The following is a 72,089-nucleotide window of genomic DNA, read 5'->3' on the forward strand; positions in this document are numbered from 1 at the left end:
AAATGTAAACAAAGACTTACTTCATTATAGTCAAAAACTCCTTACATACGAACAATACATAAAACTGTAAAAGAACTCACTACAAGAGTCAAAAATATTTTTCCATAAACTTTTTTTCAACCTCCAAAACTATGGATCCTATCCCTATAAATAGAGGATCGACACTTATTCTAAAATAGGAAAGAAAAAAAACTGACTACAAATCTGTCAAAGAAGAAGAAGGAAATATAACAACTCGCGGTATAAGTAATAAATTTTGGGTAACCAATTCAGCACAATAGTAAATGTAGAGGGAATATAGCAACACTTCATCCCTACATTCCTAAAATAATAGCTCCTCCTTTGTAGCAGTCATGTCTCACGATGTCATTTTGATTCTTCCACTATAGTTAGGCCTTGACACTCCTTCTTGAATGTCATTGACCATTCTCAAGCTTCTTCCCTAACAAGTTAGTTGTGATAAAAAAATATTTATCCAAATAAGCATAACCAAATTAAATCCAAATATAAGAACATACATTCTAATGGTTATATGAAATATTGCATTATATGTATAATATTGGCAAGATATGACATAACTATCTACCCATGGGTTAACGGTTCTATCTAGACTTTATCATAAGCTCTCAAATGTCTTGGCAACATTAAAAATAGAGTATTAAGATTAACATAAAATAGAGGCAATAATTAGCCTCATCATCTACCCCCTGGTAAATTACATGCTTGTCCTCTTGTTCTTTTCTAGACTTCCCTTCTATGATCCTCCTACAACCTATTAATTCATTTAGAGTTGATGTCATATAGGGGCCAAAGGAGAATAGGTGGCTACATTATTAATGGACACCAAAGTTCTAGTCTAGTTTGCCTTCCTATATGTATGATTTTTGGTGCTCAGTGAAGGGATACCTCTAAGTTGATAGGGTTGTGTCGTTCTGACCTTCTAAATCCCTTAGGTAGTATACCCCATCTACTTTTAACATCAACCATGGCTCTTTGAAAGAACAATTAAGGTACGTTATCATATTTTGCATATACTTTTGTTCTAGCCTCAAACAATTGTTTCCTTATTTCCTTGTGAACATATCCATAGGTTAGCCTAAACCAATCCCTAAGGATTTCTTCTAGTTTATTGCTCTCTACTCTTAATGGTAGGGGTTCTATTCTCTCCTCATCTCTATAATTGTTTAGTTGTCTATCATAATTGGCCTCATTATGCATCCAAGACATTAGGGCCCTAAGGTGTGCATCCCCTATGTAAAGTAAAGGGTTCCATTGAGTTTATGTAGGGATAATAAAATTATGCACATACAATTTTAAAAGTAAATTTTTGCTGCCATGATGGAAGAGTTTGGTACAAACCATAGAATTCATGAGCTGACCTGAATTCTGTATTTATATCTTTGAGGGTCATCATCAGCTAGAATAAAAGGAATTTTTCTTTTAAATAGATGGCATAGATCCTAGGTGGTGGCCTACAAGTAATTATTTGGTTAGCCAATTTAAGGGCATGATCCATCTTTTGCTTCTATTTTGCCAATTGCTCTTTTAATTCTACAATTCTTCACCTTGGTCTATTATTTCCTTAATCTTCTTTTTCTCTTCTTCCCATAGGGTTTTTGTTAACACATGTTTATTATATAACTACAAAAGAAGCATTTGTAAGGTAATTGGGCCACTTTCCTCTTTCCAATTATTTTTCTTCCTCGATTCCCTCCATGACCATTCCAAAAATCTTGTAAACCATGTTTCCTTATAGGGAACTAGGGAAGTTTTTAAATAGGCTAACTGCTGCATTATGGAGTCTTCTTCTTCTTTATGGCCTGGGGTGTCCTGTTGGCTTGCTTGGGAATCATTTTGGCATTCATTCATCTCAACCTTGCATTTCTAATCAAGATTCTAAGGAATGTCTGGAATTTTAGGCTAATTAGAGGAATCATCCAGGACAACTTGTACTAGAGATTCTTCATGAGATTGTTTAGGTGAAGTGGACTAGGTTTCTATGGACACTTTAGGAATTTTCCTTCACATTCTAGGGCTTCTTCACACAGGGATTTTCTTCAAGCACCACAACCTTTTTCCTGCTAAGCCTTTTTGGTGTCTCTATTGTAGGAGTAGTAGCTATAGGACCCAACTTTTTTCTTTTTTTTTAAATTGTAGGGTTTCATTTTTCTACTGCCAAAACTAAAGTTTCTTCTTGTATCTTTTATTTTCTCTTTTCTTGGGTAGAAGTAGGTACATTTCTCACTTGATTAGGTAAAGGCGTATTTGTTTGCACATTTTTTGGTTTATGCACCTTAGGTGCCTTGCTCAATAGTTATGTCAATGGGGCCTACATTATCTTGGGTGGGTTGTACAGTAGGGGCAATTTGAGGTTGCAAGGTTTTACACTGAACAAATTTTTCCCATGATATAAGAGAGACATCCCTAAGAGATCTTTTTATGAGAAATTTGATTAGGGCATGGTGAGTGACAAAATTATCCTTTCCTTTCTAGGTTTCCTCAGCACTAATGCATAACATATTGTACAAGAAATTGGGGATATTTACTGGAAAATTATGCCTTACATAACTGAGTAACTTAAAATGATGTACATGAAAATTAGAAAATCTTCCTTCATAGGTAAAATACCTGATAATATGCATGTCCAACTCATTTTGTGGCAATGGAAGAGACATTCTTTTCCATCCCTACTTAGTAATATCCAATGGAGGGTCACTTGGACTAAAAAATTGGGCCCTAGCTGACCTAGCATCATGCACATTGGGGTAGTGTTCTCTTACTACTAGCAGCCCAGTTACTTCCACTATTCGTTCCTCTATGGTAATAATTGTCAATCCCCATATTGTTGCTTCACCTTCCTCAATAGTATGTATAAACTCAGTAGTCACTTCATCAAACTCTGTTAGTTTCAAGTAATATCCTAGCCAGCCATATGCATTAAATATTCTTGCTACTTCAACATCAGAAAGTAAAACACTATGATCTACTAGTTCACATCACTATAATTGTCCTCCCATTTTTTCTTACTAATTTCAACCTCTACTCTTGTTTGCAACAATTACCTTCTTCCCTTCTGTGAATTTCAAATTCTCTTTTTTTTTTAAAAATCACAAACCCTTTTTCACATTTTTTCTATGAATTCCGCTCATGAACAATAATAATGTGTTTTAAATGAGAATAAATTATAGATATGCAAGAATCACTTCAAAATTTAATTTGGGTCACATCTTAGTCTGATAATGAGGAATTATTTGGGAATAAGGGTATGACACTTGACACTTGTGTACTATGGCAACTAGATTTTAATCAAACAAAGAGAGTACAGATTTGAGGATCTTTAATGAATAAATAGAAATTTCATTCAGAATTAGTAACCTTCTCTGCCACCTACAAGTGTCCTCACTTGTCATACTTGGCATGAGGTACAGAACTAGCATTATGTCGCAATGATATATTTAATGCAGTAATAGATATAACCAACTAAATCTATGTGCTAAACATGAATAAAATATGAAAAGCTTATACCTACCAATTTGATCATTACATGTGCGAGATAAAGGTGGCAAGATTTGAAGAATGGTAGCGACAACATACATCAACGAACTTGTCATATTATTGAAAGCTTAGGAAAATGATGACATGGAAAATGGGTGGGTGGTAGAGAAAAAAAAGAGATGAGTTGAAAAAGAAAAATTGAGAAAGTGAATGGAGAATTGAACTTTATGGAAACATAAAATGTTTATTATGGGCATGCTCAAAGGAATTCTTATTGAGGAGCTACAGGTAGAAGGTTGACACCTTCTTCTATAGGAAGTGTTACCTGTGGTGTGTTTGAAACTAGCTATTGAAATTGCTGGAGGAAGTCATCTTTCATTTGGGGTTGTTTATACAACTTTAGTTGATTTCCATTGACTAATAACTTGAAGTGTACTAGATCAACTATGGTTAACTGGATGACTCCATTTTCAAATACATAACTTATTTCATAGGGACCCAACCATCGTGTTTGTACCTTGCATGGTATGTCTTTAAATTTGGAATCATAAAGCAATACCCAGTCTCCAATTTGGAATTGCTTACCCTTAATGTGGGATTCATGCCATTGTTTCCTTTGCTTCTATATGATTTCTATGCACTCCAGGGAAAACTTACACATTTCATCCAAAGAATTAAGGCATAGTGAGCACTCTCTCTATGTTGCAGGAAGATCAATGTTTCACTTGAGTGTTGTTCTTAAAGTTTTGTGTTCAAATTCAATGGGTAGCATTACTACTTTTCCATACAACAATTCAAATGGTGTGAACCCTGTGGTAGTCTTCCATGTTGTTCAGTATGCCTAGACAACTTCTAATAGTCTATTGCTCCAATCTTTGCGATGCAAATGAACTATCTTTGTAACTTTTGCTTGTCCATTAGTTTGAGGGTGATAGGGGTTTTATTTATGATGTCTAATATTATATTCCTTCATGAGTTCTATGATCAGATTGGAAGTCAATTGGACACCGTGATCAGTAACAAGTTTTCTAGGGATGCCATATCGAGTAAAGATTTCTTCATACAGAAATTTGGCAACTTTATGGTCATGGGCATGCTTCATGGCTTTGACTTTGACCCATTTTGTCAAGTAGCCAATGCATACAAGGATATATGAGTTTCCATTGGATGGAGGATCTATTGGACCAATGAAGTCCATGCTCCATTTGTCAAATGGTGTTAACACCATTTTTGGATTGAGAGGCATTTCATCAATTTTTTTTGTCATCCCATCCTCTGACATTTATCACACTTTCATGTATATGTGGTTGCATCTTTATGAAGTTTAGGCCAATAGTAACCAGTTGTTAGAATCTTCAACGATGTTCTCTTTGCTACAAACTGCTCCCACATGGTTCATTATGACATGCATGTAGAATGTCATATGCTTCATCTTCTCATACACATCTCCTCATAACTTGATCAGGTCAAGTGTAAAATAATGTGTTATCAACCCAAGAGAAATGGAAGCTTTTCTCTACAAGTAGCTTCTTATCCTTGTAAGAGAAATGTGTTGGCATTTTATTAGCTACAATGTAATTAGCTATATCTACATACCATGGGGTTTGGATAGCAATATTAAATAAGTGCTCATATGGAAATGTATCATCTATCAAAATACTATCTTCTTCATCATGGTGGATTCTAGATAGATAATTAGCTACCACATTCACTTTCCCAGGTTTGTCAATGATTGTGATATCAAATTCCAACAAAAGAAGTACCCATCTTGCTAGCCTATCTATAATGGAAAGTTTTTTCATGAGATACTTAATATATAGCTACATGGTTAGTATGAACAAATATGGGATAACTAGTTATATAATGCCAAAAGAATTTCAAAACATAAACTACTGCTAATAGTTCTTTTTTAGTTACTATATAGTTCAACTCTAGTCCATGAAGGCTCTTACTGATATAGTAGATTGTGTTTTCAAGATGTTGAGATTTTTGTCCTAGGACTACACCTATGGCATGGTTAGAAGCATTTGTATGTATTTGAAAGCGAAAAGTCCAATCAAGCCCCCTAAGTATTGACCTGCAATTGTCAACAGTGACTTAAGCTGTTGGAAGGAGTTATCACATTCCTTTGTCTAGGCAAATTTAGCCTCTTTGGTAAGCAAAGTATATAGAGGACTAGCTATCTGACTAAATTTTTTGATAAACCTCCTATAATAGCCAGTATGTCCTAGGAAAGATCTAACTTCTTTTTTCTTTGTGGGAGTAGGGAGTGTGAGAATTACCTCTACTTTCATAGGTTCTACCTAGATTCCAGCTTCAAAAATAAAATGCCCCAATACCACCCCTTTCTACATCATCAAAAATCATTTCTCACTGTTAAGAGATAGGTTGTGTTCTTCACATTGGATTTTTAATTTCTCCAAGTTCTCCAAGGCATTAAATGTGATACCAAATGTAGTGAAGTCATCCATGTATATCTCCATGCAATCATGTGATATGTTAGCAAAGATGTTGAATAAAGCTCTATGGAAAGTAGCAGGTGCATTGCATAAGCCAAATGGTAATATAGAATAGGCATATGTACCCCAAGAACATATAAATGTGGCTTTTTCTTGATCTTTTGGAGTAATACTTATCTAATTGCATCCACTACATCCATCCAGAAATGAGAAGTATTTCTTTCCACCCAAACTATCCAAAACTTGATCAATAAAGGGTAAAGGAAAGTAATCCTTCTTTGTGGCATTATTTAATTCTCTATAATCTACACATATCCACCACTTTCCTCCTTTCTTAGGTACAATAACTAATGGTGATACCCATTTTCTATCAATGATTGGATAGATGAATCTAGCATCCAACAACTTTTGTAACTTAGTCTTAACTATTTTGTGCAATGCTAGATTTATTCTCCTCTAAGGCTAATGGAGTGCCAAGCTTCCATTATTGATGTAGATCCCATGGGTGTAGAGTCTAGGGCTCAGTCCTACCATATCCTTATAATTTGAAGTAAAGGCCTTTTCATGCTGATTGAGAAGCTTGATTAACAATTCCAATTGTGATAAGGATAAGTTATTGTTTACATGGAGATTATGACCAGAAGAAAGTTCCACAGTAGTTGTTAATTCTACCATTGACACTTGTAGTACTGGATTTGTAGCTACTTCACTTGGTAATAATTGTTCAATTTTCGCAGGGCTTGCTGGGTAGACATAGTCTTCATAGGTACATAGCTTTAAGATAGAACTTTCAGTAATATCTCTGGCCATTATACACTAATTGATAAGAATTCTCTATATGACATCATCTTCCTCTTGCATTTTGAGAAAAGACCTCCTATGCAACATCATGAGCTAAGCTACAGAATTCAATTCTTTTTCTTCATCCCCTAAATCTGGGCAAATAGATTCTCCCAAATCTAGTTGGGGTTGGGCAAGTGGATATGGTTCTAGCTTTCTTATGGTTTGACCATTTGAAATTGTCATATTGCCTAATCTGCAACTAATTTTAGCACTGGTGGTGGCTAACCAGGGTATCCCTAATATAAAAGGATAGCTAGCAAGTTTTACTTTGGTGATAGGATAAGAAAACCAATAGAGTATTCCCGTGAATCTAAAGTCACTATCACATCTTCTATGAGACCATATGGAGTGAAAGTTGAATTATCAGCAAGTTGTAACACTGTGGGTGTTGTTCTTAATCCTTCCATATGTAACTTATGCATTGTATCCTTACTCATCACATTTATTACTACTCCTAGGTTGACTAAAGAATTTTTCATAGCCTATCCATTTATGATTAAATTAACTACTAGACTACCAAGATCTAAATACTTTGGTGTTGCTACCTTCCCTAACATGATATCTGCCAATTGCCCAACAACATGGACTATTTGAGGATCTTTCTTCTTTTTCCCTAGCTTCTTAAGCCATACTTCCTTAATAGCCTTTCCATAAAGAGGCACATTCTTGATAGCTTGGAATAGAGGAATTTTGATGTGCATTTTTTTCAACTACTCAACAATACATATGTCTCTTCCTCTTGGGATATAGATTTCTCTTTATTTAGCCTATGTGGAAAGGGAGGATTCATGGAGGTATGGTCAATAGTTCTACTAGGTACATCAGTTGGTGGGTTGGTATTTGGCAATGTAGCTTTTGGAAGTGATGTTACAGGCATGTTTGCAACTTCCATGATAATAGGGTATTCTTGTGTAGGCAAAGTTTTACTCAATCTCAAATGAATATTAGATATCTCTAGTGAATATATAGGGCACTATTGAGTATCAGTAGAGTACATTTTTTGTTGTTGTTTCTTTTTGTTTGGATTTGGCTAAGATTGAGAGGGCAATTGGGTTGGCTTAGGATTAGTATTATTTACTACAAGGAGTGGCATTATTGTAGATTTTTGGACTAGAGGTGTTTGTTGTGAGTTACCTAGATTTTGATTAGGCCATTGTGGAGGCCCCCTCTATTGGTTATTTTGCTACCAATTTCCTTGCAATGGTTGCCATTGATTCTGCTAATTTTGCCACCAATTATTTTGTTGATTAGGCCAGGGATTATTTTGCTGGTTAGGCCAGGGATTATTTTGTTGGTTTTTCCACTGGTTGTTTTGCTAGTTTTACCAAGGAGGTTGGGAGTACTGAAAATTATTTTGATGAATTTGGTTTTTCCACTGGTTATTGTAAGGATTTGAAAATTTTAAGGGATCTTGAGGCATACCTTGTCTTGAAGCCCTTGGTCAATGTTGAGTAATGAAGAACAATTGATCATTGTCCCCATCTATCTTCTTGTATTCGGTTGGCAGATGTTGATTCTCCAAATTGGCTATTAGCTTACATGCATAGTCTTGCTTTTGTTTTTGGTAGGAAGGATATCACTCTACTAGTCATGATTCAACTTCTACATGCTTCTTCTTTGCATTCATGGTGTCAAGATGTGTAGTGACATCATTTATGATGTCCTACTTGAAATCTGAGAGTAAATTAGATATCCCAAGCTTTGAAATGCCCTAACTAATCCCTTTAGTTGTTGTGGATCAGCATCCTCTAACTTTCTTCATAGTTGACCTTAAGTAGTTAAGATAGATTTTTTTGAGGTCATCCCAAGAAGATTGGTATACATCACCACTAGTCATCAAGTCTAAGGCTTCCAAAAAATTATTATTTACCCCTCTCAAGAAGACTAGTTTCTATGAATCATTTGCCAATACATGTTGAGAATTCTTCTGCATTGTGTACAAAAAATGTGAAACATAGTCTTCCAATGTTTCGTCCTCCTTTTGTGATATTGTAAAAATGTCATCTCCTCTTGGATCACTCCCCTTATACTAATCTTTGTATATTTCTAGAAATAGAGTTTGCATTTCATCCCAGGTACTTTTTCCATTAGCTCCTAAGCCCATGAACCATCATAAGGTTGATTCTTCCAATGTTGTTGGAAATAACTTGAGCTTGGGGTCATTTGTGTTATAGTCAAAGCTACGATAGAGTATGTCAAACTCAAACAAGAAAATATTAGGATCCTCAGTTACAAGGCCATAAAACTTTGGAAGAGCAATTGTGGGTATATTTTTTAGATTAGCATTGGTTATGAAGCTCGAGAGAGGAAATGGAAAAGTAGGGTGTGCCATTACTAGAGGTATTTAATTATGGGGCTACTGCTGAAAAGGAGCATTAGCTATGGGATTGTTAACAATAGGTAGATATGGACTAGAGCTATAAAGAAAGCTGGCCAAGATTTCAGCAAAAGGCTAAAGACCACTTGTATCCAAAGATTCAGCTCTAGAGGAAGATGTTGGAGGAAAATCAAGGTTTGTGTCCTCAAAAGGCAACTCAACATCTTCAATTTTTGTCATTCAAATTAACAAATTCTCATGGAATAAATCTTCCATATTCATCTCGTTGTCTTCTTTTTTTATGCATGCAATTAAATTTTTCACACTTACAAAGCAACTTTTAGGACTGCAAATCTCTAAAAACTAACTTAAAAACTATGACCCAAAAAGATGTTCCTATTTTGACACCATCCTCGGCAATGGCGCCAAAAATGGTTCACCTAACAATAGGTATATGATAATCATTTACAAGGCCTTACTGAGGAATAGTTTATTCAATCTAAGGATTACTTCTCCCACCATGAGGTGCGTTTAATTTGTCAACCCAGGGATGTATACTTGAAATGGTCAGCACAGTATGTGCACTAGGTTTTTTAACGAGTCATTATGCTTATGCTGCAAGAAATTAAAATGCATAAAAAGAACCTACACTAGTACTACAAGAAAGTAACACACTGAACTCTTTACTAGAATGAATGTTGGAAATACAACTCTATGCTAACTTATATCTCAACTTAGGTCATCCACTATAACTGTTCTCGTAGGTGTTGCAGGAACATTCACAAAGTATGATGCTACAGGAAGAAACTTATAACTTCTACCTAAAATATTAAAAATGTTAGAAGTAAATCTATACTACTCTAATTTAATCCACCTCCCAAGTGGACCCCCTCAGTTGGCTTCTGCTAATCTACTAACATAAAATGTAAACCAAGACTTACTTCATTATATTCCAAAACTCCTTACATAAGAACAATACATAAAACTGTAAAACAACTCACTACAAGAGTAAACAATGTTTTTCCATAAACTTTTTCTCAACCTCTAAAACTATCAATCCTATCCCTATAAATAGAGGATTGACACTTATTCCAAAACAAGAAAGAAAACAAACTGACTACAAATCTACCAGAGAAGAAGAAGGAAATATAACAGCTCCTGGTATAAGCAATAAAGTTTGGATAACCAATTCAGCACAATAATAAACACAAAGGGAATATAGCAATACTTCATCCCTGCATTCCTAGAATAATAGCTCCTCCTTTTTAGTAGTTGTGTCTCATGATGCCATTATGATTCTTCTATTGCAGCTAGGCCTTGACACTCCTTGAATGTCATTGACCATTCTCCAACTTCTCCCCTAACAAGTTAGTTGTGATACAGAAATATTTATGCCAATAAGCATAATCAAATTAAATCCAAATATTAGAACATACATTCTGATGGTTATATGAAATACTACATCATATGTATAATATTGGAAAAATATGACATTACTATCTACCCATGGGTTAATGGTTCTATGTGGACTTTATCATAAGTTCACAAATGTTTTACCAATATTAAAAATAGAGTATTAAGTTTAACATAAAATAGAGGCAATAATTAGTCTCATCAGTTTACATCTCATGTTTTTGTTGTTAGCATCAACAAATCCTTCTAGTAGTTCTATATAAACCTCCTCTTCCAATATACCATTGAAAAATGTAGATTTTACATCCATTTGATAAACTTTGAAACCTTTGTATACAGAGTAAGCAAGCAAAGTTCATACTCCTTCCAATCTTGCAACAGGAGTGAATGTTTCTCCATAGTCTATCCCTTCTTCTTGTGCATATCCTTTACAAACTAATCTTGCCTTGTTCCTTGTGACTTCACCAGTTTCATCTAAAAATTTTCTATACACCCGCTTGCTACCAATCACATTTTTGTCTTTTGGTCTAGGAACTAGAGTCCATGTCTTATTTTTCTCAATTTGTTCAATCTCTCCTTTAATGGCTTTACTCTAGTCCACATCTTCTAAGGCATCTTTCACTATTTTAGGTTCATGCATGCTAATAAAACATGTATCATTTCTCAACTTGTTCCTTGTCATTGATCTTGCATCTTTATCTCCAATGATATGTGTTGTAGGGTGATATCTCTTGATATACTTTGACAATCTTGGTTCTATTCTATTTTCCTCATTTGGTCTGTCAAATTTTGAATCACTATGTACATCTCTATTAGGTAGTTCAACATCTCTTTCATGTATACTAATCTCAAAATAAGAATGTGCCTTAACTTCATTCTATAACTCAGCACCTAAATATAGCTTGATTCCTGAATGCAACTTGGCATTCATAGTATGTGACTCGACAGTCACTGAAATTTGTTGTTGATTTGCAACTTAATTTATAGCATCTTCATTAGTAGGCATACCTTCATTAAAGTATATAAATGATTTGTATTCCTTAGGTTCCTTCATAGGTTCAACCTAATGTACTTCTATATATTCATCAAATTTCACATTTGCACTTTCAACAACTTTGTTAGTGTTAGTATTTAAACACTTATAAGCTTTGCTTCTTGTGGAATATCCAAGGAATATATCTTCTTCACTTTTTTCATCTAGTTTACCATTTTTGAAATCCTTGAGAATATAACACTTGCTTCCAAATACCTTAAAATATTTTGCATTGGGTGATTATCCATACCATAGTTCAAAAGGTGTTTAATGAGTACCTTACTTGAATTGCACATGGTTCAAGGTATAGACAACTATACTTATAGCTTCTCTCTAGTATGTCAAAGCAACATTTTTCTCCATCATGATTGTCCTAGCACAATCCATTACAAATCTATTCCTCCTTTCAGCAATTCTATTTTGTGGAGGGGTCCTAGGGGTAGATGTTTTTCTTTTGATTCCTTTGTCATTACAAAACATCTCAAACTCATTCAAGTTGTGAACCCAATCTCAAACATCTCAGTTATCCAACATCAGTGAAAACATCTCAAACATCTCAAACTGAATCAGTTATCCAAGGTCCAAATGTACAAATGAAACTTTTTACAACTTAGTGAACCCATATCCATAAAACATATTCATCATGCATGGATCCATTATATCATACAATCACTTAAACTTTGTAGGTTATTGTCAAATCAACTTTGCAGAAATGTAAGCATGAAACATAACATATTCAATAACACATTTGACACAATTTTTTTACATGGAAACCCAATTTGGAAATAACCACCAATGACATCCTACTCATTCTCGCTCTTCTGAAGTGATGCCCTGTGAAAGGCCAACCCTACTAAAGGTCACAATATACACTATTAAATGTGACCTAGTTAGAGGATTTTAATCACCCTATTAGGAGTGAGCCTTGTTAGAGGACTTTAGATCATTCACTTTGAATGTCATCCAATTAAAGGATTTATAAATGACTATCAGGTCAACCTTAATCTAAAGGAGTTACCCTTGACTAGTACAATGATTAGAAAGTAATAGTAAGGCTTGATCTGATAACAACTTACAACTAACTTTGCAGATTATAGATCTATGTTTTAGTCCTCCATTATACTTGGCTTTAACACATTTTAGCTCTGATATCTTGTCCACCCTTCAAGAATCCATACCCTTAAGCCTTCTTTCTTTTCTTGCTAATAGCAATCTCTTCTCTTTGGTCACTGAATGAAGCAATACCCTAGACTCCTTGTCTTCCTTAGGTTCTTGCACATGACAACCTTTACTTCTGAACAACCATCTCTATAAATAGAAAATTAAGATCTTTTGTCATTCATCCTCTATCATCCATTTTAGGGTTAGGTAGGATTAGGTAGGATTCAATAAATATACCCATCTTTTCTTTATATTTCCTTCTAAAAAATTCTCCTTCAATCCTCTTTAAATTCTCCTCAAAATTGTTCATTTTGAATTCTGTGCCACTAGCTCATCAAGCTTATCTTCCACATGGTTCAGACAATCCAAGAAATCTAACTTATCAACTTGGATTCATCAAATTCATGATCTTTCTCATAATTCTAACACTCGACATTAAATTTCTTCTGATGCTTGACACATACTGTGTTGCTCAACATCCATTTTTAAACCACTCAGCACGAACTAAAGTTTACTAGTGCTTGACATCAACTAAGCTTTACTCAGCTAACACTGTATCACTTGACATACATTGAAATTTTACTTTTCTTAGCTCCAACTAATTTTCTTCTCATCTTACACTAACTTTTCTCAACACCTACTATGCAGATTATTAAACTTGGCAGACACAATTCGTTTTACTTGTTCTTTTAAACTTAATCAGTCTATCCATCCTTTACGACCTTAATTAGATAATCAATGCACTATAATATCATTGTCTTAAGTAACCTTTGTACTCCTTTTCCATATCATAACTCAACCTTTCCTCTAGGTTTTATTGTTACCTCATTTGATCAAATCCCCTTCATCAATCAAACAAATGATAGTACTCAAATCATCTAAGCAGGTGTCTTACCAGCAAGTAGTAGGTTTGACATTAGTGACAAAATAATGATTGAACCACATTCTCATACTCGTATCAATCTATTTTCAACAAATCAGGTTTTCACTTTTTACTGGAGGGTAATGGTGAAACTGTAAATATCTCATAAGGCACCAAGAGGAAGAGTCCAATAGACTTGGTTTGTGAGGATAAATGAAGATTTTCCAATTCTTTTAAAATGTAAAAAGGAGGATTTGCACTTTTGAGGGGATAAATGGATTTTTTTGATTTATTAAATGTTCCATTTATTTTCAAATTTTGTCATTTCCTTTTTCCTTTTTTATTTAATTTTATGGTTTCATGAATTGCTTTTTCCTCTCTTTAAAGTGACTTGGGTCCTTTTTGATTTGATAGGTGATTTGATTGATTAATGACTTGATGTAATGATTGATTTGAAAGTCTAATGGTTTCTACTAATTTTATCCTTAATTTGCATCATTTGATCAAAATTTTCATTTTATAGGTCTTTGCCAATTTTTAGGTGTTTACAATCATATTATCACAAATAATTTACAAAATCTTTTTCCCATTCAACTACAGGCACCGGAGAAAAAGAACGGGGCCTAAAAAACCTCTCGTATAGCCCAAGATGAAAGTCCTATATGTATTATAGATTCCCTAGTAGGGACTTTAAGGAGGCATTCCTCCTGTTACAAATTATACCAATGGCATACCATCTTAAGCTTGAATTTGAGAACATAAATTGTTTTTTTCTTTTTAATTACTATCAAATCTTTATTCCTGCTAATTGTTCTGCTATCTTTCTTTCCATGTAACTCATTCATCACAAAGCTAAACTAAAATGTTAGTGTTAGTGTTAGAAATATAACCCATTACTTTTATTCCATATTTAATAAATCTAATTCACATTTGTACTGATGTCTAATGAGGATTGTCGAAAAAAGAAATTGAACCTAAAAGTCTGAGACTAAATGGGAACCTATACAACACTCAAAAGCACCTAGAATAGTGACACATGTCACACTTCTAGGGCACCTAAAAACTATAAGGAAGCATCAAATACAAGCACTTGAGATGGTGACACATGTCACCATCTCAGGACACCTAAAAGACCTGAAGCCAACTAAAAGACAAGCTCCTGGAACAGTGACATGTGTCAACATTGTGGAGCTCCTTGACTACCAAGGGTACATTGGAGTTGAAAGGCTTAATCAAGGGGTAGCTCCCAAGAGGGTGACACACATCACCAATCGAGAAGCTCCTTGAAGTTTTGGTTATTAATGGGGAAAGACTCCCAAAAATGTGACCCATGTCACCATTTTGAGGGTCCCTGGGAAAGCAGGATTCTATTAGGGAAAGCCTTAGGATCATGCCAAGTGGAAAGTGCAAAAGTAGTGAGGAAGACTCTAAGGCCACTTGCATAGTGGGACCCAAGTATTGAATGGGGAGCAGACAAAAGATGAAGGATGAAGCTTGATGTTATCAAAGATGGACAAGTTAACCTATCCCAACCTAGCCAATGTCTAAACTCCCCAAAGAAAACATAGTGAAGAAACAACATAGAGCAGAGTTATAAATACTATCTCGAAGCTCTAGAAAGATCTAGAGAGAAGTGAGTGATGATGATGTCTGAAGATCATTGTGGTTCATGAGAAAAGCAATGCATATGTTTTATGATTAATATATTTTTCCTATTTGTAATAGGTACTCAAATTGTTGAGTATAAAACATTATTAAAGTTTCATGAGATAATTAAATCATGCTTCTAAGTGCTAAGGGGGGGGGGGGGGGGGGGGGGGAGTTAAAAGGATACAAGATTAATAATAAGCTACATTATGTAATAAATTGGCTAATTCAAGAATATTCTCACCATTCATTCCTTTGCTAGCCAATTGGTCAGCTTTTGAGTTACCTTCTCTATAAATGTAGTTAAATCTTCTTCAAACTTATCCATTAGATTGAGTACATTCTCTAGTTTAGAATACAAGACCCAATTAGGATTTTTCCTTTTCCTAATTGTGTTTAATATAATTTGAGAGTCTCCTATAATAATCCTATTTATTTTTAATTTAATACTATGTTTTAAACCTTCATTTAATGCTCCTAATTCTGTGATGTTTTTAATCGCTATGCCCAAAGGTTTAGCTCTCTTCATAATCCAATTCCTAGAATCTTCCCTAATTATACATCCTATTCTTGTCATCCTTTGGTTTCCTCTTAAGGCTCCATCAAAATTAAGTTTCTTGCATCCTTTAGGTGGGGGTTCCCACCTACATTCGCTTCTAGCTATGCTATTTATTTTTATATAAGTGAGAGGAGGATTGATAAAATGTTGCTAGTTCTCTTTAATTTTTACATCCCACTCTAAGAATGAGCCTTCTTCTTTTGTAGTCTTTCTAAGGTTATAGTTCATAACTTCCATGATGCTTGCCTCAATTTTGGTGAGGAGAGATGAAGCATTGAGTTCTTCATTATTAAAAATCTATTTATTTCTTTCTTTCTAGATCTCCCACACTAGAATAGCAAGGGCGATATTCCAAAGTTTTCCATACACTTTGTAATTAGGTTCTTTAGGTCACCCTATCAAGTGGTCTTGCTAATCCCCCAAGAATGGGGCTATCCAATTAAGTTTCACTTTAAGCCACTCCCATCGCTTCTTGGCATATTTACATTGGTAAAAGAGATGTTCTATAGTTTTAGAAATTTCTTTACATATTGTGCATCTAGATGGGCCTTCAAATCCCATTTTCCTAAATTTATCAATAATTAGTATTTGATTTTGTGAAGCTGCTCATACGAAAATACCTGCTTTAGGTAATCCTACTGGATCCCAACAGAGACTTAATGGCATTCTTATTGCTTCCCATCTTTGTGAATTGATTATTATATTGTATCCTTCCTTTACCTTATATGTTTCATCTTCAGAGGTTGCCCAAATCAGCTTATCTTCCCTATCATTAAAATTGATTAGGTGCTCTCTAAGGATAGTTTCTAATTTCTCCTACTCTTCTAATAATAGACCCACATTCTCTAGGGATTTCCATCTCCATGGAGCTTCTACATTGGAAGGATCATTTTGGATATAATTAGCTACCTTAGTTCCTCATTCTAAAGTTATTAGATTTATAGAATTAATAGAGACATTTGATTGATCTAGAGGGGGGTGACCATTCTAGGAGTCTCCCCAAAAAAGGGCTTTATCACAACTACCTATATCCCAAGTTACAAAATTTGAAATCAATGATCAACACTTTAGCATGAAATTCCAAGCTACTAATCCTTTAGGAGGGTTCCTAGTTCTCAGAAGAGATGTGTAGTCTGCTACATTTAGATATTTGATATACATTATTCTAGCCCATTTGGTATCGCTTTTCTTGATACATCTGCCATACTTGTTTAGCTCCTAATGCTTCATTTTACCACTCTAGATATTTGACTCCTAATCCCCCTACTTCTTTAAGCCTATAGATCTTGTCCCATCAAATTAGAGCTACCTGCTTTTTATCCTCTATATCTTTCCAGAAGAATTTTTTTTTTCAATGTTGTTTCTATTTTTTATTGATATTCTTAGGTAATTGAAGACATGATAAATGGTAAGTAGGTAATGCTAAAAGAACCACTCTGATTTTAGTAAATCTCTTAGCTCTGGTTAACCATTTTCCTTTCCATGCTTTCATATGATTATCTATTCTTTCTAGGATTTTATCCTAGCCTTGATTCTTTCTACCTCTTTTTTCTAGATATATACCTAAGTACTTGCATGGAAAGGTTCCTTTCTTATACCCTAATTCATTGTAGATATAATCTTCCCTTTCTAGTGGTGTATTAAGGAAGAAGATTTCTTATTTTTCTACATTAATTTTTGTCCTGAGGGTTTTGTGTAATTTTTAATGATTTTTTTAAAGTTTTCTGCTTCTTTTTTAGATCTTATTCTAGCTAGGATAGTGTCATTTGCAAATTATTGATGAATGGTATTAGCGATATTCTTTGTGACCTTAATTCTTTTAATATTTTCCTCTATTTGAGCTATTTTGATAGTTCTTCTGAAGGTTTCTACCATAATAATGAAGAGGAAAGGTGAAACAGGGTCGCCTTGTTGAACCCCCCTTGAAACATTGAAGAAACCTTCTGGTGTACCATTGATTAACAATGATATTTTTAGAGTTGAGATACATTGATATATGATTTTAATCCATCGATGAAAAATCCAAATGCTTCCAGGGTTTTGCATAGGAATCTCCAATCTACCTTATCGTATGCTTTTTGTATGTCTAGTTTTATCAACATGGATGCCTCCTTATTCTTTGATGTTGAATGAATAGTTTCTTGGATAATTGAAATGCCATCTAGAATGGATCTCCCAAGGACAAACCCTATTTGTTCTTCTGATATAAGGTTGGGGAGAAAACCTTTTAAGTGGTTTGCTAAAGCTTTAGATAATATTTTATAGACCATATTGTAGAGAGCTATTTGTTGGTGTAAATAAGTATTTACTTATTACACTTACTTAAGTTTACTTAGGTTTATGCATTATTTAATTATTTTTCATTATTTTATTTGTTAGACACTTAGGAGTTTGTGCACTTTTGTGACTTTTCATGATGACATCACAAGGGTCCACGCCTCTTTTAAGCACATGTTGTCTACAACAAAGGAATCTTCTACACACATATGACACTTTGTCATTCTTATCCATTCATCTAGAATGTTGGATAAGGTGCTTAGTTGTCTTATCTTGTGGTTGTTTCTAGAGACATTCTAGGTGCTTCCTGAGAGGCCTTTATATACAAGGTCTCCTAGTGTACTCTTAATCATGGCATGTTGAATACATTGTCATTCTGATCATATACTCTCTCTCTTTGGTCTACTGTGTGCTTGTGTTTGAGTTCTTAGTTCTTGGGTGAATTTTGCCCTTAGGAAAATTCTTAAATGGTATCAGAGCAACTTGGAGACTTTCTCATCACATAGTCATTTTGAGACCACACTTGCTTCAACACCTCAGCCTGAATCTAGCGTACTACAGAAATTGGGAGTGTCTAGAGTCAAATTTGACCTCGCCATTGCATCTAAAATGTTGAACTAGTGAAAATTGACTATAAACTTACCTACCTTGGCCTATAGTTGACCGTGAGGCAAAAAAATTTTGCAAATCGAAACTCGGAGGCCCCAATTTGCAATTCGGGTATGGTCATTATTTTTAGATATGCATTTATTTCTTTGTAATTTCCATCAGTATTTTTGAAACCCAGTAGAGAAAAAAAAATTTAGCAAACTTGAGTAGTAACACCCCAGATTTTCCATTTTTGGGAAGTTTATTTTTTGTCACAGAGAATTTTGCATTAAATCTGTAGGCATCACAGTCGAGGGTCGTATTGTGCATCTACAAATTTTGGGTATCTCACTGTAAAATTAGGCGACTACACACCTTAGCTAGCGGCTAATTTCCATTTTTGGCACCAATCTCACATACATCCCCGACCACCAAATCTAGCCCTCAATCCACTAGAGGGATTCTTTTGGTATTGGTGTTGCACATTTTTTGTTTTATTAAACATTCGGGTTTCCCACACGTTGAATGTGGGATTAAACCCACTTCCATCGACGGCACCCTTTGGGAATATCTTGATGATCACTAATCTACTCTAGCCCATATGTTTTGATCTCCAGCATATAATCCACTCTCCCAATGGCGATACCTTTTGATTTACGACATGCAATTTAACTCCTCCCACTCACAACCCTTTTCAGGCACTGTTCCACAAGATTTTGGTGCAGTTTTAAACCTTTTCCCGGTAGCAACAATTGGTGGTTTTTTAGTACCAATTTCCTATTTTTGGCACTATGGGCACATACTGGCATCGCCTTTCTAGGAACTATGCTTTTCTTGACATGTAGACACATTTGGAGCCACCACATGACCTACTATCTGCCTAGCTCAGTGTTGGCAACTGCACCTTCTAAAGCCACGTGGACCATTCAATAGCGACACATGGACTACTTTAACTTTTCCACGTGTCATCTTACCATAGATTTTATCCACCAGCTATCTACGCCATGTCACTGTAGACAAGCAGGTCTGACATTGCCATGTCAACCACATGGAGATCTAGTTTTTTGACATGTCACCAACTCGCTGGACTCACACACATCATCATTCTGTACATTTTGTACAGTACAGAATCCCGTCATCTGCCACATCACCCCAGGGCACAAATTTTTTGTTGACATCAGCAGTACATTGTTTTAAAATTAATAGTCATTTGACTATCATTTCTAGGTGTATTACAACTGCAGTGACGGTCATTTGACTGTCAAATTTAGACTCACAGTTTTTTATCCAGACCCCTTTTCAGATTGCATTTCAGTTTGGCAGCCTGATATCTTAGACATCTTGACTCTGATTCAGTGCAAATTTTTTTGAAATTGGGTAAAATTTTCAAAATTTTCCAGTGGTGGTGTTGTTTTTTGGTTTTGGTTCACAGATTTTGCAAAAATTGCATTTTTTGGCGATTGTACCTACATAATCCTATGTTTTGCAACTTCAGAAGCTCCGTACGGGCACAGCTAGTCACTTTTTCAGGTTCTATTTTTTTTGAAAGTGCATTTTTTTTGTCTACTTTCCAAATCTGAAGACAAATTCTAGGGTTGTGTGGACCAATTTCTCACTTTCAAAATTAGGCTTTCTTTGGAATTATAAAGCTTTGATTCTTTTTCAAAATTGTTGTAAAATTGAGCTACAGTGCTTAAGTGACAGATTTCAGCCTTATAAGGTAGTTGTAAAAGAAAAATTAGAAATTCCACTTTGTTCATTTTGACAAATGGCCCATTGTAAATGCACTACTTATAAAGTGCCAACAACATCCTTTTTGGGGTGGTCTTTTGATTGAGTGAAAAGGGGGGGTGTGTACTATGTTTTCTATGTCTCTATTTTGTGCTCTTTTCATTTCTGCATCATGGGTTTTAAATGTCCTCCTCTAACTTCATGCAACTATTCTACATGGAAAGATATTACATGGAGTAGATTAATGGAAAAAGGATATAGTCTTTATGTTGATGGTACAATTACCAAACCTACTGATGCTAAAGAACTCATTGATTAAAAAATTCAAGACCAATAGGCTTTAGGTGTTATCAGGAGTTGTGTACATGGGGATCTTCTCTTTCACATTAAAAATTGTTCAAAATCTAAAGAAGCTTGGGATAAACTTGAATAGTTGTATGGCAAAGTGGATGAAGAAAAGGGATTTCAGATTGAAGATGATCTACTTCTCTTGGATCCTAAGAATTATGACACAATTAGGGATTACCTCATCAAAGTCAATGAGTATAGGGCAATTCTCAAAGATTGTGGAAATCCCATGAAGCATGATAGGTTGATTCATCACATCCTAAAGAGGCTACCTTCTAAGTATGTCAATTTTGTTTCGAGTTTTAATACTCACAAGTTAACCATGGGATCTACTTACAAAAAGCCTTCCTTTGGTGGATTTGCAGACATGTTGATTGTTGAACAATCTCACTTGGTGGATTTTGGATTTCTCAAGTCATGAAAAACCAAAGCATTGGTAGCTAGTGATGATCACAAATCTAGTCAAGGGGGGAAAAGAAACAACAACAAGAAGCAATGGTAGTAGAAATCACAATCTAAGACACAACAATCCTCCTCTCAACAAGGCAATTCTTCTTCAAACAAGAAAGGAAGTAATGAAAAGAAGGACAAACTTTTTTGTGCATACAACAAAAAGCCAAATCATGATGAGCATCATTGCAAGACAAAAAGAATCGATGAGTTAGAGAATCTACTCAAGAAGAACAAGATTCAAATGCTAGGTACTTCCAAGGATTCTACTCCAACCTCTTCAAAAGGTAAAGGTCAAGCACTTATGGAAAACATAAGTTCTTCGAAATGGATACTTGACTTAGGTGCCTCCTATCATATGGGTTCTTCAAAGGAAGAACTTTCTTCATTGAAGTAGTCAAAGGTACCACACATCTTCATAGGAGATGATACTAAGATGGAAGTTGAAGGGAAAGGACATATGGAAATGGAAAATGGGGAATTCAAAGATGTTCTCTACATTCCAAACCTAAGCTCCAATCTCCTATCAGTCTACCAAATCACTCACCTTGGAGATGGTCATAAGTTTGAGTTCCTTCCAAATTAAGTGATGGTGCGAAGTCTTAGAGATGATTCATTAGTTGTAGTGGGAAAATTCAATGATGACAAGAGGCTTTATTCCTTCTCCTATGGCATGAGCAGTTTGGTCACCTTGACTTTCGCTTTCTTTAGCAACTTTTCTTTATACATATGGTCAAAGGTCTACCTAATATCAGCTTTTCTAAGGGAGAATGTTCATCTTGTTTAGTGGATATTAATCTCAAGGAGAAGTATGATAAAGGGAAGTCTTCTCAAGCTCCAGTTGTTCTTTAGCTAGTTCACATGGTATTAGCAGGACCCTTTGCAGTGACTTTAGTTAGCCAAGCCGCTACATACTCACATTTGTTGATGACTTTTCAAGATTCACTTGGGTCTTCTTCCTTCATCATAAGAATGAATTGGTTCATAAGCTTCAAGACTTCAAGACTCATGTTGAACACAAGTCAAGGAAATCCATCAAAGTACTAAGGGTGGACAATGAGAATAGATATGCTGACAAAAGACTTAAGAACTTTTGCAAAATTGAGGGGTTTGATCTTTAGAACTCGCCAGCATTCAGTCCGCACAAGAAAGATGTTGTAGCTATAAGGATTAGGACTCTCAAGACCATGGTAAGTTGCATGATTAAGGCCAAATCTCTTGATCCTACATCAGAAATTAAAGCCATTAGCAGTGCTACTCACATACTTAATAGGTCTCCTTATCTAAACTTAGATGGAAAGACTCCTTTTGAGGCATGGTGTGGTAGAAAACCAGTTGTGAGTCACCTTAGAGTCTTCGGTTGTCCAGCATGGGCAAACCTTTCTTCTAGGAGTTGCAAAGCACCGGCACCTAGGCCTTGTACCTTCATCGGTTATGAAGACAATGCAAAGGCTTACAAACTTATGGATCCAAAGACTCATGAGATCTTTGTGGAGAAGGATGTTCACTTTGAGGAATGTTCACCTAGCTTATCCTCTACTCCTCTCCACACATCATACACAGTGGAAATTGATAGTGACACCAGTGATAGTGCTTCAACAGGTTTAGACACATGGGGTTCTATCGACAATTGCAATGAGAGGTCACATCAGTCTAGTCCACATGCTTACATTACCATAGTGAAAGGTCCATCACATCATGGTACATCTCATCTTCCACCTCCAACTTTAGTATACTTGGGAGACAGACTTGAGGACTTACATCTTCTCATTGATGAAGTTGATCCTTCTACAATTGTTGTGAGGGCTCACTCTAACCCTCATGTCCATTCTCTACATGATCAATCTTTACAGGTTGGCATGATTGTGGATCCTTATGAACAAAAATTAGTGGAGGGCTCTTTGTTAGTAGAGGAGACAGATTTTTGTGGAACAAGTTCAACAAACATCCTTGACCAATCTGCATTCGATCTTTTCAGCACAGTTGGAAGGGGTGAACTTTAGCATCAACACAAGGATACTTGAGCAGGTTTCAGGGCCACCATACATCTTTAGGATTGTACCTATGCCTTTGTTTCTTCCTAAGGGGAGGAACAAAATTATGCATTCTTGGACTAGCTTCTTCATTGGAGCGGCTTTCACTTGCTAGCATTCTTCTTTTTGGGGGGGAGCCTATTCTTTCTCTCTTCCTTCTCTCATTCTCTTTTGTATATACTAGATGTATGTCGTAATGGGGGGGTCTTGATTACTCCATCCATCAATGCATCCCTTTTTATCTCTCTTTTTGGGGGAGGGTTTTTCCCATGAGGTTTTCCCTCTTTCTCTGCTTTATGAGAGATTGCATTTTCATTATGTACATGGGTACCTAATATGGCCTAGTAGCCGAGACCCCTTATGCATCTTCATCCTAGTTCGTAAGCTTAAGGGAATTCCCCTAAGTTGCACTTAACGGGGGGTGTTGGTGTAAATAAGTATTTATTTATTACACTTACTTAAGTTTACTTAGGTTTATGCATTATTTAACTATTTTGCATTATTTTATTTGTGAGACACTTAGGAGTTTGTGCACTCTCATGACTTGTCATGATGACATCACAGGGGTCCACACCTCTTTTAAGCACATGTTGTCTACAACACAAGAATCTTCTACACACATATGACACTTTGTCATTCTTATCCATTCATTTAGAATGTTGGATAAGGTGCTTAGTTGTCTTATCTTCTAGTTGTTTCCAGAGACATTCTAGGTGTTTCTTGAGAGGCCTTTATATATAGGCTCTCCTAGTGTACTCTTAATCATGGCATATTGAATACATTATCATTCTAATCATACTCTCTCTCTCTTTGGTCTACTGTGTGCTTCTGTTTGAGTTCTTAGTTCCTGGGTGAATTTTGCCCTTAGGAAAATTCTTACACTATTGGTGTGAAATCTTCGAGTTCCTCAACATTTTTTTTTTTTTGGAATTAAAGTTAGGAATGTATGATTAATTTCTATTAGTAATTATCCTCTATTTCTAGTTTCTTTGATTACTTTCCATAAGTCTTCCCCTATAATTTCCTAGTATTTTTGAAAAAAGAATGCCTAGAATCTATTTGGTCCTGGTGATTTGTCAAGATTAATATTAAAAAGATTTTTTTTGATTTCATTAAGTGATAAGGGTTTGTTGAGATATTTAATATTTTCTTCTATGATAATTTTGGGGATTACTTTCAACATCTCCTCTTGAGCTACTCAATTTGAGGACTCAAAGTTATTTAGGATATTTTTAAAATAATCTACAAAAAATTCTACAATTTCGGTTGGATTATCTTCCATATTTCCCTCTTTATTTTTAATATTCAAAATTTTATTCATTGCTCTTTGTTGAATGGTATTGGAATGGAAATATTTTTTATTTTGGTCTCCTTCTACCAACTATTTCTCCCTAGATTTTTGTTTCCAAATCACTTCCTCTTTTGCAAGAATATCTTGTTTTTTAGATAGTAGTTATTTTTCTCATATATATTTCTCATTATTCATTCCTTATTTTATGACTTCTTGATTTAGTTTATCCAGTTTTTCTTTTGTATCAAGTTTTTCTTTAAATATATTGTTAAATTGTTATTTCTTCCATTTTAAAAGAAAATCTTTGACCATTTTTAATTTAGCCACAAAGCAAAATAATTTGTATCCTTGGACTTGTCCTTCTTGCCACTAGTCTTTAACATTTTCCATGAAATTTTTATTTAGGAACCACATTTTTTCACATTTAAACAAGTTTCTCATAGATTTGGATGGTTCAATCATATCTAGTTTTATAGGAAAGTGATCTAAACTTGCTAGTGGTAGAATTTTTGCCTTGATCTCCATGTCTGTGCTACTTAGATTTCCTTTAAAGAAGAATCTATCCAACCTCTCTGATATGTAGTTGAATTCCTTCCTTCTATTATTCCAAGTGAAGATTTCATTCTTGGTTGGAATATCTATTAATGAAATTTTTTCTACGCATTCTCTAAGGTTTATTGTCACTTGTGAGGTTTTCTGAAGACCTCCATATTTTTCTCCTCTTTTTCTTGTTCTATTGAAATCTCCTCCAATGATAAATTTTTCATTCTATTGCTTTACTATAAAGGTGTTGATCTCATTCCATACTACCATTTTATCTGTTGTTTGGGTAGGCCCATATACATTTATCAATATAATCTAAAGGTTATTTCTTAATCTTGAAGCTCTGCATCCCATCCAATTAGTATTTTTAGATATTATCTTTAAAACTATCTTTCGAGGATTCCAGATTATTCCCAATCCTCCTGAGGCTCCATTTGACTCTTTAAGTTCTAAGTTCCATGGACCTAACTTCAGTCCTAAATTGTTTCCTTCTTTTTTAGTTTTTTTTCTTGAATTAATATGAATTTTGATTCAAATAATGTGAGATCACACTTTAGCAAGCATTTTTTGCTAGGGGCATTTAGACCCCTAGCATTCAAGTTGTTATTTTCATTGGTCCTTGGGAAGGATCTTTCCCTTCCTTTCTTGTAGGATTTCACTTATCTTTGTTTTCTCCTTTACTTGTCCTACTACCTCCCTTAGTTCTTTTAGTGATTTCCTTCCTCTTTTAGGTTTTTGTTATTCCACAATTTGGTGTTTTCAAACCTTCCTAATTGATAGATATTCCCATATTTTCCAACTTTGTATGCTCTCTAGTTTTAACTAGGACATTTGATTCCTTTATTCTTTGTTCTTCCTCTATTAGTAACTCTTTAATCATCTAATTTTCTAATTAAGTTTCTTCTTTCTCTATATTCTTACCTTCATCACCATTACCTAAGTTTTCTTCTTCTTCGTGAATATGGATTCTCTCTTCTAGAATTCCAAATTCTTCCCAAATTTGGTTGCTCCCTTGCTGATTATCCTAATCTTCTTTATGAATACATAATTGGTTGTCTATTAATTCCTCTTCTTGAATGATAGTGTAGGACTAGAAAATGGGTTAAATGCATAACATACTATGAGAAAATCACAAAACTCAATCAACATACGTTAGCACCCACTAGTCTACCATGAAAGCCAAACTAATAAAGAAACCAATAGAAACCCCCTTTTTTGCTTGTAGCTCCCATGTCCTTCTTTCTTCTCCAAATGATTGTAGCTCCAAAGTTGCCTATAGTGCACACAAAATTGAAGCAAAAGTCTATGATGTGGATAATGCCATGAGAATACTTGAAGTTGTGATTTAATGTGAGAGCAAGAATGAAAAATTCAAAGAAGTAGAGACTCAAAGACTCAAGGATTCAAGGACTCAAGACTTAAGCATTCAAGGATTCAAGGACCCAAGATGAGAGAAAGAGTGTCCAATTTATAATTGTCATGGAGAATGAGAGAATTGGATTTGTCACCCCTAGATATGCGATGTGGCAAGAGATTCCTATGATGCATATGACAGAGTATGCCAATTGTGAGATTCTATGACACATAAGAGTCAAACCTGGCTAAATGTGGAAGAGAATCTATGACGCATCATAAGACACCTCAACCCACTTAAAGCCAAGAATCTATGACGAATAAGCCAAATAGGGACATGCATAAGAGGTAATGATATTTGATTATGACAAATCTCAGCCAAGTGTCAAAGGAGAATCCACGAGGTGTCACATCCACGTTTCATGATGATGCAATATTTTATGGAATATTTGAATTAAAAATCCTCTTATTCCACAAAATAAGAATTAGTAGAAAATGGAATTAATGATGGAAAATGGAACTTAGGAAATTAAGAATTTCCATGGTTTGCAGATGATAAACCAATTAATTAATGAAATTAATTAATTAAGGATTATAATTAGGAAGAATAATTAGAAAGAATGGGATTAAATTATGGGTTATTTAATCCTATAGAGAGAATTAGTAAATGATTGGCCAAATTGATTAAATGAATGCGACAATATCCTTTGATGAAAATGTAATGATGATGGATATGGAATAAGATGATGAAAAGTAGACCAAAGCCATGGTCAAATTGATTGATAGATTGAAATTGATAACATGCCAAGGACACATGACATGAATTAGTTGATATGTAACATTTAACCGACATTATAAATGCTACGAGATTGAAATTGATTGATAAGGTTTGATCATAATAACATCGACGAACATTGTCAATGTTATTAAAATGGTTGATGATTTCATGATCTGACATTGAAAGCCTCAACAATGTCAAAGATCGGATGACATGAATGATAGTTTGACCTAGCACTGAGAGCCATGACAGTACTAAGGTTAGATTGATAAGATTGATAGGTTGATAGATTTCCAAGGCACTGAAAGCCACAACAATACCTAGGAGTTACATAAATGATGATTGATTTGGGATGTTTGATATGTTTCGAGTTGATTAGGACTAATTTTGAGTGATTTCAGGTTGATTTGGGGTGATTTCGAGTTGATTTGATATGGTTTTAAGTTGATTTGATATGATTCCAAGTTGATATGAAATTGATGTGAAAGGGGATACAAATGACAAAATATGGTCAATCTGGCCAAAAGATCAAAGTTAGTAGAATGAGAAAATGGGACAAATTAGTATGAAGAAGTGATGAAGTCGTAGATGCAAACCATTTTTGAGTGTCTACAGATAGTTTCTATCTCCAATGGCATCTGGGGTTCCTTAGTTATTTTTTTGTACTATTATCCTTTTCCTCATTTAGATCAAATATATCCTTTCCATTAGCTAGTGTTTGCCATAATTTGTAGCTTTTTTCTTTGTTTTTTTCCCTATTGGTCACATTGCTCCATTGACTTGAATCTATAGTTGGAATGTTTAAGATCTATTTTTGGTTATTTTTATTTGCCTCTTTCATGTCTATTTGACTCTTTCCCTTTGTCATGTGTATATCTGATTCCCCATTGTTGCTCTTGTCTGCTTCTAGATCTAGGTTGCTTTTTGGTATACTTTTTTCCTTATTTATCTCTCCTTTTGTCTCTTTAATTTCCATTTCTCTTACTTCTTCTATAATCTTTTATGTATTTAGGTCCTTATTAGTCTTTCCTTTGTGCTCTATGTAATTACATTCTACTAGTATTATTTGATCTTCTAAACCATTTTGAAGGAGCAAGACCTCATGAGTTAGCATATTCAATTTTGTCATAGTGAGTTCCATTTCTTCTAGATTTTCCTTTTCTTTTATGTAGTCTTTGTTGGACATACAATGTGAAAAGTAAACTCTAAGAGGGGGTGAATCAACACTTAAAATTTTAACCCTAAAATCATTCACCACACATCCATCTCACAATCTATGCATGTAAATTGAAATACCAAATTAAGTATATACATCCATAGTATGAAAGTAAATAAACATTCAACACATGTATGACACAAGATATTTCATTACGCAGAAACCCTCTAAGGAGAAGGTAAAATTGGGGTGGGAATGACAACCACAAACCTCCACTACTATAGTAATAAAGTGTATCCAATGAAGGTTACAATGTTTGATCATGAAACATGATCTACCCTGTGAAAAGTCTTCCCTATTAAAGGCTTACAAGATTGTTAGATCTTACCTTGTTAAAGGATTTCAACACCCTATTAGAAGTGTGCTTGGTAAAAGAACTTTAACTTACAATGAAGTAAACACCATGTTAAAGGATTTACAATAGCCTATTAAGACTACTTTTTTAAGAGATTCAATTGATTCACCTATTAGAATGTCTCAGCAATGATCCTGCGGTTAGCACTTTGTTGCTTGATAATAGATCACCTCTTTCCTGATGTGTACTTGATCCTTACTGATCAAATGTATCTTTGTTGTCTTCTAATTCCTTTCCTTTGTTCTCCTCTAACTAATTCTATAATGTATCTCAATTCATAGCTCCTTAGTCACCATGAATGCTTTTTTGGCGCATGAAAACATCTCTCTTTTCTCCTTCCACACACATAAAAAGTTTAGGGTTTGTCCACCTTAAGAAGACCTAGGTGACTTAGGGTTAGGTTTGAATCAACAATTGTGATTCACCCATATTGTTACTTAATCCTTCTCTTTTTTTGATTGGTTGCATGTAGTACATAGGGATTCTCAATATAGATTCATCCTTATCATCTAAGATTGCAAAACAATCCTCAAATTGGCTCCAAAACACTTTACGTAGTAGTTTGTGCCATTAAAAACAACTATGTCAAAATTTTATTACTCGGCACTTGAAGTCCTTGATGCTCAGCATCAACTACAACTTCAATGTTGTAACTTGGTCTTTGAATGACTCAGCATCCATTGATCACTCGACATTTGAATGACTTGACTCTTCCTATCTTCTTGGCACTTGAGTGACTTGAAACTTACTAGTTACTCAACACATATTGAATATATCTCACTCAACATATACAATCTAACAACTTATGCTCAACATGTATTACTTATTCAGCATGAACTCAGTAAATGACTTAAGTATATTGCCACTCATATGTCAAAATTAATCTAAGATTAAAAATCTCCCCCTTTGACATGAGTGGCAAAATACTTGGTCATGCATGAATAACCTTAGCCTTTCAAGCATAACTTAGATAATATCCATTTACATAAAAAATTTCAAACTTCAAAATTTTGCAAAACTTATGACTCATCAGTCATACCTTAAAATTTAATAACTCCCCCTAAGTTGATTGTTCCATTCTAAACTAAAAATTGGATCCTCCTTCTAAGTAGAATCTGCATATGCTGACTCATTAACTCTATCTTTGTTTGATCTCCAAACTTATCTCTCCTTATCATGCATTCTTTCCCTTTATTTATTCTCCCAAAAACTTATTTATATTCCCCCTTTTCACACTGATGTCATCAGTTGTACACTTATAGTTTGTTTGTCCAAAAAAAATTTATTGACCTCAAGTATTATCTCCAAAGCTACATCCTAGTTATCACAAGCTACTTCCACTGATTTGATTTGGATGGCTAAGTCAATAGCAAGATGAACTAAGCCTTTAAGTGTAGAAAGATGGGGATCTTTTTGTATTAATGTCTTTTCAAAGGCTAGATCTTTGTGAAGTATATCCATGTGAGGGGTCAACATGGATTGGATGTCGATTAGTGTAGCTCAAATGTTTGCATCTTGGGCATGCAAAGTTACCAACTGACCTTGGGAATTCATCAAATTCCTAAAGTACTTTTAACTCTGAGTTGGAGAATGTGGCAAAGTAGTACCTATTTTCTTCATATCTCCCTCTAGATTTGTAATATGGCATTGCACTTCTTTTGTGAACAAATTTGTATCACACAACTTGGTGTAAAGTGAGAAAATATTCTCTAAGACTTTCTTTACACTGTCAATCTTGGTTTCTAATTCAACCTGACTAAGTGCAATAGCACTTGATATCTTTTCATTTACCTTAGTTTGAAATTTCCTCTTAGACCATTCAAGTAATTTTACATTTGAATCTAGGTCTACATCATTAATTTGTTCCACAATATTTACCAACTACTCCATGATAGGCTTGTCTTCTTCAAGTGTTGGCAGGCTGAATGCATCAAAAAATATATCCTTGATGTCTTGCAATGCTTGCTTCTTCCTATGCTCCCTTTTGAGAAATTCTTGATGCTTTTTCTTTGCAAGTGCATCCTTTAGTATGCTCATTATTTTAATAGTGATTTTTGCAAGGTCAAACTTTGGTAAAACAATCACTTCATCCAAGTTTACATCACTAAATGATGTAACCTCATCTACCTTGGATATACTAGGACTAGGTCGCTTCTACACTCGGCCTGTGAAGTGCTTGACTTGGAGGAGTAGCAGTTCCTAGTAAAGTAACCAATGTTTGTATTGGTAATTGCTCCTCAGGATTTGTGGTCAAGTATGACTCTTCAGTCCTCTTCTCTTCTTTCCTTTCAACTTCAATTTCACCTTGAACTTGTGTTTCAACATGTACAACTATAAGAACTTCTAGCACAAACATAGTCAGAACCAATTTGCTAATGTTGGTCATGGATGGCTCTTTTCTTTGATACAGTACAAAGGGAAATGTAGGTTGTACCATAGTAAATTGAGGGGTTTTTTATATATCTTGTGTTTTCACCTCTATAGATGTCTTCTTTTCCTAGTTAAGTTCATCTAATATCACCAATATAGGATGACTACACAGCTGTGCCTTGGTAGTGGTCTAGCAATATCTTCTTCATATCCTCCTCTGTTAGGAAATTGATGTTCTGAGGTACATCATCAAAGACATCCTTGATCTATATAATTTTAGTGTCTCCTTGTGTTATGCAGTGTGGACTGGACTTGACATCTTTATATCTAGTATACTCTATTCTATTTTTTGCTCATCTTTTATTATTGTCAGTGTATCTACATTTGTCTTAATGCCTTCAACATGTGCATCTATCTTAGTATCAACTATAGTAACCTTAGTTACTTCTTGTTCACCTTTTTCATCTCCTACCTCAATAGGTGTTTGCTCAATTGCCTTAGGTGTTGCCAAACCATAAATTACCTTCCATAATTGAGTACTCTATTGAACAACATCTTCAATTTTATTCTACAAAATATTAAAAGATCAGTACTTTGGAGAAAAATTTCATGTTTACTTCTTAATGGCCTTTTTCATCTCATATTTATCTAAATCTAGCATCACTCTTGCAAGTGTAGTTTCTCTTATGTTTATCTCTATTGTGAGACTATATTTCCATCTTTTCTCAACTCTATCACATAAGTCCTTTGGTAGAGAGTTGGAAATCTCAACTGGAGTCATCTTAAATGTTGTCATCATGGAATATACTAACTCTTCTACCTTATCCATGTCTAACTTTCCAAGCTTATCAAATTCAATATGTGAAAATCCACTCATATCTACATTATTCTTTATATTTTCACATAGATTATCCAAATCAGAAGAAGGAACATGACTTACCACTTTGAATTGGCTATTATCATTAGATTTTTTCTTCTCCTAATCTGATTTGGCTGGAGCAATGTACTTTCTCTTTTGTCTCTTCTCAAGCTCATCAACTTATATAACTTTCTTGGCCTTTATTTCTTTTGGATTTGTCACTTCTTGAGCTTTCTTAGCAATAGCTCTTGTGCTAGTTCTAGAAGTTGGAACTGATGCAGTGCAAGGTAAGAAAATCCCCAAAGGATATGTCCAAACCCCCAGTAAACAACCACATAGTAGAAATACAACAACAAAATAACAATAATGCAAGACCTGATACCAAATCAAAACTCTTTATTCATAGATATAATTGACTACATGCAATATGCATGGTTGTAAGGCCTTCTGGGTTAGGGCCAAATACAAACAACAATTACAATATCAATTCTACAAGACCCAACAAGATCCACTTACAAACTCAACTCCAGCTCATCCAAATTCACAACTAGATAAGAACACTAAGAAAATCCACACTTGTACCCTTAGGTCCACCAAGAAAATCCTCTAGTTCTCAAGCCATAGCCCTAGCTCTTCAAAATTTGCATCTACACAATCTCCTTCACTCCTCTAAATGAATGAATTCTCCAACTCTTCTAAAGACTCCACAAAACCCTTTACTTATACCCAACTAAGCCACAAGTCATCCTAGTTCATTAAAAACTAAATTAATCCCTCACATTAAATATATGTTGAACCACAAGTCGAACACAACACAAATTAAATACCCATACATAAATAAATGCCAAAAGTGGGCTTATAAACAACTTGTCACGAACAAAACCAAAACCAATATTGGCACTCGACATATACAGAGACACTCGACATCCATAAAGAGCTACAGTAACTTAGCACCCACTAGGAACTACAATAACTCAACATCCACTAGGAGCTATAGTAACTTGACATCCACTAGGAGCTACAGTAACTTGGCATCTACTAGGAGCTATAGTAACTTTGCATCCACTAGGAGCTACACTAATTTGGCATCCACTAGGAGCTACAATAACTTGACATCCACTAGGAGCTATGATAACTTGACATCCACTGAACAACTCAGCAACAACAAAAAATTGGAAACCATTAGTGCTCAACTCCAACATGTAGGATTGCAAGAAAGCCTAGGATGCTCTTGCATCAGACACCCTAGGTTCAAAAATATTTTCTAGTAACTGGAAGAACATCTTCTGGGATTCAGCACATAAATCCCAAATTGGTTTTTCACATACATATCCTCCAAATCTTCAACTTGTACACTCTTTCCCTTGTTCTTCTTCTACTTCTTCACATCCATCTTAGGTGTGCTACAGGTTTTTTTTCCACATTGATCTCCAACCTTCTCAAAATCTACCAACTCAACTCAGCTGCCAATACTCAGGTTCCTCCTACTAAGATCTTCATTCTGAAAAGGAATTAGGGAAAACTTCTTGCCACATGTCTCAATAGTAAACACATTCTTGACATAATCATGCACAACCTTGCAATCATAATACCAAGGTTTGTCAAGTAACACATGGCAACTGCTCATGTCCAAAATATCACACAACACTCTATCCTTATACTATCCAATTTAGAAATCAACAAGGCATTGATCCCTCACTTCCAAAGCATGTTCACCATGTAACCAGCCAATCCTATAAGGATAAGGATGTCTTACTCTCTTTAAACCAAGTTTCTAAATCATCTCCTCAACAACAAGGTTATCAGTACTACCACCATCCACAATCACCTTGCAGACTTTACCACCAGTCTTACAACAAGTCCTGAACAAACTAGTCCTCTAACAAGAATCCAATGTCCTCTCACCAACTAGTACTCATCAAGCCAACCAAATTTCTCCTTGCTCAAGCTGTCTATCTTGAACTACAACCTCATTCACAATAGCAGTTGTCCTACTAAGTGAACACTCAAGAGATATATGCCCTTCTTTCCCACATTTGAAATAATTACCTCTGAACTCACCTCCACCTATCCTCCTTTTATGATCAACAAGTTTTGGTTCACCTTCTACACTCGGTTTAGCTTGTGACAAGCTATCCCGCTTCTCCTTGACTTTTCCTTTTCAACTTATCCTCTTCCTTCAAGGCATACTAATAAGCATCCTCAACTAAAGAAATATTTAGCATACCAACCTCATCCTAAATATTGAATCTCAAACCATTAATATACTGGGCTACCTTTTCCTTTGACCATTCTTTATGACCAAGTTGAATAGTCAACTTGTAGAACTCCTTAGTATAATCTTTCACAGTCATTTTTTTTTTTATAGATTCTGCAACCTTTTAAACAACTCAAGTTCATAATTAGTAGAAATGAACTTAGTCTTCAACTTAGTCACCATCAATCTACATCTAGTGATCTTCATTTCACCTTCCTCTTCTCTATCTCTTTACAATTCTTTCCACCAAAGAGCAACATGTCCTTTCAATTTAATTTGTGTTAGCCTCACTCTGAGTGGATCCTCAATATCCTCAAGCTCAAAGTAGTCTTCTAATTTACCAATCTGATCAATCAAGTCTTCAGGGGTCAAAGTACCTAATAAATTAGAAACCTTCATCTTATGATTCAGCTTAAACTAAGATCTAGGTCTAGTAAATTGACCAGCCATAGTTCCAACAAGTCTCTCCACATGATCAGTTATGTCCTCACCACTAGATCTAGCAACTTCAAAGTCTTCCACAACTTCCTCATAACTACCTTCAGTACCCACATGCTTAGGTACACCACCTAAAGCACTTACAATTTCAACAATCATGTCACTCTTCATCAATGCAATCTCATATCTGAACTCTACTCTTATCTTCTCTTAGATCCTTTCTTCCACATCATTACTAAGATCATCAATTTTTCTAGGGTCTAATCTTCTTGGAGGCATCTTCCAAAATTTTAGCAAACCCTAAGCAATAGATCCACCAATCTAGAAGATCAATCAACCATAAGATCAACCTTCTCCAACCCAAGATCCTGATGCAAACTACCTTAACTTCAACAATCTATCTGTAGACACCTAAAAAACCTTTAGAAAATAAAGTATTTTTATTTTCTAAAAAATTCTTGATGACATCATCATTTATTAATTAATTAATTATTTAATTAATTTATTTATTTTTATGCCATTAAATCCCTTTATCTTAATTTAAAATATTTAATTAAGAAATCCCTCCCAAAAATGTTTAAATCTTATTTAAACATTATTTCCTTATTTATTAATTATTTAATTAATAAATTGACCAAAAATCCTAAAATAAATAAAAAAATTATTTTTTGCCCAAAACTTGGCCAATCTTCTTGAGACCGCTAACCTCTTCCAAAATCTTCTAATCCTTCTTTAATTTCGATTAAAGGCTAATCCCATCATTTCCTACCCCTAATCCCAACTCAAAATATTTAATCAAGATTAAATATTAATCCTCATGTTTATTAAAAATATTTTAATAAATATCTCCTCAACCCAAACCCTTGAAATAAATAAAACTTTATTTATTTCATAAAATCTTATCCTAGGAAGTTCTAGACTCTTCTAGAAAGTCTTCATCCTCATCCAAAGCCTAGACTCTTCTAGAAGATGTCTTTAACCCTAATCCTAATCCCCTCCTAACCTTGTCACATTCCCTAAACATGGGTTAAGACTTACTAACCCAAGCCAAAGTTAACAAATATCTCCTCCTTCACCCACCCTCATCAATTGCAATCCACTTGCCATCCACTTGCCTAGTCCTAAGCCATCTCTAACCCTTCCTCTAATAATTTTTACAACCCTAAGCAAGCTTAACCCCCCCCTAAACCCTCAAATTTGAATTTCATGGTATCTCTCACAAATATCTTCAACCACAAAACTTTATAAAGTCCACAAAGTCATAAATGTTCTTACAAAGCACTTATGAAGGGTCTTTATGAAGATTTTATTCCTTGAGCTTCCTTTGTTGACTCATCCTTCCCCTTTCCTCCATCCTCTCACCATGTGACATGTGTCACTCCTTGATTGGTTGTAAGGAAGCACAATCCATGTGCTCTCCTCTCATGCAATCTAAGCCCTCCATGAGCTTTTTCCCATCCTTGCATCTTAGCCCTCAATCCCTCAAGCCTCTTGCCTATAAATTGGATCCTTCCCCTTTGCAAAATAACACAATCCATGAAGCAAAGTCATAATGCCATTTTGAGAAGCCATTTTACATCAAAACCATACACTCACACCCAAATTCCAACTCCATTTGAAGCCCTTTTTGAAGCATAAGCTTGAGCATACATCCTATCTATTTAGACAAAGCCACTCAACAAGAGAGCTTCTCATTGAGAGAGTCCATTAATGGCTCATATTCTCAATTGAGAGTTCATCTTAGTCTATCTTGAAGTTTATGAATTTTGTTTAGTTTGTAGAAGCTTTATTTAAATTTAGTTTCTATTAGCATACTAACATTGCTCATATACATTTTGTCACGCCCGGTGGGACCCCGCATGGGTCATCTTCATTAGCTTTTTTAGTCAAGTTTTGTATGTCATTTGCTGATTTTGGCTAATTTTACTTGTTTTTGTGATTGGTAGGATTGTATAAATTGGTTTTGTAGGTCCACATGAGCATGAAGAAGACAAAGGAACTCATAATCTATCTCATAGTGTTTGCAGATTTTTCAAGCTTATAGGTGGACAAAGAACTTGGAATTCTTCTTCCTCTTCTTGTCTATATTCTTCTTATTCCATCTACTTCTTCTTCTTCTTCTTGTGGGAGATCTTGGCCATTTTTTTTTTTAAGGAAGCAAAATCATACACACTTCTTTTTAGTGCTTACAATGAACCCCCAAATCATACTTAAATCCATTGAAAAATTAAAAATTTGCAAAAAAGAAAAAATCTTTTAACAAGTGAAACTAAACCAATCTAATCATTTGCATCCTTGCAACATCAAGGTTTTAGATGCATTCATGCAAAGTTAGGAACACTTCATTTTTGGGAATTTAAAAAGAACTTCAAGTTTCCATTTCAAAAGGTTCAAAATCAACACTAAGTGCACACTAAAATCTAAATCAAACTCAAAGCATCAATCAAGGATAAAATGAACCTCATTTGCAAATATTTTAAAGTTCTTTTAAAAATCTCATGAAAACTAAAAGTCCTAAATGGTTGCCAAAAATTGTCCTAAAAGCTTTGTTATTTGTTCCAAACAAATGTCTTGTTGCAAAAATCTTGAATGTTTCTTAGGTTTTTCATGCATCAAAACAATCTAGGAATATCATTTTTTGGCTTAAAACATGCAAACTACAACACAAAATCTTGAATGAAAACCAAAGTCCAAAGAGTCATTTTCACTTTTGAGTCCAAAACAATCTTGAATGATCTAAGGTTAAAACAAAGCACTTCAAAGTTCTTCAAACAACACACAAAATCTTAATCTTGAATGCTCAAAGGAAAAAACTTGAATGTTTAATCACTTGTCTTTGAATGCATGTTGCTAAAATCACTCTTGAGTGCCATGGATTAAAATCAAGTTTTTTTTTATGAATGCATGATTAAAACAACAAATCCAATCTTGAATGTCATAGATCAAATAATCATCTTTTGGGGCATAAAAAGAATCCACATTTTTGAAATCTTCTAAGTTATAAAAACTAATAAAGACGCTTTGAGTAAGTTTGTAGTTGGACTCACCCTCTTTAATCACCCATCAATTTAACCATTGGTTGCAATCTCAGCGCCATCTATGGGGACGGGTCTACCTAAGAGGGTGTTAAGTGCTCCACAAAGATCAAACTCCACTCACTTGGGTCTTTAGTGGTTTTTCTAAGTTAGAAAATTCCTTGAATGCGCATTAATCTCGCTCACACTTCATTTGGGCATAAAAATTGGACAAATCTTGACGTGGAGGGCCTCCGAGTGCGCACTTGGCAATCGAGTTTCACACATCTTTGTTTTGGGCTTAAAACAAACTCACACTCAATCTTGAATGCCTAATAATCAATGAACATTGCATGGTTTGGATGCATTTTCAAATGGCGCTTGCATTTCTTATGTTGACGATCTCTCGACTTCCATTATGCTAATGACACTGTCAAATTGGAATGAACATTGTATGCCATAATCACAAGTGTCTTCAATCATAGCTTACAAAATCTAAATCATCAATTAGAAAAGAACTCTGCTTTTTAGCCCAAGGTCATCTGAATCTTCTCTCCCCTTGTCGCCTTTGTAGGCCATCTTGGGTGCATAAGACTAGGATCCAAAACCTTATTTTTAGTTTTAGGAGGCCTGCTTGGGGATTTCATCACCCCTTGGGACGACCTCAACTCCAGCGTTCTGGCAGAGTATAAAAATTGGGAGCTGAATCCAAAGACACCTCTCTTGGAATCAAGATTTTGTCACTTAGGCTAAGCCTCAAGGAACTTTATACCCTTGAGAAGTGAAAGAGGAGAAGTGGGTTACCGCTCCTCTCGGCTGTGTGACATCTTTTTGGTTTCATCTATGGATTTGGGCCTCACGTACCTTGTGTATATCGAGGACTCCCTAGCTAAACCAAATTTCATCCTTGTTGAAAGCTTCCTAGGATGTTGGTGTGTTTGACGTGCTTGCTCCAAAATTTTGTCTGCTTGTTTGTTCATAGGTTTTGAATGAATGTTTGCCAACTTTGGTCAAAATCCCAGAAAAGTAGAAATCTCCCAGCTCAAGGCATACTTAGCTTAGTCACTGCCTAATCAGAAAATCATCCAAGCTCCCCCGCTGCAACTGAATCTATCTAGTTCTTTGCCTTAGAAAAATCCCAAATCCAAATTCAATCCAAATCATCCCCCCAGCCAGCTAGCAACCCAATCCAAAATCACCCAAGCCTTTAAAGAGTTGTTGTTACTCTACCAGAGTTTGCTATCCAATCAATCCTACCAATCAACCAATCTCACCAAGGTTATCCCTCTAACAGAGCATTGTCTAGGGTAATCTAGCTTTGTCACTTGCATCCCTCATCACCTTGAGCTAAAGGTTGGGATCCACAAGTGGTCAATCTCGTGTCATGCCCATAGGATCATTAGTCTATCCTCAAGTTGACACAGCCACCACCAAATCCAGCACATAGGAAAGCAAAACTCTCACTTTTTGACAGCATACCCTTGAAGTCTTCCACCCACAAGACAGCCAAAAATCTCTAGCTAATCCTCCTTAGGTCTGTCATCCAACTTTGACTCTCCTTAGGAAATCTTTCATCAGCCAATCCAAAATCTGTGCTTAACCCAAATCCAACCATGAGCTTCCGTGTTCATCCATACGCAAGACCCCATCCCCATCAAACTCATCATCAAAGCATGAAGTACCAATCCTATCATGATGTTTTTGGTCGCATTGTCCTTGCTCCCGCCACCTCCTATTCCAATGATGGTGAAAATCTTGTTGACTGTGACGGGTATATTGAAAGCCTTAGAAACATTCCCCCAAGCATCCCCCAAAATCCAAGAGTTATTCCAAACTATCTAGTCATGCCATCTGATATTCCAGCTTCCCCTCCATCACCCCATCAACCAAGCTTCCAATCTTCCACCCCCATCACACTAGCTATTCCTGTCAATCCACCTCCACCTTCGACACATGAGTCTCCAAGGAATCTCCTAGAGGAAATATAAGAAAATTTGCCGCCAATAGTCGATAATCCATGTCATCTAATCCAACCATGTGAAGTAGTCAGTGATGAAGCTTCCCCATCTATAATATCACCTCCATCTCTCATAGCTATCATCCCCATACCATCCATCAAATTGCTTAAAATCCTTCCACTTCCCGCAAGCATCAAAATCCCACCACCTGTCAAATCCCTCCAAATCCTATCCACATCGCCTCCAAGCATTTCTCAAATCTCTCATAATGACCCTTATGCATCCATCTTCTACTCACCCATCTCCACTATTGAATCTCCCATCTATCCATCCGCTGCCTTTGAAGAATCCATCCCTTCACCTCCTATCGCACCATCCACTCCAAACCAATCCTATCAAGATCCTGCCCAAAAGCATGTTGACATCCCCCAAAGCATAAATGAAGATATCAATGTACCATGTCTTCCATCCATAGTGCAGTCACCATCTCCTCCATCTCCAGAACCTCAAGCCATATCTCCTCCACTACAAGATATCTTGTCATCCCACCAGCTACATCAAGATCCTATCCTTCCATCTCCCCCACTCCATGCTTCCATCTTACCACCTATCCAAGCTATTCCACCATCTATAATCTACCCTCTTGGTTCACTTACATTCATCCACGGTGGCCCTCTCTCAGTAGAAGAATTAAGAACAGTATCTCCCCATTGCAATACATCTAATAAATCACTTCTACCATTTTTTGCAAGCAAAAAGTTTCCTCAGCTTGTTCAAATGCTCAATTGATGTCATTATCAAGGTCAAGGTTTAGGACCACAAGAGTAAGGAATCAGAGAGCCTATTATTGCACAAAAAAATCTAGGATTTCATGGTCTTGGATATGTATCCAAAGGCTCACCATCTAAAGGTGTTGGTACACCACACCCCCAAACCAAGCCTATCTCCAAGCCCACCATGCCAGCCTCCCATCACTCCTTCAAGAAATCTTATGTCATCCCCCCTCCACCATCTTTGCAACCCAAAACAACCTACCATATCCCCCCTTCATCCGCTAAATCCATTTTGGGTCCCTATGTCCCAAAATCTACCATCCTCCATCCTCCTATCAGCCATCATAAAAATCCTATTCCATCCATTTCTATGCAAGATCAACAAAGGCACATATTAGGGCACATCATCCATCATCATCCCCCTACATGCTCTTTCATATCCTCTCCATCTCACAAAGCTTCTCCTAACCATCTTCCCAAAGCTTACCACAGCAATGTGAATGCCAACTTCAAAATGCATAAAGCTAAAAATCCACATCCTAGGCAATCATATGTCTATTTTAAAAGACATACTCCAAAAAGGAAAAATCCAATCAAAGAATGCAAAACAATGCAAAAGCCTATGAAAAGAAAATCCAAAACTATGTGGATCCCCAAGAAAAAAGTTGAAACCCAATGCATAATGGCATCCACCATTGCTAATCCCCCATCTAGTGCTTTGTGTCCCCCATCTCCTAACTCCATCTTGGGTGCCTATATCCCCAAGCGTGCTCCCAAAAATCCACCATCAAGCCCACATCTACCATCTATCCTCCATATGCTCTTTTCACACCTATCCCAACATATGCCAATGTTGATCCTGCAAGCATCCCCATCTCATGCTCCTTTCTGACCTTTTCACCCCTCCATCTCCTACCATCAATCCCATCTAATCCAATCTATTGCATAAATCACACATCCGGTGTACCAACAGCTAGCAACAAAATTGAACATTCCAATAGCTAGTGAAAAATCCCAAGGAAAAAGCCAAAAATAGCTGAAGAAAGCCAAAATCATTCCAGCTAAGTCCAAAGTCAAAAATTCAAAAAAGAAAAATAAAAATAAAGCGTCCACTGGTGAAAACTTGGCAATTCAAGTGCCTTGGACAAGTACCATGATGAAAACTTGGCAAACAAGCGTCATGCGTAATCCAGCCATCCCCAACTTAGCCTATCATCCTCATGCTTTTGGTCACATCTTGTCATCCAACTCCATCTTCCAATCTATCCACCTATCCTCCACCCTCCAACTTCCATCTCACACCATCCACTTATCTCCTGCAACTTCCACCAACCATCCTAGCTATCATCCATCTCCCTAGTGCCTTCAGCTTTTCCATCCTAGCTTCAATCCTATCACATCCATCGTAAGACCTCCTTCTGCATGTCATCTTCTAACTGGGTGCATTGTATTCCTTAGAGATCTTGTCTTGTCCATCCTCCCTTGTCATTGGTACCTCGCTCTAGGCTATCCTCATGCAAATCCAATATCATCCTCTCATTAGCCATTCACTCTAGCACTGTCTATCGGCTCAGCTACCACCAACCTTAGCATTGTCCCCATCCTTGGTCGCACATCTATCATCATCATTGGATGCATCCTTCCAAATCCATATCTTACGCTATCACCTCATCCTTAGCTTTTGCATCTTACACAAAATCGAGCTATCCCGCTATCCTCTCATCCTGAGCTTTTATCCATCTGTATCATACATATCATTGGTCTATTAGCTTGTACCATATCTTGATTAGCCTGCTTGTAAATATCTTGGTCTTTCAGCTTGTACATCCTCTTTAGCTTAGTACCGTTGTATCTATCCAACTTTCGTGTTCGTTCCTCCTTGATTAGCATCTTGTACACATTGCACAACCCTTGGTTATCTATTTCAATGCATCCTTTAGCTAGATCTCCTGTCACCAAAGTGCTATCCTTCTTAGTTCAGCTTGCCAGACACATCACCCATCCAGATCCATCAGCTTAGGTGCTCTCCGATAGATCCTTGTAGGATATAGCTTTCCTCATGTCTGATCTTGGTCCATTAGTACCTCGTCCTACCCATCTCGTTGGCAAACGGTTTTCTTTTGGATTTTTGCTTTCTTTTGATTTGGAATCTTCCCTTTTGGGTCTTGAAATATCTTTTCCAAGCAATCTTTTTGTTTCCTCCTCAAGGTTGCCATAATCTTCCATATCATGGTATGCTACGAATGGGGCAATCTGAGCGTAAGGTCTTGATCAAGTCTTTTGTTTATTTTTCTTTTCTACTTGTGGGTTACCCAGTATCGGTTCCACACTGCTTCCTCTTGGACTCATGTGTGATGCTGGGGCAATCCTTGCATGTTTGTTTTGAGTCAGTCTGTCAGTCCTTTGGACAGTTGGTGAAAAGGCCTTGATGTTCTTGGTAACCTTAGCAATTAACCAATAGTCCTATAGCAAATTTAGTGCTCAACTACATGGTGTTACTTCTCTTTGAAGTATCCCCCTGCTCAAAAAGCTTCAATGGTTTTCCTTCATCTCCATTGTCCCCCATCAATATCCAGCATCTGTCTCTCCTACCCCAGCTTATGCATCAGTATCTCTTTGAATCACTCCTCACCTTTAGCTTTAGGGATCCACAAACCTAGTCTTAGGGATCCACCAATCCAAATCAATCCACCAAGCCTCATCTTTCGAGATCCACAATCCTAGTCCTAGGGATCTCCGAAACCCATCTTCCACCAATCTAACTCTTTGAAATCCTATTGCATCAGCTTTATAATCCCCTCATCCATCTCCCTATCCGGGATTCCTTTTTATAGCGCTCTACTCCTTCATCCTCTGCAATCCCTGAGATCTTAAGCTTGCTTCCTCTTGTGCCTCTGATTCTCCCTTTATCATTCTCCCGTAGTGAGAGTTTGAGCTAACCAAACCTCTTCTCTTAAGCAAATCTGAGTCTTCTTGCTCATCTTGAATTCTTGTACTTTTCAAGAAGTCGTCGAGCCTCGCTTTCTCTCCCCACCGCCTTCTTGAGGGGGCATCTCACAGTCCATTCTCTCCTCTTCTGCTCTAGCCTTGGGCATCTTATTCTCTTATCTTTGATGTCATGCCACTTGCGGCATCACATCAAAGAGGGGCAAAATGTAGACATCTAAAAAACCTTTAGAAAATAAAGTATTTTTATTTTCTAAAAAATTCTTGATGACATCATCATTTATTAATTAATTAATTATTTAATTAATTTATTTATTTTTATGCCATTAAATCCCTTTATCTTAATTAAAAATATTTAATTAAGAAATCCCTCCCAAAAATGTTTAAATCTTATCTAAACATTATTTCCTTATTTATTAATTACTTAATTAATAAATTGACCAAAAATCCTAAAATAAATAAAAAATTTATTTTTTGCCCAAAACTTGGCCAATCTTCTTGAGACCACTAACCTCTTCCAAAATCTTCTAATCCTTCTTTAATTTCGATTAAAGGCTAATCCCATCATTTCCTACCCCTAATCCCAACTCAAAATATTTAATCAAGATTAAATATTAATCCTCATGTTTATTAAAAATATTTTAATAAATATCTCCTCAACCCAAACCCTTGAAATAAATAAAACTTTATTTATTTCATAAAATCTTATCCTAAGAAGTTCTAGACTCTTCTAGAAAGTCTTCATCCTCATCCAAAGCCTAGACTCTTCTAGAAGATGTCTTTAACCCTAATCCTAATCCCCTCGTAACCTTGTCACATTCCCTAAACATGGGTTAAGACTTACTAACCCAAGCCAAAGTTAACAAATATCTCCTCCTTCACCCACCCTCATTAATTGCAATCCACTTGCCATCCACTTGCCTAGTCCTAAGCCATCTCTAACCCTTCCTCTAATAATTTTTACAACCCTAAGCAAGCTTAACCCCCCCTAAACCCTCAAATTCGAATTTCATGGTATCTCTCACAAATATCTTCAACCACAAAACTTTATAAAGCCCACAAAGTCATAAATGTTCTTACAAAGCACTTATGAAGGGTCTTTATGAAGATTTTATCCCTTGAGCCTCCTTTGTTGACTCATCCTTCCCCTTTCCTCCATCCTCTCACCATGTGACATGTGTCACTCCTTGATAGGTTGTAAGGAAGCACAATCCATGTGCTCTCCTCTCATGCAATCTAAGCCCTCCATGAGCTTTTTCCCATCCTTGCATCTTAGCCCTCAATCCCTCAAGCCTCTTGCCTATAAATTGGATCTTTCCCCTTTGCAAAATAACACAATCCATGAAGCAAAGTCATAATGCCATTTTGAGAAGCCATTTTACATCAAAACCATACACTCACACCCAAATTCCAAGTCCATTTGAAGCCCTTTTTGAAGCATAAGCTTGAGCATACATCCTATCTATTTAGACAAAGCCACTCAACAAGAGAGCTTCTCATTGAGAGAGTCCATTAATGGCTCATATTCTCAATTGAGAGTTCATCTTAGTCTATCTTGAAGTTTATGAATTTTGTTTAGTTTGTAGAAGCTTTATTTAAATTTAGTTTCTATTAGCATACTAACATTGCTCATATACACTATCTACATGCACATGAATAACCTTTTCTATGATACCATATGATGCACTGCAAGGCAAGAGAATCCTGAAAGAAGATGTCCAAACCCCCAATAAACAACCACAAAATAGAAATACAAAAACAAAACAACAATAATGCAAGATCTGATACCAAATCAAGACTCTTTATTCATAGATATAATTGATTACATGCAATCTACCTAACTGTAAGGCCTTTGGGGTTAGGGCTAAATACAAACAACAATTACAATATCAATTTTGCAAGACGCAACAAGATCCACTTACAAACTTGATTCTAGCTTGTCCAAATCCATAATTGGATAAGAACACCAAGAAAATTCATACTTGTGCCCTTAGGTCCACCAAGAAAATCCTCTAGTTCTTAAGTCATAGCCCTAGCTCTTCAAAATTTGCATTACATAATCTCCTTCACTCTGAATGAATGAATTCTCCAGCTCTTCTAAAGACTACACAAATCCCTTTACTTATACCCAACTAAGCCACAAGTCAGCCTAGTTCATTACAAACTAAATCAATCCCTCACATTAAATATATGTTAAACCACAAGTTAGACAAAACACAAATTAAATACCCATACATAAATTAAATGCCAAAAGTGGGCTCACAAACAACCCGTCACGGACAAAACCAAAACCAATACTGGCACTCAACATATATAGGGACACTCAACATCCACAAAGAGCTACAGTAACTCGGCACCCACTAGGAGCTACAATAACTCGACATCCACTAGGAGCTCTAGTAACACAGCATCCACTAAGAGCTATAGTAACTCGACATCCACTAGGAGCTACAGTAACTCAACACCCACTAGGAGCTATAGTAACTCGACATCGAATAGGAGCTACAATAACTTGGCATCCACTAGAAGCTACAGTAACTTGGCATCCACTAAACAGCTCGACAGCAACAAAAAATTGGAAACCACTAGCAGTCGACTCCAACATGTAGGATTGCAAGAAAGCATAGGATGTTCCTGCATCAAGAACAAAAGGCTTAGGTTTTATAACCTTCTTTATTTTTTTGATTACTAGAGCTTTAGCTTTCCTCTTCTTCTTCTCTATGGCTATAGATGCTTCACTGGTTTCTTCTCCCTTAGCACCTTCTTCAAGCTTGGCTTCCCCTTCACTGTTATCTTCTCCTTGATCTTGAGTTAGGTCCACTGGGGCTTGAGCAAGAACATCTTCTTCTTCATCATCTTCATTATCTTCCTCTTTTTAATCTTCCTCTACTCCACCAAATTTTTTCTTAAGCTTCTTAACCATTTTCTTTTTTATTAGGAAAACAGGTTTTACTGGGATCCTGAAACCCAAAGTTTTATAGCAGAAAATAACTTAAAGCAGAAAAGACAGAAAAAAAGCTGCCTCAAAAGGCTAGAAACAAAAAGGCCCGAAGCCTGAGAAACAAAGGCCAGGAACAGAGCCTGGCGGGCAAACTAGTGTCCCTTCTTTTCCATTGCCTGCAAGGTTTCTGCAGCATCACTTTCCTTCTGGTTGGCCTCTTCCTCCTGGATCGTGGGGCAGAAATGCATCTAGTCCCCCTAACTTTCCTGGATTCTAGTCTCTTTCTGAGGATCTTCCTGGTTGGTTCCATGCTCTGTACTCTGCTCCACGTTCCCCACAAGACTGGCATTGGTCAGATAGTCCCCCAGATTAACAATGTTTTCATTCGAGGTATGGAGGGTATCCACAATTTGTTTAGTCACAATCTGGTGGATGAAATCTAGCCTTTGGACCTTCTGCTAGAGTTGGGTGATTCTGTCCTCCTGATTGTCTCTGGGATCCTAGCTTCTGTCTTTTTCCTGGCTGCCCACCTGGTCTTTACTACCTCTGGCCTCATGATCCTTGACATCCCCCCTGTTGTTGGTCTAGTTGGACCTGTCCTTCAGAGTCTCAATTTCCTAAAAAGGCCACTTAATGGAGCAAAAATTGTCAATCAGGTTATTCTTTGCATTGTTGAGAAAGTTGAAAACTGTTTCACAAACATTGTCAGAGAGAACCAGAAGAGTCGGGTCAAGGAGCTCGTCATAGTGGGTGCTACTGTCGAGATCCCACAACACCTGGATTTTAGCAGGTTCTCTGACAATGCCCATATTGACCCTATCCATATTGAAATTGCTCCAGGCTCTTCTCTTATTTTTCCTGATGGCCTCCCCCCCCTTTTCAACCATGATTTCTATCATCTCTTCTAGGGGCAAAATGGGGACCTGCAAGGGGGAGGTGGGCACAGTAGGGCTGGGGGGAAAATCGGCGTGGTCATTGAGATGATCATCGGTTGGGGTCTGGTCCAATTTTCTTTTCTTGGGGTTATCTTGGGTTACAAAGGGGGTCACCTCCTTCTTGTCATTATCTTTCTCCTTGTCATCTTCCAACTCACTTTCCTTCTCTACCACTGAATTCGCCTCCTCTGACTCTGTATCTGACACATCACTAGACTCCTTAGGATGAGGGTAAGGGGGGTTAGGGGGAGGTCACCTGGGGCTCTTCATCCTAGGGAAGTGGGGAGAGGGATTGGCTTTTAGGGTTTCAGACTTGACAGATTTCACAACGTGCACTTCCCGTGAGTCTGAGCTGGCGGTGTCCTTCGAGGAGCCACCCGAAACCCCAATGGACTTGACTCTTTTCTAGGTTTTCAAAAACTAAAAAATGAGGAGCAGAAGACCTTCGTGAAGGGCGAGGTTCTTGATAGGACATTTCTTGTAATCTCTATATTCTTAGTCATAGAAGTATAAATATAGAAAGGAAAGGAGATTTTCACTTTATGTCTAAAATGATTAAGCAGAACAAAATGATGGGTCCTGACTCTATCAAACCTGGGCTCCAAAGTGACATACTCTATGATGATCCTCAAAACATGCCCCCAGATCTTCTTGATGGACTCAATGTCATAGTAGGTGTCAATCTTTACCAGTTTGCTTTTCTCCTTGTCATTCTTGACAAAAGCGTTGACAGTATTGGCGGACATCTTCTTATCCCTAAAGAAGCTCATGTCTTCCTGGGAGAAGCCTGTCACCTCTGCAATGAGACCCTCTGTGATTTGGTGGGAGACACCATCAATTTTGACCTTTTCGTTGTGCCAAGTTTCAACCATAATCTTGGTAACCCTTGCGTCGAAACCATGGAGCCTCTCCATGAAGCTGGTTATGATGCCCTTCTGGAGTTTTTTCCAAACCTTCCCTTTTTCTTTCCAGCTCTCTGTTTCTCCCCATGGCTCTCTTCTAATCCTTTCTTAACCATTTTCTTCTTCTTTCTTAATACTGTTGTTGTCTTCAAGTCCATAGTTATCTTTGATTTTGCAACATCATAATTTCCCAAGGCAGTAGCCTTATTATCTACTTCTTCTACAAGAAAATTTGTAATTACTATAGATGCCTCATCCACATTAATCTCATATCCTAGATGTCTTAACCATCTTACCCTTGGAACAAAAACCTGTACATATGTGAAATTAGTATCAACTAGAAAGAAAACATCATTAAATTTTTTCTCAACTAGTAACACTAGAATCCAATGTCTTTGTTTCATAGAATTCTTAAATTCCTCAAAGTAACTAGTCATAATAGATTCAAAATTCTTTCCCATTTGCTCAATGAATTCACCTATTTGTATTGCAATAAATCTATTTGTCTTCCAAGCTATTTTTCCAAAGGAAGGAAATGTGTTATGCACAAGAAAAATATGCATACAAGTATTGAGCCAAACTTGCATTGTGCACTCTTGATTTTCCTTATGGCTCCCAAGTTTTTCGATAATTGTTGCAACTATAGCTCGGCAAGGTCATAAGTATGATCCTTCTTCACTATCTTGTATCTTACATCAACAATAATACAATGTACACAATTCAACTCATTTGATTGAAATAATTTATGTGAGATAATCCTTACTGCAAAAGTAATTAGGGGACCTATGATGGTATCAATTGTCATTCCTCTCTTGTTCCACACTATCCCTATGTTCTTCTCAATGACCACTTTTGCTTCACTTCTCATGGTTTTGGGTCTATCTAAGGTTGGATACCCTATTACCCTCTGCACAATTTTCTTAGTAATCTTGATCGGTCCATTTTATAACCACATAAAATTATCATGAATTCTGGTCAAAACAATCTTTATCCACTCTGTCATAAAGACATTTGGAAAATCTAGGGCATGAGTTAACCCTTTTCTTTGTACAATTTTATATTTCTCTTTTAGTATACCATTCTCACACAGTTTTTCATATAAGTCTTTGATTTCTATGTCTCCTATGCTATCCACCTTGCATGCGAAACACCATCTCACATCTTGAATCATTAAGACTTGTGGTGGTATCATGGATAATGCACCAGACGGGTCTTTTTTATAAGCAATGTTTGGAACTGCCTTGAAATTTGGTTGTTTAATTTCATTGCTAATTAATTAAACATTTAAAACTCCCTTGTTGGAAATAATCAAGACTAGCTAGGTTACTGAGAGGGGAGGGGTGAATCAGTAACCTCAAAAACTTTAAATCAATTCAATACTTAATCCATACATCATTCATCCATCTAATCTACTATATGCATGAGAAAGATAAACATTTATAATACATGAACACAGAATTTTGGTGACCTAGAAACCTTCCAAATAGAAAGTAAAACTAGGGTGGGGATGATACCCACAAAACTTCTCTACTGCAGTATGAAGTTAGTCTATTAGGGCTTACATTGATCACTTCTAATGATCTGCCCTATTAAGAGCAATTTGGACTGCTAGATCCACCTTGTTCGAGGATTTACAAACATACAATGAAGTATGCACTTTGTTAGGACATTTATACAAAGATTGTTAAGTCTACCTTGTTAAAGGATTTACAAAACCGATTCACCTATTAGGATAAAATAGTGGATCTACTTACAGCTTGATTGATGATTAGATCTTTGAAGTACAGATCACCTCTTGTGACTGATGAATCTTTACTGCTCCTTGTAGACCTTGCTAAATACTCTACTTTGTTGTTGATTTTCTTTTATTACATGTCCATTCCTTAAAACATCTTCATTATGTATTTCAAATGATATAATACATTATATATATATACCGTTCCAATAATTACAATTGCAAGGTTGGCCAAAACACAAGTGAACAAAATATTACTGAGTCAGCCAAACAGTAGAAAACTCGGGTTCTTCAAGCTGACTTGGTAACCTTCTGATTCTTGATATCCACTGCATTACTCAGCATCGTCATGTACTTGATAGAAGTAGAAGCTCAGTCCATACTAATCACACAATGTAGCTTTGAACTCGGTAACCATTGGAGACTCGATAGATATAGTATCACTTGGTAAAAACTAAATCCTTCGTTTACCTTTCTTTCACTTGGTAAACACTATACTTCCATCACTTAGTAAACACTAGCTTCTATCACACAAATTGATGACTCGGTAGTCACTATGAAGCTCGGTGAACATTGTATGCTCACTAGATACTTCTGGACTGCACACTCACTTAGTAGCTTCATGAATGCTCGGTATGAACTACTTAAGTGATGAACCTACAAGGTAACCACTAAATGCTCGTTATACACTGTAGACTGAGTGATGAACTCGATAATCATTCAAAATTGAATAAGTGTTGTCACTAATGACAAATAGAATATAATGCCAACATCCCTTTCCCTCATTGACCTTAGTAGCAGAAGAACTAGATGCCATATTTATTACCTAGTATTTGCACAAATTCAAAACAATGTAGCTCAATACACAATAAATACCTTCTCAAATCTGATGAATGGTGTTGTACAATGGTTGAATTCACTCTGCAAACACTTGGAATGATCTCTTCAATTCACTTTTAGCTCTTTGTGCTCTCTCTAGTTTTGAATGATGTCAAATGAGTCAAAAATCAATAATATAGACCTTAAAACTTTGCATTAAATGTTCAATACTTACACGATTGTAAGCTCGGCTTCAATAGAAATTTCAACTCACTCAGCTTCCATGTAGTTTCCTTTATGCTCGACAACCACTACAAGCTCAGTCAAAAATATCACTTACAATAGCTCGACATTAACTATATTTCACTCGATAACCATAGTGAAAATTTTCATGCTTAGCAATAACATGAAAAATGACAAAACTTTTTTTTAAATTCTAGATTCTAAATAACACTTTGCATCTTTCTTCAAGCAAATATAGTCTTTTCATAACTAAATCCTTGGAACTGATGTATACTATATCTTTTAAGTATCAATCCTGCACATACCTCTTAATTGCTTAATTGGACGTGGTATGATCACCTGACCCAGTAGGTAAAGTGATCCCATCTGAACTTGATGTGCTGCAATCTTCCTTTCTCTTCCATGTTGTAGATGCTTAAAATTGTCCTAAACACTATATTAATTGATTTAATATCTTCTTTGACACTATAATTAATAAATTATTAATTAATTATATTTTCCATATTCTTCTACTTATTTAATTAAATAGGTTCATTTTTCTAATGTATTTAAATTTAATTTAAATACATCACCTCTAATGTATTAAATTTATTTAATACATAGTGCTCCATAAATTCCTTTTTAAATAAATTATAATTTATTTAATTTCCTCCACTTTATTAAATTCTATAATATTGTGATTAACTTAAATCTTATTTAGTTTAATCTTAATCCCATCCTAAAACCTAGTCTACACCCATCACTCTCATCCTTCTAAGCCTACCCTTGGGATGACTTTAATTCTAGCATTCCAACAGAGTATAAATATTGGGAGGTGAATCGAAAGAGATCTCTCTTGGAAGTAAAATTTTGTCACTCTAGGCTAAGCCCCAAAGAACTTTATACCTTTGGGAAGTGAAGGTGGAGATTTTGGTTACCATCTCCTCTTGGTTGTGTGGCATTATTTTCTTTCATCTACAGATTTGGGCCTCATCTACCTTGCATATATTGAGGATACCCTTAGCTAAGCTTGTATATCCTAGTCAAAACCTAAAATGTCCCTTTACTAATTTTTATGATATTTCCAGCCTCAAATCAGAACTTTAAAATCAAACAACCAATATTACAAAGATCTGCCAATTTCCCAATAAAACCCAAATCGGGTATGTCCAAATTAGTGCCAAAAACTTCACAACTTCACAAATTATTAATAAATATGAAAATGGACATTTTTATAGAAATTTCAGCAGCATAACAGCATACAAAATGACATTTTCAGATTTGTATAGCCTTTACACAACAGCTCACAAATGTAGGGCAAAACTATGCTCAATCGGGCTCCCGAAATTAACACAAAAATGCCCGGAAACACCACAAAACACTCATAAACTATCTTAAAAGTTTAATCACGACCCAATACATATATTCAGCTCTATTTTAACATCATAAAGTCTGAAATACAGCATCAAACCAAACTGATATGAAACACTCAACTGAAAACCCAAACTCAAACCAAAAAAACAACCCCGAAAACACCCAAATCGGCACTATTTAGCACAAAGGCAAACTCTGTATGAGCATGCACATGGAATGGCTTCAAACTCCCATCCTTAGCCTTCCTAGAAACCTGCAAACTCCCGTTCTTGGGTCTCCTTCTCCACAGGTTTGGCAGCCTCTAAAGAACAACAAGAAAATTAGCAAGAATCAAGATGTAGAATGAGCCCAAAATGCCTCCAAACCCCTTTTAAAGAGGGCATAACCCTAACTCACGTCCAAGAGGGGTTAATAAAATATAATTTAATAATAATTTTTATTTATTAGTCCATTGGTTTCCAAAGATTAGCCCCTTTTTCCGAAATTTCACCTTTGTGGAGCCTGCCTGCCTTAACAAAGTTTATTTTTTTTTAATTATTTGAATAGGGGACATGACAAGTCCTCCCCTCCCAAATATTGCTTGTCCTCAAGCAATGAAGGTTGGAATTCTCAATAATATGTGCTCCTTCCCAAGTTGCATCCTCTAGTGGTAATCCTTTCCATTTGACCAAATGCTCTATGATGCTCCTATTTCTTAACCTTTTCTTTCTTGTATCCAAAATCTCTTCTGGTATCAAAACTAATTTCCCTTCATCATCAAGAGGTGGTAATTCTGTAGATACTATGGTTTGCTGGCCTAAAACCTTCTTTAAGCAAGATACATGAAAAATATTATGTATTTTGTTGTTTGGTGGGAGCTCCAATTCATAAGCTACCTCTCCTACCTTCTTGATGATTTTATAAGGCCCATAGAACCTTGGCTTGAGTTTCTCTGCCCCACTTCTCTTCAAGGTGCTTTGCTTATATGGTTGCAACCTAACAAATACCAAATCTCCCACCTCAAAAGATCTTTCAATCCTTTTCCTGTCAGCATATATCTTTTGTTGTCTTTGTGCATGTTGTAGATTATCTTTGAGGGACCTTATTATGTCTTGGCTTTGCTTGATGAAATCACTTGCTGCGGGTACTCTACTATCGGAAAGTATTATATCAACAAAGGAAAGGGCATCATAACCATAAAGAGCACGAAAAGGAGGCATACCAATAGACATGTGATGAGATGTATTGTAACAATACTCCCCTAGGTGTAACCATTTCACCCAAGCATGTTGTTGATTTGAAACATAGTTCCTCAAATATCCTTCTATCCATTTATTAACTATCTCTGTTTGTCCATCTGTTTGCGGGTGATAGCTAGTATTGGGAGTGAGTTTAGTTCCTGCCAAATGAAAGAGTTCCTTCCAAAAAGAGCTGAGGAATCTACTGTCCCGGTCACTAACAATGTTTCTAGGCAAACCATGTAATCTAAAAATTTCATTGAAGAACAATTCGGCCACTTGTGATGCCTTGAAATCAGATGTGATAGGAAAGAAATGTGCATACTTAGTTAGTCTATCTACCACCACATATATGCAATCCTTACCTTGAACCTTGGGCAACCCAGTGATGAAATCCATGGAAATACTTTCCCATTTTTGTTCGGGAATAGGAAGTGGCTGCAACAACCCTGCAGGAAAATTTTGCTCACTCTTGCTTTGTTGGCATACCATACATTCCTTAATGTGTTTAAGGACATCCTCCTTCATACCCTTCAATGAAAACCACTCTCGAATTTGCCTGTATGTCTTGAAGTATCCCTGGTGACCAGCCAAAGGTGTGTCATGAAAGGCCCTCAATATCCTCTCCTTAGTTTTTGACCCTGGCACTAAGAAGATCCTATTCTTGTAATAAATCAATTCATCAACAACCTTGTACCTGTCATCATCCACTAACTTATCCAAAATCTTGGTGGCAAATGAATCTTTAGCATACTCTAAAATTATGGAGACTTTCCAATCAGCAGAGATAGATGATAAGGAACACAAAGTGGGCTTTCTTGAGAGAGCATCAGCAACCACATTATTCTTTCCTTTCATGTATTCAATATCAAAATCATAAGCTTGCAATTTTCTTACCCATTTTTGTTGACGATCATTCAAATCCCTTTGGTTCAAGAAGAACCTGACGCTATTATGGTTTGTCTTTACAATGAATCTCCCACATACCAAATATTGTCTAAACTTATGAAGTGCATGCATGATTGCCAACATTTCCTTATCATAGATGGAGTACCCTTTCTTTGATTGATTTAATTTTTGACTCTCAAATGCTATTGGATGTCTCCTTTGAGTTAGGACAGCCCCTATACCTTCTCCAGAAGCATCACATTCAACAACAAAAGGTAAAGAGAAATCTGGAATTGCAAGCACAGGGCATGAACTCATTACCTCCTTAAGCTTATCAAATGTTTTTTGTGCCTCTTCTATCCAAAAAAAAGCTCCTTTCTTTGTCAAATTAGTCAAGGGGGCAGCAAGCTGAGAAAATCCCTTGGCAAATCTCCTATAGTAGCTACACAACCCGAAGAAACCTCTCAACTGTGTAAGATTAGTGGGTGGAGGCCAATCCAAAATTGCCTGGATTTTTTGTTGATCAACTTGTACTCCTTTAGAGCTTATAATATGTCCCAAATATAGGATCTCTGTCAAACCAAACTCACATTTAGATAGCTTAGCATAGAAGGATTGCTGCTCCAAGATTCCCAAAACAGTGTCTATGTGCTTTAGATGCTCTTCCCATGTTTTACTGTATATCAAGATATCATCAAAAAATACCAAAACAAATTTTCGAAGATGCTGACTGAATACCTTATTCATACAAGATTGGAATGTTGCAGGTGCATTAGTGAGTCCAAATGTTATAACAAGAAATTCAAAGTGCCCATAGTGACATCTGAAAGCAATCTTTTCCACATCTTCACTCCTCATACGGATTTGATGGTAGCCTGATCTTAAGTCAATTTTTGAGAAGTATACAGCACCATGTAACTCATCAATGAGTTCATCTATGCGTGGTATGGGATACCTATTTTTTATGGTCTTCTTGTTTAGAGCCCTGTAGTCTATACACATTCTCATTGTACCATCCTTTTTCTTGACAAGTACCACAAATGATGCAAATGGACTAGAGCTAGGCCTTATGAATCCCATGTCCAGGAGTTCTTTAATAGTTTTTTCAATTTCTTCCTTATAACCTCTTGGATGGCGGTATGGGGTTGTTATAACTGGTTTGGCACCCTGTTCTAACTCTATAACATGCTCAAAACCTCTATCTGGTGGTAATCCTGGAGGCAAATCATTGAAAACTATACTATGCTTATCAAGAATATTTTGAATTTCAAAATGGAAATTACCTTGATTCTTTGGAGAGCTTGTTGGTTGGATTATGACTCCTGCTGCCCATGTTACTTGTCCTCTTCGAAAAGTCCTCTCCATCCTCTTTGCAGAGACCACCTTAGGTGCTCCATTCGATAACCCTCTCAATATGACTTCTTTCCCATTGGAATGAAATTTAAACTCCATAGTTTGATGGTTCATGTAATAGCCTCCGATAGAGTGCAACCTTTGAACACCCAATACAAGATCTGTCTCCCCAATACCAACCACATAGAAGTCATCACATAACTCATAATCTCCTAAGGACATCTTGAGTTGTTTCACCACCCGTGTGCAAGGCATAGTGAATCCATCAGCTACAGTAACATTGAATCCCTCAAAATCTTCTGCTTTAAGCCCTCTTTTCATGACAAATCCCTCATCAATAAAATTGTGAGTTGCCCCACTATCAAGAAGAACAGTCAACCTTTGCCCTGCTAGTACCCCTCAAATTCGGAAGAGATGGTATCTTGGGACTCCTGATAATGCTGCTAAAGTGTCATCCTTGCTGATTTCTTTTACTTTCTCTTCTTCTACCTCCTCCTTAGTATCATGAAATTCCTCATGCTCATCTGAATCAGATTCTGAATCAACTTCAATATAGTGCACTTGACCTTTCCCCAAACATCTGTGTCCTAGAACCCATGGTTCTCTACAAGTAAAACAAAGCTTTTTCCTTCGTAATTCACTCCTAGTCTCTTCATCTACCTTCTTTTTTGCCACATTTGTCACATCTTTTGGTGGTAGTGTTGGGAAAGTCTTTTTCTAAAAATTTCCCTTATGTTGCCAAAGATTTGGGGGTTTTTGATTAGTGATTGATTTCATAGGCACGCAAGTTTCAAGTTGCAAGCTTCTTTTGATAGCTTCCTGTAAGGTTGAGGGTGAGAAAACCTTAACCAAACCCTTAACAGAATCTTCTAAACCATCAAGAAAAAGATAAACGATCCTCTTTTAACTCATATCAGGTACCATAACAGCCACTTTTTGAAATTCTTCTATATACTCATTAACTGATTTGGTTTGCTTCAACTTTGACAATTCTTTAAAGTACTCTTCATCATCCTTGAGGTCAAATCTATCTATCACCCTTTGACTGAAATCTTCAAATGTAGTTACCTGATCGTGTCCTTGAGTAGTCATTCCATGATACCACCAATCATAGGTTGCATCTTCCAAGTGTAGACTTGCAAATTGAATAGCATCACTCTCTTTCATGGGGTTAAGTGTGAAGAAAGTTTGTAATTTTTGTAGCCATGCTCTAGCTGAAATTTTATTTGTTCCATCAAAAGTAGGTGCTGTAAAATTGCTTATTTTATTTTTGAGCTCTCTTCCACTTGTGTCATGCTCCCTCCTGTTCTCTTTCTTGGGCATTAAAGTGTTCATCATATCCACATATTCTCTAAAAGGAACTGAACTACGAAAGTCATCATCTAAGCCATTGTAAGTAGCTCTTAATGTAATCAAATTACCTGTAACCTCTTCCACTAGATTAATGGCTGGATTTGGTACTGGTGGCTCATCTGCAGGCAAGAAAATAGATTTGGTTGATTTAGATGGTGTGGATCTCCCATTTCTCGGCTCCTCTGAAGTGCTCCCTTTCTCATTAATAGATGCAATTCCTTGTAATTTTTCTGTCAATATTCGCAAAGCCTCTCTAGTTTTCGCCAAACCATCCACTGTTTGCTTCTGAGTATTTTGGATGTCTTGGAAGAATTTCTTTGCCATCTCATCTGGATCAGCCATACTTTTTTCTTCATTGGATTTTGTACTTTTGCTTTCAACTGGGGGTTTGATCAAAATTTCTTTATTCTTTTCTCGCTGCAAATATCTTTTTTCTCTTTCACTTAGTTGCATGCAATCATAAAATATGACATGCAAGATCTGGGTAGTTATCAAAACTTGACATGCAAGATCTGGGTAGTTGTTAAAACTGACATGCAACTTCTACAAACCCTCAGGCTGGCAAGATCACGGCTCTGATACCACTAAAATGTCCCTTTACTGATTTTTATGATATTTCCAGCCTCAAATCAGAACTTTAAAATTAAACAACCAATATTACAAAGATCTGCCAATTTCCCAATAAAACCCAAATCGGGTATGTCCAAATTAGTGCCAAAAACTTCACAACTTCACAAATTATTAATAAATCTGAAAAGGGACATTTTTACAGAAATTTCAGCAGCATAACAGCCTAAAAAATGACATTTCTAGATTTGTATAGCCTTTACACAACAGCTCACAAATGTAGGGAAAAACTATGCTCAATCGGGCTCCTGAAATTAACACAAAAATGCCTGGAAACACCACAAAACACTCATAAACTATCTTAGAAGTTTAATCACGACCCAATACATATATTCAGCTCTATTTTAACATCATAAAGTCTGAAATACAGCAGCAAACCAAACTGATATGAAACACTCAACTAAAAACCCAAACTCAAACCAAAAAAACAACCCCGAAAATACCCAAATCGGCACTATTCAGCACAAAGGAAAACTCTGTATGAGCATGCACATGGAATGGCTTCAAAATCCCATCCTTAGCCTTCCTAGAAACTTGCAAACTCCCGTTCTTGGGTCTCCTTCTCCACAAGTTTGGCAGCCTCTGAAGAACAACAAGAAAATTAGCAAGAATCAAGATGTAGAATGAGCCCAAAATGCCTCCAAACCCCTTTTAAAGAGGGCATAACCCTAACTCACATCCAAGAGGGGTTAATAAAATATAATTTAATAATAATTTTTATTTATTAGTCCATTGGTTTTCAAAGATTAGCCCCTTTTTCCGAAATTTCACTTTTGTGGAGCTTGCCTGCCTTAACAAAGTTTTTTTTTTTAATTATTTGAATAGGGGACATGACAAAACCTTATTGGATTGTTGGTGTGTTCGACATGCTAAGTGTTCAAAAACCTCCCCATTTAAAGGGGACACACCATCTAATATTTTCTTGTATATATATTTCATTTTGTGTTTTGCATGTTATGTTTCAAAAAATCCAAAAAAATCATAAAAGTTCAAAAATTAAAAAATCTCAAAAACAACAAAACAAGTCTTGTTTTAAGCCCTCTTAGTCAAGTTCTCCACATCACTTCTTCTATCCATCAAATTCATCACCATCATGTATCTCTTGTCTTAATCATTTAAACCATTCATCGAATTCTTGATCATCTCTGTCCATCCTAATCATTACCTCATTTTCTTAATCATTCAATCAAAACCCTAATCTTCATCCTAGTCATGGTTCATAATCCACATCAAGACCCAATTTTCTTATCCAATCTCATAATTCATCCTTAATCCAATCTTTCAAATCATCATCATTCTAATCCAATCCCTTGTCAAGTTCATTATTTTCTAATCAATTCCTAAGTCAATCCATTTACATCTTCAATCCAAAATCAATCAATCTTTCTTCATCTATTCAAACACCCTTCTAATTCATTTTTCATAAAATCTTCCTTTTTGGACATAGGAGCACCATCATAATCCTTGGACTTTAATCCTAGTTATCTTGAATGACCCAAATCTTATCAAGGTTATCTCAAACCTTCATCCAATATCAAATCAAATCAAATCAATATCAATATCAGGTCAAATCCAATCCAAATCAAATCAAACACAAAAACCAAAATTATTCCTAGTCCTAGGGTCATATATCATCCATCATCAAATCTTTCGTCACTCTTCATCTAAGCTCCATGGATAAGAATTGGCTTAGTCAAATGGTTGAAGATCTTCAAAGGCAATCTAGAGTTATACCTCCCTTTCAACCTACATACCAAATCAATCCTAAAATTTGCATGTCCAATACTAATCCATCTCACATTCTTTATTCTTCTACCTTTGACAAGGGAAATTTGCCTCATTATCCTTCATCTACATATGATTTGCTTCACAATCCACATAATTCCTCAAACATAAATGCCACTACCAAAGAAATTGAGGAAATCAAGAATTCTATCTTGAGCGTAGCAAATCAAAAGAAAAAATCTACCTTCCAAGACATATGTCCTCTTCCCTCATGTTTTGAAGACCATAATCCTCATGTCCCATCTAACCCAAATCTTCTATGTAATTCCCCGTACTTTAAGCTTAATTTCCAAAAACATCATCCCAATACCCACTACTACATTTAACATCATTTTTCGACCAAAAATTTTGACCATCAACTAAATAAATTTAGGGTGGTCGAAATGTAAAGGCAAAAATTTCATTTTTTTACATATAAGACCCATGTTGGTCAAAATTTTGACCAACATAGGGCTTATACATCCGCAAAGTTCAAAAAACATTTGCCCAATTACGTTTTTCGCACCCGGTTTCATTTGACATTTTTGGAGCATTTTCGCATGGTTATCTATGCATTTTCGCATGGTTTTCTCTGAGCCCAGTTTCGTTTCAGGTTTTCTCCACCCACTTGATTAATGATGCCTGCTAGCCCTGGGAATAATATGAAAGGGGGCCCTGCATTTGCATCAATATAGGGGGGGCAGAATAGCAGTTTGAAACTCTCGATATTGTCTTTCTTTCATTCTTCCTGATGTGCTTGACTTCAAAAGCTGTTCCATTCACGACCTCCAATCACACCTGCATCTCCAGTGGTTGAGGAGAGGGATTTCTCTTCGAGCATATTTCCATAGGTACATGTGTATTTTTGTTGTAGGTTTTTATGATAATATTGAAGATGGAAGTGAATACTATTACTATCATTATTATTTTTTATGCCAAAGTTTATCCATTGTTGTGTAATATAAATGGGAGAGTCTTCGCTCAAGTGTTTTTTCTCAGTGATGTTTTGATGATAAGTGTTAAAAAGAGTCTATTTGCAAATAGAATGTAATGTACTTGTTGTTTCATTTTATTGAAAGTGTGTAGATGCAGATTTATCATTTGGAATGTTGGTCTATTGTAACAACTATTATACTTTTTGTTATAGTAATGAAAGAAAAGAAAGGAAATGTATATGTAGAAGCTGTAGTTTTAAAAGCTTAGAAGAAATAATAATGACAAATTTTTTGTTTTATAAATATAGTTGTGTTGGTATCATATTTTTCTTGTATTTTTGTTTTAATAATACATAATTATATTGTATCATTTAGACAACAGTTTCATATTAAAAAAAAGAACAAAAAGAAAAAAAAAATTGAGTGTGTTTCTCTCTTCAACTCTAGAACATTCAACTTAAAAATCAACACATAAAGATAATAATTTGAAATCTGGTGTGTTTAGTGTTTGGAGTTATACGCTCAATACCTAGGCCATGTGGGCTATAAAACATGATATTCATGTGATTCTATGTTAGATGATGATGATGATAATGAATAATCACCATCTACTACTAACTCATGTAGTGATAAAAGGTCTTCAATGCACCTCTAACTACAAGTATGCCATGGAAAACTTGTGATGGAGATGACTCCTCAAACTAATAGACTATCATGGAAATTTTTTTATGAAGATGACACCTACAAATACTGGACTATCTTCAAAAACTTATGATGAAGATGGCACCTAAATTTACTAGACTATAATTGAATTGATGTACTTTGGATCCTTCACCGAAAGTCTCTGTCATTTTGTTAGAAGATGATTTATCTTCTAGTTCAACCAAAAGAATCTCTCTCCTATATTTCAACATTACATTTAATTGTTGCATTACAATTAGGTCTTCCTACAAGGGTTTCCATTTGGATGAATAACAAACTTGTTGGTGTTTTAAAACTACTAAGCAACAAAATGCTTAATACCAAGATGACAATACTCACACAATCTAAAGACTAGCCAATTCTTATTATCAATTGTATGTGCACACCATTTGGGCCAAACTTGTACAAAACCAAGGGTAGTTTTCTACTCTTTTGGCTCTGCAAAACCAGGGTGGGTATACCCAGGGATGATACAAGACTGGGAAAACTGTATGAGAATTATCTTAGTTTCATTCTGATTCTCATCTCAAATTCTCCAATAATGTACAATTCTTGATACTTTAATAAACACATCCCATATAACAGATATGGCCAAAAATCTTCTATAGGTCTGCAGATGTTCTCAGCAATAATGGCTAACTAAAGCTAAAACATTCCATGCAAACAAGTAGAGGCCAACTTTGAAGATCTACGGGAAATAAAAGTAAAGTTGATTATAATTCTACATTTTGACAATCATGTGTGACACATTTCTCTTTCAGTTGGATTAAAATTGATTAGTGCCTAATCCATTGGGGTTCAGAGTCTACTACAAATCTCTAGATCTAATTTGTTGCCTTACAACAAATTTTATCAACAATTCTTATCAAAAATTGTCATTCAAAATCCTTTCCACTACTGCAGCAACCTTATCAAATTCATCAAAGCTTTTACTTAATCCATTGAATTAATAGTCATGATAAACAGGTATACAACCTAATTGAACTACATTCAATTGCACAAGCCTTTACTTATACAACATCAAGATAACCAAGTAATCTAAAGGAGAAAAAGTTCAGAAAGAACTGATATGGGGATAGTTCATAATTTGTATTCATTTTCCTTGAAAATTGTATTCAATTTACAATAGACTCAAAATGACCTTCAAAAAGAAACATAGATCATTCTATATTCATGTATTCTCAAGATCTGATAGAGAAAATACATCACGAATTTTTGCTCAAAAATGGCGGACCAAAAACAGACTAAGTGTATCACTTAACATATAGAATTCGGACCTTTTCTCTTGCCCTAGAATTTCACTTATATAGTGTGAAATGCAACAAGCTTTAGGCTAAGAAAAACTGATAGGTGTCTTTTATGAGGAATATCTACATACACCTATCACAAAATGACAAAACGATGGGTAACAGAAGATATCAAAATCAAATCATTCCTTTCGGTGGGCTAGCTTCTGTTACATTTTTTGATGTTGCTGAGTTGGCTATTGATCTGATTCATCTTTATATGTAACTACTAAATTAGCCAACGATGAAGCTTGTTCTGACAAGGGCACATTAACCTCCACCTGTAGGCTTCCACCACCTTCATTCTACATGGTAAGGACAACTTCTACCTTTTCCTTTTCTTTAATTGTATTGGCATCTTGTGGTCCCAGTTCTGCAATTGAAAGTGACAAGTTTTTCTTGTCTTCTTCTTTTGATTGGGTTTGAGTAGTGATGGTATCAATGATTTGGAATTCCTCACCCTGCACCTCATCACTGTCAGTTTCATCTACATCAAACTGTTCGCTAGAAGGCATTTCTGCATCCACCTATCAAATAATGTGTCATCTAGACAATTGAATTGCAAAATATCCTTCTATTTCTTTATTATATAATCAGCCTCATTATCAATATCAACAAATTCCTATTCTAAAGAATCAAAGAATATTTTGGCTTTCACCATTTCTTCTGTTGTGGTGGCATGCCCTGTTTCATTTATGACTTGATTCATTCTTAAACAGAATAAATCATCAAGTTCCCTCGCCCATTCCTCTTTGCTTTTCAAACTATTTTTCTTATCTAGGGCATGAGGAAATAAATTGAATTTTTGGCTCTTATATTTGTCTAAGTAGCCTATTATTATCTTCTGTAAATGTATCCTTTTGCTATCAAAATTAGCAAGATCAGAAACAATGTCAAAGGTTTTATCAATCTGATCACGAGAATTATTTATAACAAATAGACACAATAAGGTTATTGCTTTCTCCCTTCTCACCCATTTGTTCACAATAGGCTTTAGAGCCTCATCATCTGCTTTTAACTCCTCCCAGATGTTAATCACCCTGGCTAATTAATCATGGATTAGTGGCCATTCAACCTTGTCTCCTAGATATGTAAGAGTTGTTCTTAGTTTATCTTCATATTTAGATTCCAGATCTACATGTAAGGCCCATAGTTTACTCTTTTCTTCTTCAAAATCCTCAGCAGTGTAATACTGTGGCCCTTAGGGTGTGTCTGGTATTTCAATGAGGGGGGTAGATTTGAAAGGTTCAACAAGGGGGCGAGGGTATGTTATTTTAGGCCTGGTGGATTTTCCTAGTAGCTTGTTCTCAAGCTCAACTCTCCTTTTTACCTCTTTATTGTAGGCATCCACAACTGCCTCATATTTACTTTGTAATTCAAACATTTCCTTTTTCTCCCTTTTAGCAGTAGCCAAAGAAAACTGAGAATAATCCACATTCATGTGGGTTGCATGTATGTGTGAGGTATCAACAACTCTCCTCACAATAATATTCCCTATCAGTCCTGAACCATCAAACTGTGCTGATACAATCCTGGATCCTCTTTTTAATGACCACATAAGAAGAGCAGCTTGATCGTCACTAAAAGCAGTCCCTGCAAATTCCTTTTTATTCGGGTCTTGTAACTCCAGTCTATTAGAAACAGAGTTGAAAATCAATGCATCATCAATATCCCAATTAGGCAACAATAGTATGTTAGAAGTTTTTACCATTTGCCTTCCCTCCTCAGGGGTAATGTTTTGGAATTCTTGCATCATTTGATCTTTTATTTAGTTTTGGATGGAGGCTTCATCCATTTTTGGATGCTCTATTTTCATGTTCTTACATCTTTCCTCAAAATTGTGGATGTTTGCCCTCCAAGCAAATTGATGGAAAGCCCTAGACCTTACAAAACTATCATCTGACAAAAATTGTTGGCTGGCTTGTTCCAAAACAAGGTCTAATTCCCTTCCCTTAAAATCAGCTACAGTTAGCTCGAGGCTTGGCACAGGAGGTTCCTGGGGGTTCCCTTCATTGATCTCTGCTTGAGTGACAAAAACTCCCCTGTGTGATCCAATTTGTTCAATTTGCTCAATAGTGAGTTGCTCCTCCCCGGTTCTCAAAGGGGTCTGTGAAGGTGAATACTCCTCAACATGAGAATCCTCCTCTCTTATTATTTTCCTCCTCTTAGGGGAGGGCTCAGTAGGCCTCTCTTCCAAAACCCTACTAGTGGACTCAATTATTTGTTTTCCTTTGTCCACTGTATTCTTTTTATTTTGAACAATAGTATATCCCAACCTTTTTTGGACAGTTAATTGACCTACCCTTATATTGGGAGTAAAACCCAATCTTCCCATTACTTCCCTTGCCTTATCTGGGTAGAACCTAATAAAGAATTGCTTTTTTTCATTCATTGCCTCTATTATTTTAGGAAAATTATTCATAAGTTTTCTCTATAATCTGGATCAAAACAATGAATGAAATCCAAAATTTTAGAAAAGACTTTCCACTTTTCTTTCTTAGTCTCTTGCTCCTGCAAGGAGTACTCATTCCTTATTAAGTCTTTAGGAAAATAAAATTCATGCTTAATTTTACCAAGCTTGATTCTCTGCCTCAGAGCTAAATGATAAAATCCTTCAGAATCACAAAAACAAGGATGGGAAGTGGCCATCTTATAAGGATTCAAAATCTTGTGCAGAGAAAGCCAACCTCCTTTTGTGATTACAAAATGATGAGCCACTGTGCAAGTAGGAAAAATTGACCCCTTTTGTCTTTTCAATAGAAGGGCTTCCTCACTCCTCCCAGCTACCACAATATCTCAGCAACTCCTACCTTCAAAGGCACTTGGTAGGGTAGTATGTGAGGGCTTCCTTTAAAACCATATATTCTAAATATAGTAGAAACAGAATATGGAATGACATCTCCCCAATTATGTGAAACTTTCAAACCACTTGGGTTGTCCATAGGCCTAATGAGATTTATTAATGCTTTGGGGATTCTAGGATTGTCCCTTAATAGGAGGCATCTCAGCTTTGAAGCGAAATACCTATCAAACCTGACAAAATTGGCATTCTCTGCATCCCAAGTCATATCTGCACTCCACAATTGAACTGGTAATGCTTCCCCACTCTCTTCTCTATCTAATTCCATTTCTTTACTAAAATATGTTACTCCCTTGAATAAGAACATGTGCATTAAAAGAGAATAATGGCCAAAAGTTTTTTCCACCTTACCCTTAGCAATTCCAATTAGTCCAATGTGAATCTCCTCAGCTAAGTAAGAAGCAAAATCAAAAATTATATCCACACCAAAAGAGGAAATCTTAGTAATCATATACATAAAATCCACAGGCATGAACTCTTCTTCATCTCTCCCAAAAACTTTACACAAGGACCTATATATTTCTATAGCCCTAGAATTGAAGTATGCCCTTTTGAAAGGCTCCCTGGAGGATGTTGTTATTGTTGGCAGTGTTCCAATTATACCTATGTGTGCGCTCAGTGCTCCTTACCTAACTGCATCTCTCTTAGACATATACTCATTTTCTAACCCTTTCAAATCAATGGGCACATGATAATCAGTGACAGGCCCTAAATTGAAAACTTCCCTAATCTACTTTGCATTGATTGCAATCAAGATTTCACCATCAGTTCTCCTCACTACCCTAAGGGCTTGGTCGTAATTCTTAGCTACAGCTTCCAAAAGATCATAATCCATGAAAACACTGGGAACCACCATTTTCCCTAGACCAAAATTCCAGATGTTGGCATGTGGGGCAAAAAGGTTCCTCTCTAAAAACCATTTTTTGAATAAAACAAGACTAGTCTGTGAAGTTGTTGCATCCCTAACCTAGTTTCCTTTGTCATATAGCCCATTTGCTATTTTCAGCCTAGGGTTTAATGAAGTTACCCTCTTAACTTCTATAGTTTCAACAGTGGAAGAAGGGAGCAGTTCAAGCAAATCATCGTGGACATTCCTATCCAAATAGTTCTCTTGAACAGAAAATGCTTTCTATTTTGGAGCCATTTTAATTAACTCTTGAAGGAATTGGAACAGCAGGAGCATTATAATGCAAGTACTTACTTTAAATTTTTCTCTAGTTCTTCTCAGTGTTACTGCAATCTTTCTACGAACAAACGGCTTCACAATCTTATCGAATCTAGCACGATCTTCTCAACAACTATTTCTTCTTAGAAATGCTCTGAATCTTTGTTCGGGTACGATGGAATTAAGAAAATCTTTTGTGTTATACTCTATTTTTCTTCACACGCAAAGCTTTCATCTCTCATAAATGCACAGGGTGGCATCACCTTCTATATTCAAATTTACACCATGGATTTATGAAAAATCCTACGATCCAAGGATGCAAGCAAAGATGACTCATGTTCCTCTTGACAAGCTGGCAATCAACCCAATGAAAATTTTCCATGTGTACCTTTCCTTCATTGTTGGCGCCTCTAAACTGGACCCACAAAACTCTGAGGACACGTGTCACTTAGGCGCTATCTCGCTATACATAAAGAGTGATCACCTTGCCATAGCGAGATAGTGCCTGTCATTGATCCTGATTTGATCATGCGGATGACATTTGATGAATTTCTCAAAAGAAATATGGTGGGCCCCTTGTCGCCATGTCACTATTTGTAACCTTCCTGCAACTTGCCATAGCGAGATAGCGACGATCATGGATCTAAGATAGATCTGATGATCAGTCTTTCATATATTTTGTGAATAGGGCGTGGGTCGAATCATTGATGACGTGATAAAATCCTGGCTATATTACCTGCTGCTTGGGGCCCATATTTGTTTATTTTTTGGCCGGGCGCTATGTGGCTAACGGCGAGAAGAACAAGTTCCCGATAGCGACATAGTGAATCTCGGTGTCTTTGCTTGTCCCGGCGTATACATGTAGCCCATTAGATGCCAGCGTGTTCCAAAGCTTTATAATTGATATCTGATGGAGTACTTTCTGGGACCCACTTACTCTAAAAAAAGTTTGCAGTACTACTTTCCATCTGGGCACTATGTCGCTAATGACGAGAGACACCAATTCTTCGATAGCGACATAGCAATTTTTGGTGACTCATCAAAATTCAGGGTCAGAAAGATAAAGGCGAGTGAAGTCATAACTACCCTCGTTAATGCATCTGACACATAATAAAACAGCATGTGCACCACGCAGCCTGAAAAAACTTACGATCATCAAAAAATTTAAAAGTGACTGTCGGCCATTATTTTTGGTGAAGGCATTATGTCGCTAATAGTGAAGTGCCCAATTTCTCCGATAGCGACAAAGTGACTAATCGAAAAAGCTAAGATTTCTGTTGACACCTTTTGTACCTCAATGTTGTAATTCCTTTTCAGGTTCTGACATGTCTATTGTAAACGTGATGAAATATCTCTGAAACAATACAATCTCCGGTCACCGTATTTCCACTTGACAGTACCACTTTTCAACTTAGCAGTGGTCGCTATGTCGCTAAGGGTAAAATACTTGTATCTTTTCATAGCGAGATAGTGATTACCGTAGATCTTTTAGGGATTGGGCGGTTAGAAACACAAAAGAAAAGATGTGACTCAGCGCGCGAAAAGTTTGAAAAGGATGGGAATCTTCACATATTTTTAGTTTCGTGCCCAAAAAATTTAAAAGAAAACAAGACCTAGGGTTTCGACAAAAATTTTCTTCAAAGACCTACAAAATATGCCTTGGCTAGAAACCCTATTCACCATAGGTGGATCCCAATCTGAATTCTTCTATACCTTGAACAAAGGAGTTCGATTATGCAAAAATTCAGACCAACAAAACTATCATGGAAAAATTGTGATGAAGATGACATTAAAAACTATCGGACTATCATGTGTACAAGTCACAAAATGATTCCAACATATGAAATTAAGTGTACTACATAGGATAGTGATGACTGAATTTCCATGCCCTTCAAATTTGGTAGTTGTAACATTTATACCAATTTCATTTGTGGGATACACACTCTTTAAATACTCCATGCAATTCCTAAGTGTGGATGTTTCAATTCCTTAGTGTAAAAACTTGAATATATTTCATGCTTATCATTTCCTATAGCAATTCTTATGTAAAATATCATTAAAATAATTGTTCCCTTTGACAGCCTCAAAGAGTGTATATATACAATATTTTTGAAGTTGTTTTGTGCTAAATGAACCTTTTGTGATCAAGTCTTGTAAATATCTTGGTTGGTACAACTGCAGATTTCTTACTGGCTTTGTACTAGTACCCAAGATTAACATTGATGACATTAGTAGAATTCCAAGTTTTGCTCTTGTATTTCTATTAATTGTACTTGATTGTCGAATATGTTAAAGAAGAAACAAATGCCAGTTAATTTACAGACTATAACTGACCTGAATTGCTTGATGTATTTTTTAAATGTTGAGATGCATATACTAAGAATTTTTTGTTGCTGTAGGCCAAGCCATAGCTGACATACAGGTCAAAGCTTCCAACTATTGTGGATCCTATGATTAAAGAGTTGTTGGACTTGAAATATCTTCAGCAAGTAAGTTGCATGCAAAATATTTCTTTTGAAGGGAATTGACATTATTTTTAAAAATACATTCAGTTTATACAATTTTACTCATGTTTTGGTGGATAAAAACTTAATGTTCTTCCACATTTCTTGCCCATTTTATTGCATATCTGAAATAAGACATAATCTTGCCATTTTCCAATAGCTAAATGTATTTAACTGTGATTGGAATTTGGCATAAAATGTATTTTTTGGGTTAGATTGTCAGCTAGTTCTGGTTGATCGCCATTTGAAAATTAGAGGTGCTAATCCTTTCATTAAAGATAAAATTTATAGTGCACTACATATCATCACACTTACCCAAAAAAGTTGAGCCAAACATTTGATTATCTAGATTGAAAGTCATTGTCCACTTCATAATCTTAGCAAGAAGAACACCATAAGTGCTTGTGAACCAAGTATTTATGATGAAGCAAGAAGGAAAGAAAAATGAAAAAATGTGTTGAGTCGAGAGATAGACATTGGAAAGAAAGCTATTGATTATAAAAAGTATTAAGATCAAGTTTAAAAATAATGTTTTAATTGACAAGCACAAAGAAAGATTAGTAGCTAAAGAGCAACAAATTTTCCTTGTACATCCGTGCACTATCTCCATGATTCCATGTTTGGTCCTTAGCCTCTTTGCAATAACCACATGATCGATGATTGCCAAATAGTGCCAACATACTATGTGGAAAGGCCCTTTCTAGATCATATTTCAATGCAAAAATTTATCAAACGATGGCGCTTTGAGGGGACAATGATCATCTTCAACCGTGTGACTTTGGCTCATTGCTTCAAATTTGTTAGAGGATACAGAAACTTACTGACTATAAACAACAGGTATGTTCTTAGAAAAAAAACACATACTCATTGTAAACAGCAGGTATGGACTTAATGCATATTTCATGAGTTGTGGTTCATAAAAACCCATACTCATCAACTTGAATTGTTTGTTTAATACCCAATGCATTGAGGTGACGCTTACAATTTGAATTCATAACAACCATTTCTCATCAACTTAAATTGTTTGTTTAGTACCCATTGCATTGACGTGACACTTACAAGGTTGAAGTATTGCAACTTCCTAGAAGGTCTGCCTACTCAATTCCATGATGATCCAACTTTTCTTGATCCTTGGGAGAATGATGCAGGAGCATCAAGGTCAAGGTTGAAGGCATGAGAAGACATTAAGGTCTCAAGATAACCAACATGACCATGTTAGAACAGTTGATGTAATAAGACCCTGTGAAGGTCCTTTTTGATATGTTTGTAATCATTTTAGTTACATTTGAAAACATTAATTAACAAAAACCATATGTGAAAATATAAACATTAATCACAACATGTCCAATTTATTTGTAGGTATATTTTCCTGTGAAGAAAGACCACGCCTGACAATATGAATCTAGAAGAAAATAATGAGACAATGGCTGCATTGTGGGCTCAATTCTGAAGAAAACTTGATAAATGTTATTGTCCTTGCAAAAAGTGTAAGGGTTTAAAGAATTGAAGAATTCTAATCACAACAGCCCAGAGTCATTGTAGGCAATATGGTCATGTTGAAGGGGGCCACGATTTTCGTCCATTGCTGAATGTGGATTTCCTACTGGAGGAACATGGAGGTGTGAATATCCAAGTTGAGGATAACGCTCCCATGGAAGAAGATGATAATGTGCCAGAGGACATGATTGAAGAAGATGGTATTGGGGCAAGTGATGAAGAGGCTCACAATGATGGTACTAGCGAATTTGATAATAATGATGAAGATGGTCTTGATATACCTTTACTTGAGAAGGCACACGAGCCCTTATACCTAGGCTCCTAAACAACTCTACTGTCAGCTATAGTGTTGTTGGTGAACTTAAAGGTTATGAATAGCATATCCAATGTCGCAATGTCACATATGCTAAGGTATCTCATTTTTTTCATCTTCAAGGTTAGCATACAATTACTATTCATTATATTAACAATGCATATTTGTTGTTGTAGGTTGATTAGTGAGTTTTTGTTACCACCATCAAACATTTTGCCTCGTTTGTACCGAGAATTATCTAACATTATGGATCAGATTGGAATGAAGTATCAGACAATACATGCATGTCCCAATGATCACATTCTATATCATAAACAACATGAATTTGCAACAGAATGTCCTGATTGTCATGTTAGTAGATATCGGTCAGATCAAATAACAAAAAAAGTGCCTCACAAGGTTCTTCGGTACATTCTCATTATTCCACGCCTGGAACGATTATTCAGGTGCACTAGCTTGGTACAATTTATGGATTACCATGCACGCAATAGAAGTTAGGATGACATTATGTGAATGCCTGCCGATGGTTCTGTATTTAAAGAGATAGAAGAAACATGGTCACACTTTAAAGAAGAACCTCGTAATCTGAAACTTTCATTGGCGACGGATGGTGTCAATTCATATGGAGATATGAGATCTGTTTACTCAGTATGGCCTATTTTTGTTATTAACAATAACATTCCTCCTTGGATGTCCATAAAGAGGGAGCACATAATGTTGTCAATGATTGTGCCAGGTAACTTTTTTTTTTATAGTTATCTAAATTAATTTATAAATAGAGCATGAAAATGGTTATAATAATTACGTAATGTTTATGTTCATTCAATTGCTAGGTAAATACCAAGTTAAAGATATGAACGTGTATATTGAGCCCCTAATTGACGAGTTGTTGAAGTTATGGAATGGCATCACTATGTATGACATCTCTAGACCGATAGGACATCGACAATTTCAATTCCATGCAATGCTTGTATGGACAATACATGATGCCCCTAGGCCAACTCATTTTTGCAGTATGTTATATTGTTAAGATCACATATTTTTGGTCTATTATAGTGCTTACACATTACTATCAAATGCTTAAGTTGTGCATGATAATTGTACATGATACAATTATACATGATCTTTTAGGTCTTCAGACAAAGGGAAAATTTGCATGTCCAGTTTGTGGTCCGAAGATGAAATGTCATCATTCGAGAAGTTTAGGAAAGCAGGTGTTTGATGAGTTTAGACACTTTCTCCACAATAATCATAGGTGTCGAATTGTCGAAAAACATATTTTCAATGGGAAAGAAGAGACATCATCAAGACCACGAAGAATGACACCTCA

The sequence above is a fragment of the Cupressus sempervirens genome, chromosome 3 (assembly GCF_028749045.1).
Source record: "Cupressus sempervirens isolate cs-2001-9-10 chromosome 3, ASM2874904v1, whole genome shotgun sequence".
In the NCBI taxonomy this organism is placed as follows: Eukaryota; Viridiplantae; Streptophyta; class Pinopsida; order Cupressales; family Cupressaceae; genus Cupressus; species Cupressus sempervirens.